Genomic DNA, 61,471 nt, shown 5'->3' with positions numbered 1-61,471 from the left:
GGTAAATTAGTTAACCATTTTAGTACAGATCCATTTCACCATTATTTTTCACCTTTTTTTCACTTTATAATTTCAATTTTTTTTGTCGACCATCATAGGTACATATACCTTTTGTAAAATTTATACTCAAAATAGTTTTGAAGAAACATTCCAATTACATTTAATGATATAAAATAAGTTCTATAAAATTAAATTATACTTATTTTGTTTTAAAAAAGAGTACTAATAATATATATTTGTATATGCATCTCACAAGATATTTAATATGATTTTTAAGTCTCAACACAAGCTATTAGATGTAGCTTATGCGTTGTCGAATATAATTTAAAACTTGATTTAAAAATTAATTTTAATTTATGAATCAAGTGAATTGAATTTGAGTTCGTTAAATAAATTAGTTAAACTTAAGCTATGTATAACTCAGTTTGATTGATTCATGAATCAAATATATAGTATTTTACATTATTAAATTGATATAATTAATTTTATATTAATATTATTATACAAAATAAATAAATCAATCAATAAAAGTATGTAAAATAATTATAATTTTAAATCTAGTTAATCGAGTTAAACCTAACTATACGCGAGTTTGAATCGAATGAAATTCAAACAAAAAATAAAAAAATTCATATCAAATTTCAATCAAACTGCAATCTGAATCATTTTTTTATCAATTTGATTCATTTTCAATCCTATCTATTCATATCAACCTACTTCAAGCAAAAACAGACGCTGAGTATATTTCTATAAGTTCAAAATATTATACTTTAGATGAGAGGGAAGAATGACTTTGAACTTTGTAAAAAACACAATAAAAAGAATAATTAATTTTACTACATATGTTTTCTCTTTAATCTCTTTCTTTCACATCATGTCCTTCTTATCTATTTTTTGGAAAAAAGGATAAATAACACCCACAATGCTAGCTATTAGATACCTAGCTAGAGTGAGATAGAAGAAGAAAAATAATATAATTAATTATTATGTTTTATAATGTGATTGAAAAAAAAAGATATATTAGTGAGTGAGGGGATATTTAAATATTATTTTCAAGTATCTCAGAACCCATTTAATATAATTTTTTAAGTCTCAATACAAAGCTACCAGATGTAGCTTCTGCGTGTATTTCCAGCACACTAAAAAAATAAAAAGATGTTATACTTTTGAAGAGAGATAGGAATGATTTTGTATTTTGTAAAACACAATAGAAAGAATAATTATACTTAAAAAAACTTATTTTCTCTTTAATCTCTTAATTTCTTTTACATCATTTTCTTCTTATCTATTTTTCTTTCGCCTCATAACACTATTTATCACATCTGTAACTTCATTTCTCTCTCGCTCTTTTTCGGTCTCTTTTCATTCACCTACACACCTCCAAATTAACTCTCATGAATGCGTTTATCAAAGTTCCAATATAAAAAATTGAAACTAAAATCAATTTGAACAATCATATTGAATAATTTAAAATGAACTCTATAAAAATTAATGTTACCAAAATAAAATAAAAATTAAACCAAACACGAGAAGCAAATAAATAAATAAATAATAAGATGCCCTCTATTTAATCAAACAACAACTCAACTGATCATGAAAGTACATCACTCCAGTTGGAACAACTAACATAACAAAGAAAATGATACGAAAGGGAAAACATTCCAGCTGCTAGCATTACATGACAATGCTGATGATGGTTCAAGACAAGAATATCCGAACCCTAGCTAATCAATCAGTGCTAAGCATGCATGTTGTCACGTACATGAAACTAGCTAATTAACCCGGAACAACACTGAAATTAAAACAACAACTCGCGCGAACTCTTAATTAAAAACAGAAGGGCATCAAGATCCAGCCGGGAGGATCAAAAGAAACCACCAGCACCAGCACCAGCACCAGAACCAGAAGGCCCTGGTCCTCCAAATCCTCCCATTCCCATGTCATTAAACCCATGGGGGTTCATCATGCTCCCATCAGGAAGCATGTAGTTCTGAAACATGGGTGGCGGAGGCAGCATCATCATATTTGGAGTGGGAGGGAACATCTGGGGGGGCACTGGCAGTGGTTGTGGCTGAAGCACAACGTTGGGAATGGTTGAGGAAGAAGCCCCAGGAAAAAACTGATGGCCCGGGTTTCCATTAGCCACAGAGTACTGCAACAAAGCCCTATCAGCAAGACCGGCCACTTGTTGCTTCAGCACCTCAAAGGCTTTCTTCAACTTGTACAGGTTGTCGATAGAGATCATCCCTTCCACGGGTCGGGCCCACCACAGATGGGCTTCGGTCTCCCTCTCCTTCCCACTGAGCTCCTGGGCTCGCTTCCTCTCCGCCTCCAGCTGATCATTGATATGAGTCAGCTGGGCGTTGAGCTCAAGCACTTCCGCCATGCGTTGGACATCCATCAACGGCGGTGGCCCCTGCGTCAGATAGCGCTCTATCACGCCATCCACGCTGGGGTGGCCGAAGGAGAACACCTTCTTCCCCGGCGAGAACACCACCAGAGCCACGCTAGCCCCGCAGAGAGTGCTAAGCTCACTGGCTTTCTTGAAAAGCCCGCTGCGGCGCTTCGAGAACGTGACTTGGAGGTTGGCCTCATTGCACATTTTCTTAATCTCAATCCTTTGGCGCCCACGGCTTTTCTTAGCTTCGGATGATGACATTGTCGATCGGAAATTAAGGGAATGACGAAAATGAGAATGCTATGGGACTTTGTTGTGTGTATGTTTCAGAGTGTGAAGGGCTCAATTTATAGGGCTTTTTATGTGGGGGAGATTGAGGAAATCGTCTTTGCATGGTGTTTATGGTAAAAATTTAATGTAAAAACAAAGGCAGCTCCAATAACACGGAATGCTTTAACTTAATCTTGTTCAGCATTATTCTTCGGACAAGATGGACCTCAATACTTCCCATTGTGTAATTAATAATCCTGTTCTGTCAAAGGATAAATTTTGCAGAATCATTTTTTAACGCCAAAAATCTATTTGACATCTAGCACAAAGAGATAAAAAATTAATGTTATTAAAACATAAACATAGAGCAAAAAAATTAAAGAATGTGTTAATGGAGTTAAAATTTATATTGTCTAACTTATCTCAAATAAAAATGTTGTACGTTAAACAACTAAAAGATAGATGATTGATACAATTTAGAAAATTGTACCGTTCATCTTTAATTAATTACATAAAGAGTATATAATATTATTCATCGATTATTGTTTAACCCTATTTTTACTTTAAGTAAGTCAGACAATTTTGTGTTAATATGTTGTCAAAAAATAATTTCTCTAAAATTTTTTATATATAAGAAAAACATAAAAATATAAAATATATTTTTCTTGCAGAAGTGTTTAAATTAATTTATAAATGAAATAATTTTTAAAATACCTCTCACTTTACTCCTCTTAGTTAATTTTATAAGCATTTATTGATAAATCGGTCTAAATAAAAAATTTATCATTTTTTTGAAATAAATAAATAAAAGAAGAATTGAGTTAAAGGGGCATTCATAATATAGTAAATCAATACGGATACGATTAATTAATATTGAATCGTTAAAAAGAATATAGCTTTTAAAGAAATTGTTGTCGATATAAAAAGAAAATATTAGTTATTCCAAAAAAAAATTCTTAAAAAGCCCACGTGAACAATTTTATTTTTTTTTTATTTTAAATTTTAAATTTATGTCTGGTTTGTCTTATGTTTTTTTTTAAATAAAATGAAAAAACCTTAAGAAGGTGAGTTTTTTTGTCTTTTCTTTAGAATTTTTATGAGGCATAACATTCCCAGATGTAAAATAAAATTAAATAGTTTCAGCCAGTATTACTAGACTTGAATATAATTATTTATAATAAAATATACTTGTGATTTATACCAAAAAAATTAAATAGTGATGCACCCAAAAATTATGATAAAAATGCTTAATTATTTATTAAAGCAATCTCAAAATTTAAGAATGGATAATTAATATTCTGAAGTAAATAGTTAAAGTAATCATTAATCAATAGTGTAAATTATTAATGAATGTGTGGTAATTAATTAATTTATTAAATATGACATAAAAATAAATAAGGCCCGTTATTGGTTTTTTTAAGAGATCATTGTTGATTTTGTTATTTCATGTAAAATTCCAAATAAATATTCATTAATTTTATGAATTAGCTAGTATTATCTTTTAAACACATTATTCAAATCATTCTTAACCTATTCCTATTTTTTAAAGTTTGTGTCTAATTTAATCTTATAAAATTACTAGATGTAAAATCAAATTAATCAATTTTATGTGACTCAAACAGAATTATCTTCAAGAAAAGATACATGTAATCTATATAAATAAATAAATAGTGATGTACCCAAAAATAAAAATAAAATTTTATTTATTAAAGTTGTCTCAAAATTTAAGAATGAATAATTAATATTATGAAATAAATACGTTAAAGTAATCATTAATCAATAGTGCAACTTATTAATGAATGTGTGGTAATTAAACAATTTATTAAATATGAAATAAAAATAAATAAGGTCCATTATTGTTTTTTAAGAGATTATTGTTTATCTATTACTTCATGTAAAATACCAGATAAATATTCATTAATTTTATGAATTAGTATTATGTTTCAAACACACATTATTCAAGTCATTTTTATCTATTTCTAATTTTTAAAGTAAAAATTCAAATAAATAATTAATGCAGTATATTTTAGATTTGGGATAAACTTAATCCTACAAAATTGACTTGTAAGATGAGATAGGTCCAACTTATATATTATAATTTGGTCGTATCACTAGTCAATATAGGATATCTAATTAACACCTCCCTCACATCAAGGACTAGACATCAAGTGTGTAGTTTGCAGAATTAGAAATATGTGGATGATCCTATAGTAGGTGATTCGATAGACCCAATAATAATCATTAGGATGATCTCTTATACCATCTTAGAATTTAAGTTTAGGTATAACTCAATTCTACAAAACCGACTTGAAAGGTGAGAAATTATCTTTCCACCTATACACTTTAAGTTAGTCATATATCATTAGTCAATGTGGGATCTCTAACACATCTCTTCACATTAAGGATTGCACATCTCGAGCAAGAAGTACTGGATTGTACATCGATCTATTGGCAGTCCAATAACAACCTAGGAACGAGTGGTTTAATTGATTGATAGGCTCAACAAAAATCATAAGATGGACTCTCTTGCAATCTTAAATTATAGATTTAAACCTAACTCAATTTTATAAAATCAACTTGTAAATTGAGACTTGTACCTTATATAATATAATTTGAGTCATATCAGTACTTGATGTTAAATCTCCAACATAATTATTTAATATTTTCTTCATCCGGTTGTTCTGGATTTTCATGATGGACTTTTTTTTATGATTGAATTATTCATTTAGTTCTTATAGTTTCCAAACTTATCCATTTTAATTCTTATAGTAAATAAATGAATTTTTTAGTCCCTAAAGTTTATATTTTAATTCCTAGAAGGTCTCTACCATTAAAATTCTTTAATTAACGAAGTTAAATTTTTTTACCAATAGAGACTTTTTGTGAATTAAAATGTAAATTTTGGAAACTAAAAAAATCATTTATTAAATCTCAAGGACTAAAAAATTCACTTATTAACTACATAGACTAAAAGAAATAAGTTTGAAAACTATAAAGACTAAATGCGTAATTAATTTTTTTTATTCTAGACAATTTCTTGTTGGACACATTCTTAACTATGCTTTGTTTGAAGAAAGTATGTATAAATTAATGTTTTCATCAAACAAAAACTGTACTAATCTAGTACATATGAATAAGGTATTTTAATTAAGATAAATTTCTTCACAATTTATAGAAGAAGAAAATAAAAGGATAAAACAAATTAAATTTTTTTCATAAGTAAAAATTAATTTATGCACCTCAACTTTTAAAGAAATTAGGTGAGATAGTTTTTACAAAATTAAGTGCATAAGTGATTTTAGCTTATAGGAGAAACTTCATTCATTTTACATTTTTATTTCCTATTTCTATAAGTTTTTATAGAGAAGTAGATCCAAACAGGAGTTGTTAAATTAACGTTTCTTTCAGCCTATTTTTGTTTTATGATATAGCGTAACTGAATATGAGGCGATCGACAACTCTTATCTAAAAGTTGGTGCATTCATTTACATTATGAAAACTTGAAAATCTAACTAAAATTTGTAAGTAAATTATTTAGAATACAATTGTAAAATAAAAAGAATACCTTACAACAAAAAGAGTTTAATAGGTACATGTAGTGTCAATATAAAGTTTTTCATATTGACAATAAATTAAAAATCATGTTTAATATAAATTATACAGTAGTTATTATAAATTTTTTAATTTCTATTATAAAAGTTAACATATTATATTTGATAATTTATGACTAAATACATATATAATTTTTTTTAATTATGAATGCATATATTATTTATTTTTAATTAAGACCTGATAACAGGTACATCAACTTTTGTCGTCTACGTTTTTCTTCCTTAGTATGTTTGGAGCCCTGAACATCACAGAGTAAAGCTTATTTGCCACAGTGAAAAAGGGTGGCATTAACCTGCACAGGTAAGCTAAAAAAAGAAGTTAAAATACCTCTGAGCTTATGTTTTAAGAACATCAAAACACCCATCCTCCACTAGGCAGGAATAAGCCATATGGACCTTTTTTTTCCTATTTCCTTTGATAATTGTTTGGGCATGAAATTTTTTTGTATCCATGTTCCCAAGTTTAACTCATTCTCTCTTGACTTTTGGTACAAAAAATCTTTACAAAAGAATCTAAACATAATATTCCTAGTGAAGTTAATGCTCAACTTGTAGCCTTAAGGAGTCCACTCTCCCTCCAAAGTTTTTGCAACCCTTTTAGGCAAGACTCAATACTTCTTTTTTGCCTAAAATGTTGCCAAAAATCTCCTTAGTAAATTTAATATATTCCTCCTTCACATTTTCAAGGCCAACTAAGGGTTGTTACATTTCATCCTTCCATACTTTTTTTATAATACCTTCTGATAAACATCATTTGTGATATGGATAACTTCAAAACGAAATGATCTTCGAACCCTATTTTGCGAAAGACTCCCACATCGAAGAAACTTAGGGTTATGATCTAAGTGAGCACGACAAAGTACTTTTTCAAATGGCTTCAAGGAAAGCCATATGCCACAGCAAATTAACCATTCTTTAATGTAATTTTTTTGTTGTTGCAATAAACCGTTTTCCTCTACAATTTCTATGTCATATAAGTCTCCCACCTCCGTAGATAATTAAGTTACAAAAATGTGGTGTTATTGTTCCCAATCTGGTTAACTCGTGAATTATGCTCACTTACAATGAAAGATTATAATTATTTTTTTTATCGATAAATGTTAATGTATTAGAATGTTACTTTTATTAATATAGGAAATTGAATCTACCGTCTTTCTTTTCTTTCCTTCTCTCTTAATTATCTAACTCACTTTATATTTCCTATAATTATCTTTTTGTATGTGTCCTTTCTCATTGGCAGGCGGTTCTTGCTTGGCTTGGTTTCGATATGGCTCTTCTTCAGCTTATCAAATAGTTGTACAATCAAATGGGATTTTGAATGAGGGGGAAAAAGATTCGTAGGTTTAAGTTTCTGATTTTTCATGTCACATGTTGGGGCTTATGGAATCTACGTAACAACATTATTTTTAGAAATGGATCTCCAAAGTTCATGGGTGGGAGGAAAATGGAGGGGATGGGAGGGAATTTTTATTATTATTTAAAAAATGGTTTTTTGGTTCAAGTTTTAGAAGAGGAATGTAGATGAATGGAGGCTAGGGGAGGGAATTTTTTAAACTTTGATTGTTTTCTTCAATTTTTAGGAAGGGTGGAAATGAAGGAGAACAAAATTCCTCTTGGTCTAATTTTTTGCTCCCCTCCAATATTGAAAGAATTTGAAGGGAGGAGAAGTGAAGATGATTTAAAATATTTTTTGAATTTAAAATTATAAAGATATAAAAGTAATTGGTTATTTTTAAAACTCTTTTCCTCCCCTTATGAACCAAACAAAAAAATGACTACATCTTCTTTGAATTAATCATAATGTTTAATCAAAATCTCTCATTTTTGTTCTTCTAGTTTCGTCTCCTTCATTAAAATCTCTCCTCTCTCTCACTACTATAAATTTGATCTTTAGCAACATTTTTTTATTTAATACTTAATAAAAATGTTACTAATATAAAAACTTTTGACGACATTCAAAAAATATCATAAAATTATAAATAAATGTTATTAATATGTTTTTACAATATTTATCAAATGTTGGGTATAACACATGTTGTTAAAACCTATTTTTAGGCTTTAGCAACATAAATTATATATGACATTTGATAAAATGTCATTAAAACATATTAGTAATATTTATTCATAATTTGACAATATTTTTTTAATGTGACTAAAGGCTTTTAGCAATATTTCTATTAAGTGTGAGATAAAATAAATGTAACTAAAAATCATATATGTAGTAGTGTCCCTTCCTTCCCCTCCTGGTTTGAACCAAATAGTGAGTAAATATGATTCAATGGGGACCAATATCAAAAGCTGAAACGTTGAAGCTGGTCATCGCATTATCCACCCACACCCAAATTAATGCCCCAAGCATGCCCCTGTACCTCCATAATATATAGCAATTAGATTAAAACCTGCTTGTGCCAAAAGGTTTTCATTCTCCCCAATGAAATATGAGTTTCCACGATGAGTACAAATTAAAGCTTGATAAGGTGGCTTGTCCTATGAATAAGATCCAACAAATGGCTTTTTGCTTCTTTATTATTCGCTCCTTAACAGAGGTACATGGGGACTACCATTGAAAAATGAGAGGGCACAAAAGGTTGCCTTATGTATTGTGCAAGTAGGAACTTGGTGTTAAGTGTTGGGTTCTTTGTAGTCTTCTGGTTATGAAGCATTTTTATGACTATATGAGTATTAATTATATATGCAAAAATAAGTAGGGGTTTTTGCTTATATTTGATACTCTCATGTACATCATTTGGGTACTGCTAGCTGCTTATAATAGTACTGTTTTGTTTATCCACACACACACAAAAAAAAAAAACAAGTAGAGACTTTCCTTAGCCCCTATACCATAACTTTTACTTATTTATTCGCTGACAAAGGTTCATCAATGAATATATAATGATTATTTTCTAATGTGTTTGACAATTGGTGTACTCGATCAGGATTAGTGGTGAAGGTCCATGCATTTTTGCTCAGAGGCTACGTAACACTTTTGGAATGTAGGTTTGCATGGTTGCCTCGTGAGTCACGTCCCAGCATCATGTATTGCACCTTGAACCAAGTGGTTCCTATTTTGGGAATAGTTTATTGGTTGGATCGTGGAAAGATTGTGGGTGGTAGGTGGGGTTTGATCATTGCGTTTCCTTTTTTGTTGGCTCTAAATCTTTATTTTCTTTGGTCGAATAATTGTCTGTATTCTTTCAAATTTTATCAGCATTCATCAAAGTCATGATTTTTGTATTTCCAAAACCATCAAAATGGTTCCCATATAGCTAGTTTGAACGTTAGTAATTAATTTCCTTTTTAACGGAACTCTCTCTCTCTCTCTCTCTCTCTCTCTCTCTCTCTCTCTATATATATATATATATATATATATATATATCCTAGGGTCTTTCTTTCAGTGATTTCAAGCTAGCTCACTGCCAACGTGTGTCTCATTCATATTAATTCTATGCACATTGCACACCGATTGCTGTGAAATAAGATCTATTGAAATCCGGTGGTTTCTCTTGCGGTGGTCGTGAATCACTTTTTTGTGTGAAGAGAAAACGAATCCCTACGTTAATTTTACAATTGTAAAGATAGGATATTTAAAAAAAAAACTTAAATATGTTATTCATATTTAAAAAATATGTTTTTTTAAGTTATTGACTAAATTTTACTTTTATTCATTTACGCACTTAAAAAAAATTATATTTTAATATAATATTAATTGTTAGTCTCATTCTCCCTCTCTCCTCTTCTTCTCCCTCTTCTCCTTCCTTTCCTCCTCTTTCCCTTCTTCCTCTTCTTCCATCACAAAACCCGTTATCTTCTCACTATCTCATTCTCATTTTTCTGCCTATTCTCACGATCGATCCTCCACGTGCCGCTTCAACCTCCCCGGCTTCGAGGAGGTTTTTAGGGCCTCCAAAGGCCCCTTTATCCTTTCCTCACTCTACGCACCGCCGTCACGCAGCGGCATGTGTAATAGAGAACTCGCCGAGGCTTGCATAAGAACTTTTCTTAGTTGCTCTCGCGCGAAGACTTCATAAAGTGTTGCCATTGGCGCGGTGATGTTGTTTTGTTGGAGAAAGTTAAGGTTTCGTGGTTCTGGGAGTGTGAAACGAAAGGTTTTGTTTCGTGATGTTTTCTCTTGTTCCTGAACTTGCGGATAGGTTATTGATGGGATTGGATGATAGTGCAAGGTTTGCTAGTACTAGCTAAAGGCCTTCGTTGGGAGAGGTTTTGAATTTTTCCATGTTTGGTGGGGTCGTGATTGTGCACAAAGGGGGTGGCGGTGGAAGAATGAAGAAGATGAACCAGTTTGGGCGGTGACGAAAGGATGAAAAAAATGAATGGGATGAGGCGGCGGGGCCAGGGGTGAATTGGGGGCTAGATTGTGAAGGAGGAGGAGGGGAGGGAGGAGGCGGCAGGGACACTGTTGGTGGCGGTGGCCACAGTGGAGAGCGGTGGCGGCATTGGGCGGCGTGGGGAGGTAAGCGGGGGGAGAAGCGTAGTTAATATAATAATGATAATTGAATTTTTAAATTAAATTAAATAATAAATAATGACATCGTTTTAATTTGACAATATATTTATCACTTAAAAAACTAACTTCAGCTATTACATTAAAACCTACAATATTTTTAAATACATAATTGATCAAAACTAAATTTTGGAGAATAAATTAAAAATAACCTATTTTTCAAATATGATAAATATATTTAAATCTTTAATAAAATTGTTCAAAAGTCAATAAAATAAATTGAAAAATTACATAATAGTTATTGAGAATATAGTATAGAGAAAAAAGGTCAAAGTTGAAAAAATCATAAACATTTTGTTAATATTAATTATAAAAATAACAAGCAATTTGATTTTTTTTAATCCTTGAAACGACAATTATTGAAAAATAGAGGAAGCATTAACAGCTAACGTAGACTCCCTATGTCTCCTTCCGTGTTGCAATAGCACCCCATACCCATAAAAAAACATAGAGGATATTGATATCAATAAAAACATAACAAGACTAACTCAAACAAATATTTTATCATATCAAATATCATTATACTATCATCTTTGTATTCTTTTAGTCTGAAAATACAATTACTAAACGCAAAATAATCTACTACTAGAAAACTATTTAATTTTAACCAAAATTTTAAGTTCGAGTTAATGAAAATATTCTTATAGAAAAGACCTTTATCGTTCCTAGTGCATGTGTTATTGCTTGACTTAACATAATTGATCAAATTTTCAATATAATATTTAAATACTGATAAATTTATTTAAACCCAAACAGATCTAGAATTTTCAGTGGACCATTGATGTTTAAGTCAACATGAATGCAAGTCGAGAGAGTTACCTTAGAACTTCACCAATGTCAATAATTAATCTTCTAGTAGATATATTGATAATTTATCCACACATTGAGTTATTGGTTGCTTTAATTTTTTTATTAGCATATAGCCACAAGTTATTACTGCTACATATTGATGATTTTCTACTGCAATTCCATAAGATTCGTTGGCCTACTTTCTACAAATTGTCAACAATTCGATTGCCACAACATGTAAACCAAATGATGTTCAGTGATTTATTTTATCTTTACTTTTCCTTTTAAAGTTTAAATATATCCTTGGTTCATTATAAATATCATAATATTTTAGCTTGAATTCTGTAAAAAAATTATTGCTTTTGGTGCTCAAATTTAATTTAATAAAATGTAGTTTTAATTTTTATTGCACATAATTTTAGTCCCTGGTAAGAGACTGAAATTACATCATTTTATTAAATATATAGTCTAAAAGTAAACAAATTTTTAATAGAGCTAAAAAAATAATAAAAAATACAAATTTTGAAAAACAGAAGATGTACTTAACCTTTTTTTTTTTTTAACTCAAACCCAAAATGGATTTGGGTTGCGAGTTATTTCACTTTTAGTTTTGTGTTTTCTTCATTGTGTTATGCCTATTAATAAGCTTTGTATTTATCTACTTGTGAGTTTGGAGGAAAAACTATAATAATCCCTCGCAAAATTTTCTGGTCAATCCCTCGCAAAACCCTCCCCGCTAATCCCTCGCAATTCCTGACCTAATTATCCCTCTCAAATCCATCACTAATGCCTCGCAATTCATGGCCTAATTATCCCTCTCCATTTTTAAATTAATTTTTTTAAATAAAAAAATCAACTTTTAATTTTAAAATTATACTTATATGTGTGTGTGTGTGTATTAAAACTTTATATGTTACTCTTTTAAGTTTTAAGTCACCACCGACCTTATGGGGCTATGCCGAATTACTTTACGATTTTGGTACATGAGTTAGCTAGGAGGGTCTAATTAAATTTACCTATTTATATCTTATCGATTTCCATTTGAGATTTTATTTTCCTGTTAGTAGACAATGTATAATTTATTGCCCTGTGAATTCTTGGCTAAGTTTTCTGAGTTTTCAAGGGAATAAAGTCTCACATTGATTATCTGCCAAAAGAAAAGTCTCACATTGATTGGATAAGAAACTATAAATTTTATATACTCTCATTCTCGTTTAACTTTTAGTAAAAATGATTAAAGAAGGGAGGTTTTGTGCGTACAAAAATCTGGACTAGTTATTGGAGAAATTAATTTTAATTTTACACTCTGAAGAATATTATTTATGAGTAATTAATTGTCAGCCTTTGTCTTCTGCAGCCAGTTTCAGAATTTCAATTTGTATTTCAGAACTGGACTTGATGCGTAGGGTAACAAATTTTCAGAGAACTGTTAAAACTTGAAATGAAAGAGAAGGGTTCTTAATTATTTGAACCAGACGACAGAACAGAATCAACAAATATTGACTGATTTATTTTTAGTTGTTTGCAACAATCATAATTTCTCAAACAAAGCCTTTGCTACAGAGTAGACATTGTAAAGAAATTACTGAGTGGCCTGATCATATAACATTATTACGGATTTTCGCTGTTTTTCATTTGAATATACATTTAGCTACAAGCCAATTTAGATCATAACCGAATTAATTACTGTACCTACCGCCACAAACTTATGTCAATTTGTAAAGAAAACATTATTTTTCTGCAATTCCTGGGTTTAGTGCTTAGATATTGCATATGAAACGGGCTTAAGTAGAATTGCGGTTGGTAACAACTAAGGTTTTTTTTAACGGGCTTAAGTAGAATTGCGGTTGGTAACAACTAAGGTTTTTTTTTTATAGTAAATTACCATGATCGCTCATGTAGTTTGTTTTTATTATATTTGACACTTCTATTTTGTTTAATCTTATAAAAAATATTTTAGTTGTTGATTTTTTGTTTCATTGGTCATCGTTTGATATTTTTTTTATGGAAGTCATCCTTTGATATTTTAGTTTGAAACGATCACACGAGGAATACATGATATTTAATGATTTTTTTTGTCTCTTAAAATGTTTTTATTTGTTCATTTTAACTTCGTATTTATTTCACGTTAAAATGATTATTGAAAACTACATATGTATAAAAATGATTCACATTAAATTTCAACAAACTGAGTCAATATTTGAAGTTCAATTAAGTAAACCCAAAATTTATATTTAATTGAATATTAAAATGACTAATTATAAAATTTTTCATGTCATTATTTAAACATCATTTTCTTTTGTCTTTGGATTTTCTTTCATAAATGAATGTTTTTTTCTTTTATTAAATTTATTAATGGAAGTTTCACAAAATTAACAAATGAGATTAAAAGTAATGCTGAAAAAGAAAAAAGTGATGAGTATAATAAAAACAAACTCCAAGAATGGTTATTGTAATTAACTCTTTTTTTTATGCACTCCCTGAATTGCTTCCTGCAGTACTTCCCATAGTACTTCCAAACTGCAAAAAGCAATCGCCCAACTAAGGCTAGTTACAGAAATAGTTTGGATAGTGTCATTATGCTTAGGCCCATCAAAGTCGCATTACATTCCAAAAGGAAATTAACTAAAAATAATAATAAAAGGGGAGAGGAAAAACATAGGTAGATAATTTTCTATAAAAACTATACTTTTCATACTTAGAATTATTCAGACCATAGTTTTAGAAATTCTTGTCATATTTTATCATCGACCACAAAATTATAGAGCATCCTCTTAAACTAGGATGTGTTATCCCCTTATCTTTTTTGGTGTGCAGGTAGGCCTTTCTCCAAGAACTCTTTCATTTCACAAAGAAGAAAAGGTCGAACTAGTATACAATTTTTCACGGCTTTAATTTGTAACCATATCTAGTGTCCAAGTTTTGTTTTCTTAGGCCCACTTTTTTTTTCTGGTGTCTCAACCGTTATTCTGGATTTAGCAGTAGTGACAAACAGAAGGATTCCAAAAAGATGAAGGCTATGAAATTTTGATTAGACCAAAACAAAAAAAGGAGTGTGGTTTTCTCAATTGGCATTGTACATGAGGCAACAAGCCAACTGATCTGCTCCCTGTTTAATTCAAGTGGCCACTCGTTTGCAGTGTGTGTCCAAATTCAGCCTATATCTTCTTCACTTTATTGCTCCCAATATTTTTAGTCAGTTCAATCTTTGAAAGGACAATAATTAAGTGTACTTTTGATGTTAATATTTAAGGCAAAATTTTATTAAGCAAATTATTGACTAGAAACTTTCAATTTAATTAGAGAATAACACCAAAAATATTTAAGAAACCATAGTTACATTTTGTCCTTTCGGAAATTAAACTAATTATTACAAAATTTAATAGTTTTTAATTACAACAAAATCTATGATTAAATGACCATGTAAGTAAATCTAATGTACAATAATCAGACATTGACAACGATCTTATATGCTTCTTAAGACTTTTAAAAACCATTAAATAAAAAGTATTTTTTTTATTACATATTGGTAGTGGACTATCTTCTTTACATTTTTTCTCCATAAAAATAAAGGTAAAAATATACTAATTAATTGAATCTTTAAAATAATCTATACACTCGAAATAGACAATAGAATTAGATGTATTTAAAAATTAGTCGTTTTAAAATAAATTATTCCTAAATACAAAACACATGACATGATATTTCATTAATTTTTGTTTTTAAATTTATTAATAAATATTCTGAAAACACTAGTTAATAAGATGCTAATAATATTATTATTATTTGAATTTTATTATTTACATATGTAGATTAGAAAATCTTAAGTGCAAATATAGTATAATATTACAGAAAATTGGAAGACCGGTATTATTATTCCCTTCCAAAAATACATTTGTGAATGAAATGCATGTGACCTCAAATACTATGAACGCAACTTTAACTAATATAGCTTAAAATTGTATAACACTATAAAGTGTGTGTTTTCTTTAAATGTTTACATATCTATATTTGATTTTGACATTCTAAAGTTACATTAAATCCATCCCACATAACTCTTACTTACGTATCCTTTTATTTTCCAACACTTTAAAGTTTAATTAAATAGATCGGTTCAGTTGTGTATTGTTTCTAATCTTTAACCTAAATTTCTATTTCAAGCTTGAGTTTCAGAGATCACACAAGTTTATCACTTTCATGAGTTCATACTCCTTTTATTTGAGTTTCAATAAAGGCCATATCAAATTTATGCGAAAGTCATAGTTAAGAGTGTGAAAGAATATATGTTAATGAAATTTTTACTTGAATGTCTCATCTGTCAAAAAAAAGTATACTGAAACTTTAGAGTCGTAATTCTCATATAATCTAGGCAAAGCAGGCAAAGGGCAGAAAATATGGACCAATATTGAGAGTTATATAACTTCCGAATCTATTGAGTTTCAAAGCATATTAATTTATGTGCAAGTCATGTGTTAAGAGGGTGAAAAATAAGTTAATTAATTTTTAACTTGGATGACTTATATATTGACTTTATAGTCGTAATTCTCTTATAAACTAGCCAACCGCGCACCAAAGACCTAACTTATCCAACATATTTGTATATACCCCATATCAAAAGGTAAGTGGAAGTTGGTGGGACAAGTCATCCATCTCTCCTTTTAGAATCTGAAGAACTAACTTTTTGTAAAGCTTCAGGTAAAAGAAACCACGACGAATATTTATCCTTACTCAAAATCATATGCATTTAATTATGTCTATCACGATGAATGACTTCAAAAATCTTTCAAAAGTGACCTATTCTCTATGAAACCCGTGTGTCATGTGGTCCACATGCATTAAAGCCCCATGATCCAACACCGAACGCGACAATATTAATATATTCACTCTAATATACCTAGAATTTAGTTACTCTTGCCACACATTAGTTTTCTTTGTTCGTGTCCTTTTTGAAAGAGTAAAATGACAGTAACAATGATAACAAGCTAGAACAGACACAAAAAGAAGTAGCTAGCAATTTGATCGAATCACAAAAATGTAATGTAATTTTTGTGGGGAAATTATATAATCCTATTATACTCTCGCGTTCAGGCAAGAACTAATCCCTTTAGTAGTTCAATTCAGAATAAGCTATTGGAAAATACTCTCGGATTTCTCTCTCTCTCTCTCTGAAAAATAAAATAGCTTTCGAATGATATGCCTGATGCATCATGCATTGTTACTTGTTAGTGTTCTGGGAGCGGAGGACATGATCCAAAATACATGCAGGAATTGTAACAATTAAATTACTTATATTACAATTAATTGACTTGTACAAAAAATGGGTTTTCATTAGGAGTATAGAGTAACTAATAACGAAATGCGACTTTAACTTATTTAATACGCTGCAAATACTACTTCTCTGGGCTAAACTTTTATTACTGACAGTTTACTTTATACTCCAATTAAATTAAACTATAGTTATTTTTTCATAGACCAATTTGGTCAAGTATAAACTTAGTTCATCGCTTACGAAAAATATTCCTATAAAATGTAATTTGCGTTAAAAAGGCATTGTCCTTTCAATCGGGACGAAAATACATGAATAAACCATAAAGCAACTTGTAATTTATAAAAAAAAAAATAAAAAAAATTAGAGCACAACGCGCTCTTAATTGAAAGAAGTTCTTTAACAATTATTTCTAATAAAAAGAGTTGAACATTCTTGTAATAAACTGTAATCTCATGATAGAGTTTAACCTCGTTTTATTTAGAATAAGTTAGCCAACTCTAATTAAAGATTGGAACCGCATAATATGTAGTAGTAGTAGAATGAAATCGCCTAATTGTCCGATTCTGCGTTCTTCCCTTGTACTCCACTATTGAAACAGAGTCCCAAGGAGATTTTTGGTCAACTACGTGGAGGACTACACCATTCCATCAAATTCGAGTCATTTTACTTCTTCTATGCGCAAAACCCCGTGTCAAGGAGAAAAAATAAAAAGATAATATTGACTTACTGTCTTTAAAATAGTAATTAAGAAATTAAAAATATTATTAATATATCTCACCATAATTTTTAATATATTTTTATTAGGACTTTTTTTTATCATTAATGTCTTAACCAATATTTTTTAAAATGAATTAATTTAAGAAGATAAAAAATGTGGGCATGTTCTTTGTATGTGTAGTATGATTTTAGGTAAATACTTACATATTTAATTTCATATTTAGAAACTAATGTTGGGTCTAAAATTGAATTTAAGTTAAAAGACGTTGGGTAACTTTTATATTGAAATAAAAAATTATCTTAAATTTACTTTTAATTTAATTTTAGAATAATAACATCCAAGTATAATTAGCAAGCGTTGGTAGACGTTCAAATTCACGTCAATTAAGGTCGTCTTTTGTGACTATAAATTGTCAAATTGATCGAAGGAAAAGTAGATCAGCTTTCTCTGTTAGCAATTTAGAATTTTTTAAATTAAAATCGCGTGCTAAAATTTAACAGGGTCGTCAAAGCACACATCATTAGAACATGTGAACAACAAAAACTATCATTTTCAACTATTCTCCGGGGCTTTCCCTTTCATCTTTGCTGTTACATCTTCCCTGAAAGCCTCGTCCCATCGAAGAAAACATAACCCATTATTTTTAAAGGATAGATATTTAAATTAAATTACTTAAAAAAACAATTTTTATTGCTTTTTGTGAGTTAAGAAAACAACCATACGTTCAAAATTAAACTAAAATAAGCATGCAAGGAGTCGGTATCTGACAAACAAAAATAACACACTTTTTCATATATATAAACTGAAGGAGACTTTATCCACAATACTTCCCAAAAGAGAAATTAAAAACATAAAATGAAAAAAGAAGAAGAGAGAGAGCATTATTTATGAAGAGGGTAGTTGAGGACAATTAAGAGAAAGAAAGAAAGATATTAAGAACTATAACATCTATAGCAATGCAAGCAAATTACTTTGCTTACACATACATACATCTCATCATCTCACTGTTAAAGGCTTCATGCATAGGAAGAGATTATTGAAATTTCTTGAGTTTGTCTCTGACTTTAGAACTTTTATGTCGCTGGTAATATTATGTTGAACAAGAAAAATGTTTGATGCACATTCCAAATGCTATCCAATATTTGGAAAGAAACAAAATATAAATATGATTGATAAAATTTATGATAAGATAGAAAGAAAAAAATAAAAAGAAATAAGAGATATTCATCAGACTTTTAAAACAAAAGGTTGGTAACATATGATTAGTGGTTGAATAATTACTAAACTAGACATCAACAATGCAACTTTGTGAAAGCTGAAACTTGATGGCGGGACCGGCGAATCCAACGGCGTCGTCCCGATCGCTGGCGACCCTGAGGTATGCCGGACAGTTGACATTAATATGGTAATTTCCGGAAACCCAAGTTCCAACCTTCCACTTCACTCTTCCGCTGACTTTGACGTTAACCAGAATTCCTCCGGAGGTTCTGTCCTGCTGGAGGATCTGGAGAGTGAAAGAGGAGACGGGGACGGCGGAGGCGTAGAGGTAGGGGGACCAGACGGCGGTTTCTCGGTGGCCCTGGTAGGTGGCGGGGAGGGAGGTGGCGATGGAGAGCTGCTGGCCGCGGTAGGCGGAGTAGGTGTCAAGTTTGGTGTAGATGACTCCGATGCGGTGGTTGGGGTTGAAGGAAGCGAGGGTGACTTGCAAGGTGAGGGTGAGGGTGTTGGGGGTTGGATTGATGGGGGAAGGGGTGGGGCCGGAGGAGGAGAGGTTGAAGGCGTAGACGGTGGCGTCTTGGAGGATGAAGAGGGGTTTGGTGGGGCGGAGGATGATCCAGATGAGGAAGATGAGGAGGAGGATGGAGCCGAGGATCGCCGCGAATAGGCAGCGGAGGAACTGACGGTTCTTCTCGTCGTGGTTGCCGCAGTCCTTGGTGCTCATGATGGCTAAGAATATAGTGTGTAGTGGGATATATATTCACCCTCAGGAGAATGTTTCTTATGTATTGGCACAACAATAATCTAAGGAGTGGCTACACAAACAAATGAAGGCAAATTCTTGCTATTAGGCAATACTTTATGTAGACAACTACATATATAATAGGCAATATACTATATACTATATATATATATATATAAAAAATTGATTTTATTTCTTTCAAAATTATTAAATGACATTATTCTATTCAATCAAATTAATATTAATTCTTATTAGGTAAACAAACTATATTTTATTTTTTTATTCTATTAAGATATTATATTTACAAAAAAAAATCGTAGGTCCTGATTTAATTTGTCAATTAAATCATAAAACCTTAAATAAATAGATTTTGATATATTTTATATAAGATGATAATCAATCATTCAAATTTACAATGTTATTTATAATTATGATAATTTTTTTATTGAAAACGTGACTCTCTTAATCCATTTTATAATTATGCAATATTATATTATGTTTTTTAGGTGATTCTACACCCCGTTCTCTTAATCCCTATTTGTTATAGTTCTCTAATTTTTTTAGTGCAGTTATTATATCCAACATATAATATATACAATGTTATATTATTGCACTGAATAACTTCAACAAATATTTTATTCTTTTATTGTTTTGGATTTATAATTATTTTTTAATATTTGTACAATAAATCATTATAAATAATAAATAATTACCTAATGATTCAGACCTTGGAATTCCAATTCTTCAATAATAGAAACTCTTTATTCTATGATTTTTTAATCAATCAAATAGATCATAATCTTATATCTATGCTGATTTTCTATAATAATCTAAGATTTTTTTTTAATAAGGAGTGATATTTAATATTAGAGTATTAAAAGTTTCTTATTAGTAGTATAAATGATACAAGATAAGTCTCTCCCTTGTTTGCTTCCCCAACTTGTTCCTCCCGTTCACGTCATGAAGGTCCTTTTGTTCTGCCATTCTCGTCCCCTCTGGCATGAGTCGCTACCAACCAAGCCGCACAACATCCAGAACCTAAGTCGAAATCCCCACCGGTCTGGTGCTACCTATTCACGATCGACGAGAACGCCGGTGCTAACCACAAATCTACGTTTTGAAATTGAAATTGCTCCGTTTCATTTTCTTCCTCCACCATCAGCACCGAAGGCCGCAGTGGTTCCTCCGCTTCTACCAGCGTCCCGGCGATGGCGTGTCGCAGTTGAAGCTGCTCGAAGAAGAGCACGATAGAGCGCCCGTCGTGGAACTGTCTTGCTCAATTAGGAACTGAGATGGCGAGATCGTAGAATTTCGACAGCTTGAGATTCGCATCAGAACCAATCTCCAAAAGATAACCGTTGATGAGTTTTTCAGCAAGCATCAGTGTCAGCGATCTCCGAGCGCGATCGTCGATTGCAGCAAAGTTTTGTTCTTTTTCCAATAAACGGAATCGATGTCATACAGAGTTAAGTTGATGTGGGAGAGGTAGCACTCTTTGCATTCGTAGTGGATAGAAAGAAGCAAACAAACATGAAGAAGTTGTAGAGGAATTATTTGGGGTAGAATCTATCATATTATTATTAACCTTAGATTAATCTACACCAATGTAACTTAATTTCTTTTATATATATATAATATTTATTTTATTTTTAATAGAACCTTAAATAAATTATAATACATATTATTCTATTATAAAATATATAAATGTAAAATTATTATATACTATATTTATTTTATTTGTGAGTTATTTAGATAATTAAGTGTAACTAAATTAATTGAATTTTAAGTTAATCTAATAACAAGAATAATAAAAATTAGAACATTCATATTTTATTGTTATTCTATTTTTTCGATTGATAATCAAAAGTACATTTTGTTATACGGAATTTTTATACTCACGAATTGATTAGCCTATAAATATATAATTGATTGATTACCTAAATATTCCATAATTGAATTCTTCAAATATTAACAAATATACATAAAGTGTTGATTTTAACGTGCTAGATTTTTAGACGGATTAATGATGAAATTTATGTGATTTTCCAATTTTGTTTTAAGTATTAATAACATGGATATAAAAAAAGAAACTAAATTAATTTTTTTTAAATAAAATCAAAAGAAAATATGTAAGACGTTATCAAAGTAAAATAAATTATACTTTAAACAATACATCAATAATAATAATTTTTTGAAACATGTGTATATAAAAATATATTTAAATATTTTTTTGACATACTAACATATATTAATTAAAATTTAAAATTCAAATTAATAATATATTCAAAATTTAAAATTCAAAATAATATAAAAAATTAATCCTGTAAATTATAAAATATAAATGTAATACCAGACATGAGAAATTAAGCTAATATAATTTACCTCTTCATAATTAAAATCCTCATATGTATAATTGGTAAGTTAGGAGTTCAGATGTCTGGCTAATTAATTAGTACTAGTTAGTAATATTAACGACATGTTCGAATTGAAGTTTATAAAATTATTTCAATAGTTGCTTTTTGAAATTGAATTTTCAAGCTAAATTTTTGTCTCAAATATATTTTTAATGAATGATTAAACATGATTTCAAATTTATTTTTTTCTGAAACATATTTTTAGATTCTTCTACCGGAAATCCAAACACTCCCTAAGGGTGTGTTCCTTTGTATAGAATTATAGTGAAAAAGAAAAAAAAATAAACAATAATATGGGATCTACATTTATGCACTCTACTTTAATTTAAAATTTTTATTATAATTTACTTTTTTTTTCACTCTACATAATGAACCTTAAGAGTGTGTTTGAAAAAAAAAATTAAAATAATATTAAATGAATCCAATCATCTAAAACAAACACACCATAAGTAAAATAGGTAGGATATTCATAAACAGATCTAATATGATATGGATTGAAAAAACTGATAAAAAACCAAAAACTTAATAAACTAAAAATGGAATGGATCAAAAAATTGAAAAAATAAATTTTTAATTGGATTGGATCAGATTTTTTATTTAATTTTAGAAATCGATCCAAATCAAGCCTATACATATCTATATATTTTTATTCATATATTTATAATATCGTTCCTTTCTATTTTTATTTCTCATATATTTATAAAATTCTCATAAAACTTATATTTATTTATAAAAAAAATATTTAATTAAAGATATTTTTACTAATTATTTGAGTTAAAATGCATAAATATTATATATATATATATATATATATATATATATATAATTATATAACAGTGTAAAAATCAATTACACTATTTATATATACACAATTTTCTCTAAAGTTAAATGCAAATTCATCCCCTTAGGTTTTTATAAACAGAGAAAGTAAAATGAAGCGTAATTTTATGATAATGCATAAAGTGAAAACTCCCCCAATAGGTTTATGTAATTAAAAATGTTAAATCGCCCCCTATTTGTATACTCAAGATAAGTGAAAAGTCTAATAATGTGTCCAAGGTCTTTTCCTATGTACACCTTAACGATCCATTAACACGGTGTCTTTTCCGAAGAAGCCATAAAGTTTGATAAGGTTATCTCTTATTTAATCACTTCCCCATTTCTTTTCGTTTTCCTACTCTTAATAATCTTTGAAATATATGAAAGGATTACGAAACCACTTGGTAAGAAGAACTTTCATCAAATTACTTCGCCCATATAAGTGTAATCAGCAAGTAAAGCCATTGGTTAAGTTCCTCCACTAACAAAGATATGATATGAGTATGTATATGGTGTTATATCATCTTAATATATAATATCATATTCACATTGACTATTATAGAACATGCTCCTCTATCTCTTTTTTTTCCCCACCCCCTTTATAGAACATCTTAATATATAATATCATATCCATTATTTCCTTCACATTGTTAAAGGAAAAAAAAAAAACAAAGAGTTAAGGGGAGAGTCAAATCAATGGATGTTCATTGAAATTTCCAGTCACATTCAAGTCCAGACCAATGTCACCGCTATTTGGAAGGGCACCCATTGGAGGGATATGCAACCTTTTCAACGGATGCTAGCAATTGTAATTTGTAGCCTTAAAGGGGGGCCTTTTTCCAACACATGATGAATGAAAGCGTGAACCCCCAAACTGTTTTGCTTTTTGAGATAGGATGTATTAGTGGATACTCTAACTCTAATATAGTAATCTCAGATTATTAATTAATTTGGTCCCTAACAAAATTTGATCAGATAGAGGTGGACAGAAAAACGAACTCGTGGGACCATGACAACCATAAGATGGTCCTTCGATTAGATTTCTTATTGTTATTTGAAGGTGGTTGGAGGTGGGTGATAGATAAGTTTGGGAAAACAACCACTTAGTCCCATATTTGCCTTATCTTTCAAGGTAGACATGTAGGCCTTTTGGAATTTTTGTACGCAAATAATCTCCTCCTAATGCATGGCCACTTTCTCCATGACTCGTTAATTTCCTCAATCGCTGTAATTTGATTTTCATGACGATATTATGGTCGATTGGTCGTTAACTTGACTATGCATGATTTTAAGATGGAAATCACGAATCACAATCAAAGCTCCCCTTTTCCTCGCAGGTGCATTGCATTGATTACTGATAGTTTGAGGAAGACTTTGAGAAGTTTAACATGCAACACGTTTAATTTGTTTACTATCTTGGTCTTCCACCGTATGTGACACGAACATAAACACCAGCCTTTCCAACATTGGTAGTGCATCAAGTAATTAGTTAAATTAATTTTTGAAATTATATACATATCAAACAATTTAATCTTTAAAATTGAGAAAATTCATATTAGGCTATGAAATTATCAGAAGTAATTAATTTTAATACAAAACATTTTTATAACATTAAGGATTAATAATTTAATATATTATTTTATTAGGTTAAAACAACATCATGAAAAGTACATGATGAAACATTTTAGTTCTTACCTGAGATATTTATAACTATTATAAAAGAAATAATTTTAATTAATGTTGGATTTTTTTGGATATTTTTATTCTCAGTTACATTCTTTAAAAAGTAAATCACTACATAAAAAAAAAAAAAAACAATACTACAATTAACTTTCAAGTCTAGTCCATACACGAAGTGTCTATTTCGTGTCTATTTTTCACAAGTATAGTCTTTTTAACAAGTGGGTTTTTATTCCTGAGATAGGCACCCAAGAAGTTAGAGGATTTCCTCCAGATTTTGTTGTCATGTTATCTTCAATTGAACCTTAAGAAAGTGAAAAAGTGTCAGTAGAATTTACTTTGGACCTTCGGTTTGCATATCCATTACATATATCAAGAGAAGGTTCTATTAGCATCCCCTTTTTTTCTCTTTACTCTTTATATCCTTTTATTTTCTCTTTTATGTTTGTACTCCTTCCGCATTTTTGTAATTTTTTTTGGCAAAAATACATTTTTTTCAAAATTTAATTTACAAGTTATACATTCGGAAAATTAGTTCAGTACATTTGCAACCTTTGGAAGAAAAAAAAAGATGAAATTCATTGGCGAAAACAGCACCGGTGAAGGACATGACAAAGGGAGATAATGCAGAAAAAACAAAGGAAGGAGAGGGACAGACAATGGGGTGCACCAGTGATGGAAGAGGTGTTCATGGAGAAGAAAGGAGAGGGAAGGGAGAAGGGTATTTTTGAAATTTATTATAAAAAAAAAAAGATGTAACAAAAATAGATGGGAAACTGCTTGGGGCTTGGCGCACCAGTTTTCTAAAATATCAAAAATGCCCTTATGGATATTTTCGGTTATAAATATCAAATTAACTTTTTCCTAAAATTACACTCCTTTAGTGTAACTTATTTTTGTTGGCGTCCTTTTGTGAGTGATTATTGTTGTCGATAATGTACCTGCATTTGTTTACGGATATACAATGAAATTTGGTGATTTTTCAATGTCGGAGAAGAAGAGGTGCATATTAAAAAATTTCAAAACATACGGATTGACAATCCATATGGTTCATACGGATTAATGTTTTGAATTTTTTTAAAAATTATAATTTTTTAGAATTTTTTATACATTTAATTCATTTACAAAATTTGATAATCAAACAAATTTGATATTAAATCAAATATTGTGTTTAAATATTTATTACAGTAATTAATAGTTAAAAAAATTTGATATTTAATTGAATGATATATTTAGATATTTATTATAACAATTAATAATTAAATAAATTCGGTATTTTTTTACATATGTAAATTTTTATTAAACCTATGACTTTTTATTTATAATTTATATATGTAAACAAATTAACTATTAGATAAAAATTAATTATCACAAAATTTATTATATAAATTTACATATGCATTAAATATATATTAGAAATTTTAGTGTTATATATAGTGACATTAATTAATTTATAACATAATTGGTCTATTAGATCAGTTGATTAGAGTGTTGTATTAATAACGCAAAAGTCATAGGTTCGATTCATGCTTGGACCATTAGCAATCTGTATTAGGCCTATAGATTATCAATCCGTATTGGGTTTATGATAGGGCAAAATCAGAATTTTACATGTTATGCTGGATGTACCAGCAAAAATGGTGGGTGTCTCTAGTAGATCCCAAATAGATGTAGCAAAGCAAAGGCCTGTATCAAGGCCTGGACCGAGGTACTTATGAGCCCACCCATTCGGGGGTAGTAATGGGGAATGCTTATGTCCGTTGTGAAGAAGATCAATGCATTATGCATGTAAAGGCAATTGCTTCCTGCGCTCTCCAAATTGATTCGGGAATGATTATTCCCAAAGCAATATAGGGAGTGAAGGAAGTAATTCTGGAAGTGCAGAAAAAAAAAATACTTGCACGTAAATCCACATTTAAACAAGCAGTGTATGTAGATCTGCTCACAGAAGGCCCATGTGCCTACTATTTTTTTTCATTACTTGTAGAAATTCTTGATTTTTGTGCTACCCCAAGAACAAGCCAAAATGATATGTTTTTACTTTTAAAATTACCTATTTTTTTCTTCAAAATATATATCATCTTTTAATACAAATAAATAAGTTAATCAACAAACGTGCAAATCAAATCCAAATTGCAAGCTTGGCAAACGGATCCTACTTAGGCCCACAATAACAAAACCAGTAGTTACTTTCTTAGTCCAAAACCCGAACCAACCTCAGTGTTATTTAGTGGAAAAGGATTCTCTCCATTTCTTTAATTTTTATGGTTTTGAAATAAATGGTACTCTCTATTTAATGTGTAGCGTGTCCATTTCATTTATTTTTTCAAAACTTTAATAATGAAAGAAAAGGAGAGAAAAAGGAAATGGAAGTGGATCTTGACTGACTCCTATTTAACACGATTTGAGTCAGGTTACACTCAGGCCTAGGCCTAGACATTAAACTCTCCATGATAATCCTCATAACAATCATTCAAACATTACACCTCCTTAAAAGTCACACCAAAACCTAACGGATTAGGCATATACTATACTCACTTGGATTGCCCCAAGTAAGAATCTCATGTCCTAAGTCCTTGAGATATACTATTATGGAAACAATACTAGAAAAAATGAACCAAAATCATTCGGAACGAACAAAATGTGGGAAGCTATTCGGGAATAAAGTAAAGGCAATCACATGATAACTTTTTTTTTTGAAGTGTGGCAATCACAAGATATCACTTTATGGATGAAAGTCGAAAGATTCCAATTGCCTACAATAAAATGGAGGAAAAGCAGATGACAGAGAAGGTACGAAACTTGAATCCATAACAAGTACCTTAGAAACAACCAAAACTAGCGTGCGTATACATGGCTAGGACATAATGAATTAAAGCCCAACCCAATTTGTACTATTCCAGCTTACTTTACCTATTAATGTGGCCATACATGCATGTGTAGTAAGCATTCTTTTATATTAATAAATGCGTCAAACGCCCCAATCAGACATCCAATAATTGCATGCACATGAGACAATTTTCAAACAACCGGCTAACCTTAAAAAATATTTTTTTTTAAACAATGAAAGGAAAAACCACCAATTGGCTGGTTTAGCAATTTACTTCATCATTTGCATTTTGCAGTTTTTTTTAATACGTATTTGATTTCAAATTAAAAAATTATTTATGAATCCATCATTGATTTTTAATATATTTTCATATATTTGATTTTATATCAGAAAAAAAATTAAAATTTATTATAAATCCAGAATTAATTTTGGATTAAAACTATTTTAAATAATTTCTGCATTATATTCAAAATTTTATACTGAATTTTACTCCTAACTTGATTTTATACTAAAAACATTCAAATATAAATCACATCACTTCAAAATCAATTTTAACCCCAATCAATTTTGCAAAATTAATTACATTCAAAATCAATTTTACCAATATCTTCAAACACACACTTAATCTCCACTTCCTAGTAAGTAACCCACTAACCCACAAGCCGATAAAAAATAAAACGAAAAACAAGTAACACACTAACCCACAAGCCGATAAAAAAATAAAATAAAAAACAAGTAACCCACAAACATTTGTGTTTCTTTTTTTAGTGTTTCATACATTGTACACAACGGTGGACAGAATATTCATGAGTGTAGAGTCCAGATGTTTTTATTAAAAAAAAATGGCATCTACCAAACCAAGTCAACTAACTGCAATCCGGCAGTAAAACTAAATGAACAAAGATTGAAGAATGACAATGCAACTGTTGATCATAAGTAACATCTATAGTGAATAATATAATAATCAAAATTCAAATAGCATATCTTTCTCCTCTTTCAAAATAAGACATAAATACAATATCAAATTAGCTACTGCCAAGGCCTCATTACCACAAGAAGGCAGGGTAGGACTACTGATGCAGCACGACAAGGAGCAAATTGCAAATTATAAATATAATTGATGCAGCACGCAATTATCGTCCATGGCAGTGTAGTTATATTTCTGTAAAAATTATATTTTATATTTAATCAATACGTATCTTAGTTTGTTTCACAGTACAAATTAAATTTGACAGTCAGGGGATTGATTTCCCTTTTTTAGACTCTGTATCAGACCACAGATTAATCTCAGATTCACCTTCATATATTTTCAAATTAGCTATCAAGTGCTATATGCGTGAAGAAAAAATAAACATGAAAAGTTCCAGCAAGATTTTTCTCATTCACCTCAACGCTTGCCTCAGTGGTATACACGAAATGTTAGAAGAATCTTTGAACAAAGTTAAAAGTATGACTTCATTTTCACAAAAAATACACAATAAATTTATATTCCAAACCAATGACCATGCACCAAGCACTGCCGGCTGTTGCCATATGGTCAAATCCAATGACAGCATTTCAGATTTTACAACAATCAAGACTCCTACAAGGTTTAGATTAACAGCAAGCCACTAGTACTCAACCAATATAAGCAAACATACACAAGTGACAGTCATCCCATTTGATAAGTGTCAAATCCATCCTATAGTGCTATTCAAACCCAAAACAGATCCCAAACATACTCCATTGACACCCCCATGGGCACCAACCTGTACCACTATCATCCAGCAGAGTGAAAGGACAACCCAAGTCATACCAGCCCTGCCAATAGCTAGCATGTAACTTGGAACAATTTTCGTCATCACCAATGCTTCAATACGATTTTATATGAATATGATCTGTTTTTACTGTATTAATTTATTAACAAGAATACAGGTGGCAGGGAAACAGCAAATTTGCCCCATTTAGAGTCATAATAAATTTCTTAAATAAGTACTCAATAGAGAAAAGGCCGTCGGTTTAGACATTGGATACTCAGAAATACTTCCAAAGACAGGACCTCCCCTAGTGCAACATATTTCTTTAAGATTTAAAAGGTATAAATGCCAAAGTTTTGGATCAATTCTACGTATAAATGTGCAACAGAAAAAGAAAAACAGGAGCCAAAAACCTTGTTTCTTTCAGAATACATTACTATGATAAACTGCATTTGTCATAATTTCATCAACCACCATCTCAGAAAGAATATCAAGGAACGGCCAAAAACCAGAACTAATGAACAACAAATTTATTTTGCTGGTTATTTATGAGTGTGACCAGACAGACAAGCTGTTAAGCATTCTGTGAATCTGTAGCAATAGACACCTCAACCCAAACAGGCAAAGACCCAATACAGCCATCAATTCAAAGAATACTAGATGACAGTCATGTTTTCGATTGAACAGCTTAACAAAGTTTGACTGCTCGAAGATTAATGAAACTGATTAGCTTTTTGTTATCGGTGACCAAAGATTATCTGTTGAAAAAGCTTCATTAATAGTTGGAAATTTTCAACTATTAAAATGAAACAATTTAAGATGTATGCGACAGCAAGACAATTGATGGTTACACAAAATAATTTACATGAAATCAGTATCTTCATAAGTATGGAGTTGACTAAGGGTTTGTAAATGAATGGTTGAGTAAGAAAGCCAACGAATGGTTTGTCACAATTTGAATAAATCTCGCCAACTATAAAAACCATAAACAAAAGCATCGGGTAGTATAGGTAGTTCTATCTTTCTCCTATGTTTAAAAAAAAAACCCCATTCATTTCTTTTCTGATTATTTTGAGAAAATACAAACAGCGACAATAGGATAAAGCCTTTTCCCAGTAGATGAGATCAACTCCATGTATCACATCATAACACCAGCTCGGTTAAAGACCAGAGTTTTCAGAACTATTATTTTTCAGACTAATTTTTAAATTAATATCTATGCACAGTGCATACTACCCAAACAATCAGTAGAATAAAGACCAGTCAACCAGTAAGTCAATGATATCCAAATAAATATTAATATCTGCCTCCTTTTTTGTCTCCATCTCCAATTAACATACAATTGCAAATTTTCCACTAACAAAGTTTCAAATCTCCACTGAGTGCTCTAGAAAGGCAAGCAAACAATATAAGGTTGCTGATAACTATATACAATCATATAAACTACCAACAAAATTCCATTGAAACCTAAACCAAATCGCATAAATATAAACCGTCGAAAGCATCAATTAACTATATATAATAAAATCAGAAAATTAAATTTCCCCCCATTACCAAACCTAGGGTTTTGAAAAACATCACCCTCAGAAAATTCACGTCCACACCTGACATTCCCGATCTCCGCCGACCAAATCACCGGAGCTGGACTTGGACGAGACGCCGACGGGTACTTTGCGGCACAGAACCTTGAGAACCCTCGTCCTGAACCTCCACGAGCCGGAGCGGAAAGAGGTGGCGGCGACGACCTGAACGTCGAAGAGGACCGAGCTGGCGTTCCTCTCGGCGTTGAGATTGTCGATCAGTTTGGGCTCGAGGTAGGTGCCGGCGGCGGTGAGGGTGGCATTGAGTGTGGTCTGGGACCTGGTGTCCTGCCTGAAGGGAGCGAGCTGAGACTCGGAGATGTAGTTTTGGCGGTAGAAGATGGAAGAGCGGAGGGCGTTGTAGGAGACGGTCATCTTCTTGTTGCCGTTGCGGACGAGGAAGGAGAGGTGCCACGTGGCGGAGAGGGATTGGGAGGTGCTGGAGAGGTTGGAAACGGAGAGGGAGTGGAGGGTGAAGTGGGGGAGGGAGGGGCGGAGGACGAGCCAGGTGATGATGAGGACGACGCCGAAGACGACGGCGAGGCAGATCATGGTGGCGAAGAAAGCGCGGAAGAAGGAGCGGGAGGCGTAGGAGCGAGGAGGAGGGTAAGTGGTGTTGTAGTATTGTTGTTGGGCAGCGTAGGGGTAGCCGGTGGCGATGGCGGCGGAGGCGGCGGGGGGAGGAGGCTGGCCGCCGTTTTGGTGGTAGAAGGGAGGAGGGGCGGGGCGAGAAGGGTCTTGCATAATAGTAAAGCGGTGTGTGTCTGTGGAATCAGCCAGAGAAAGGAAAGAGTGTGAAACGGGCATAGCTTTGGTGGGATTTATCATTTATGCCTCTCGCTTTTTTAGGCTCTTTAATTTTGGCTTTTTATAAAATGGGTTTTGGAATTTTTTTATTATTATTTTTTTACGCGTTGGAGAAAAGGAGAGGTTACGATTCATTGCTACCTTTTAATTCGTTCATTCTAAAGATCGTTTTTTATTTCCAAATAAAACCATGTTATAAGGATTAAAATTTAAACTATTATTTTTATCCTATCTTGTTATTTCCAACTCCGGCTCTCTCCTTTCAATAAAGATTACACTATACCGCCAACTAACATGATAGGATAAAAAATGATTCACCAAAAAAAAAACATAGGATAAGAAATGAGATAATATTATCATATTCTATTGATACATAAACATATATACATAATACTATAAAAAAATTAAATACTACAAACAGATAAAATCAATAAAACATATATTTTGACATGAATAAAATTTTTAGTATCTACAAGTTTAATTGATCTTTTGTTTGGTTAATGTTGTCTTTTTCTTATTTAGGTTTGTTTGTTATGCTCAGTTCGATCTGAGAAGTTGGACACAGAAAATGAGCTGATTGGGAACCCGGTTCATGAGGTCCATGATGACAAGCCAATAATGCTTAGTGTTAAACTCAGAAAAAGAGTGTCCAATTCAGAACCCGAACAATGTAAATTCTGGAAGCAGTATTTCTTACGAGTTAAGCTTGCCTAGAGTAATTATTGTCTCTTAATAGCAACAGACAATCTTGTAAAGGAAGGTGATGCACTATTGAAAGAAAATTGGATATAAAAGAATGGGTTGAATACGATGGACGGCTATTATATATAGCATGGTATATATTTATATATATATATAAAAAAAGCATGGTTTATATATATATATATATATATATATATATATATATGCAATAACCATGAGGTAGTGGTAGTAGTTTTGAAGAAGAAAATAGTACTAATTCAGAATACGTTTGGCCCTAGGTTCCACGAAGCTTCCTGGAAAAACAAGCATGACGGTAACTTACACACGTATAGACATAAATTAACTGATCATATCCACATAAGTGAAGAGATGGTCGGCTCTGCAAATAAAGAGGAAGCTTGTTAAAAATTATATTTTTTATATAGTAGTTAAAGAACTAATTATATTCTTTACATAATAGATTTTTTATAATATTATTTTTCATTATATTATTTATTCATTTTCTTCTCTTTTTATCGTACAAAATAATTTTACAACTTTATAGCTTTTCTTTAATAATTGTGTTTGTGCGAATATATCTGTGCCACCTTTTAAAGGAATTTGATTTGAGTGTTTACTATTTTTTTTTTTAATTAAAAATATTATCTTATTTTCAGTAATTTTTTTAATGTATGTATAAGAAAAGGCTAATTTTTCTATTTTTATTATTCCTTATACAATTTTTGAAATGAAAACATAAAATAGTGTGACACTTTTGTAATTAAAAAAATAAAAAACATTTTTCCACTCAAACTATGCCGAAACTAAATTTTGTGTTTCCTTAACCTACTTATTTGAAATAAATTCATTACTGATAAAATAATTAGCCTTCTACCAGTTCATTGAAGTTTGTGTTATTGATCAGTATTAAACTTTTTCTTAATCATTCTAAATTCTCTAACTAGTTCATTTTAACAATTTACTCAAATATTAAATAAAGTAATTATTAAATATTTTTTGTACTTAAGTCACTTTTATTTTTTCTAAAAAAATTATAATTTTTTCATCTCAAATTTCAATCATTTATACATTCAAATTATTTGTTTTTAAAACTACTCATCTCCCTCCACATCTAAATTACCATTTTATTTTCTTATTGATTTATTTTTATCTAATTACAATTTATTTTATTTTATTTTTACTTTTAAAAATCTCAATTAATTTTTCATAAAATGAGTCTTTGAACAATAATTAAGGAAAATATAATAATTTTTATTTCAATACTTCCAATTACACAAGGAGTACATCAATTTTTATGTATTTAATATAATAAATAATTTATTTTAAATATTTTTATTTTGTTTCTTTAACTACTACACCCATATATAAAGTGTGGTAGAATATAGCATTAGCTCAATTGTTTTCTTTTTTTATGCATAAATGTTTCCTATTTGCTTCATTACGGCATAATTGGAGCAGACCATCTAGGTAGAACACTGGAGAAGCATATCAATTCCACAATTCTTAATAAGGCCTGGCAAGAGCATGTCCACACAATTGATCGTAAGTTGATGGTATTCATTCGTATGGTTACTATTTACATCAGCATAAAAAGAATTACAAAAAATGAAAGAAGAAACGATAAAGCCTGTTTGTTCTCTCAATTCAAGTGGCACTTGAGAAGCAATGAAGTGGAAAAAGTAATAGAAAATATCAAATAGAAGCAAAGTAGCAAACTTACCATGGATTAAAAAAAACACCCATTAACTGCGTCCCCCACTTTCCTCAATCATCAATCCTTTTAGACTCTTGGCTAACCAAATGGCCGTCTCCCTTGGGGAAACTTTATCTTTTCCAAAGGGCTTCAGAACAACTGCAAGTTCCTCCAATCTATTTTGCTGCAGCAAATCTGCAGATAATTCTAGCAGTCCTTCAAGTGCTTCAGCTCTCTGCCTGGAAGATTTAACATCCAAAATTTCCTTTGGGGGTGTTCCCTCTGCAGCTGTAGGAGTCTTATGTTTGGTATACTCGGAGGAATCAGATTTTGAAACAAGAGAATCAGTGTTTTCCACATCTTGTTGCCTAACAACAGGATGATCAGAAAAACTTGATTTGATGTTCATCAAGTCGGTGCAACTTGAAGATTTTAAGTTAGGAGGATTACTTAAGTTTCTGATTTCCATATTATCAGAAATATTTGACTTCAAGCCAATAGCTTCAGAGCAATTTGAAGATTTCAGAGTCAAAGGAGTGCTCACATTTCTCATTTCTAAATCATCCCTTACAATGTTGATAAACTTACCAACATCTACACTTTGAACTCCCATCTCCAGAGATTCCTTCACTGGCTGCTCACTCCCCACGCGATAACTGCTATGGCGTATGACATGAATGACATCATCAAAAGCTGGAGGAAGATGCCCAACAGCTGGCCTTTCTGGTGCTGGATTCTGTAAAACTGTTGCTTTCTCTTCTTGCAAAACTTTCTGGCTTGAAATATTAGTAGAAATAATCAAAGGAGCAGTTTCATCCACTGATGACAGTCTTCCCCTCACCATGAATTGGTCATCACCAGTTGAGATGCACATGAGTTTTGGCGGGCTAACTTTATCAAACCTATTATTTGGCTTGCTTGCTGGACCAAATTCTTCACAAACAGACTTTTCTCCAAAAATGGGGAGCGGCTGTTGGAGAGACTTGGTCGAAGTCATTTCCTTTGAAATATCTTCTTCTGTGATTTCAGCAGAGGGATCTACTGATCTATCATCACACCTGGAGCCAGCAGATGAAGTCCTTTGATTTATGGAAAAACTATCATCAGAAGAAAGCATTACCTCAGCATTTTGGCTTGAGTGATCAAGAGTTAAACCGGGACTTACTTTCTCATTACTAGAAGTTATATTCTGAAAACGTGGTGTAACCACAGGGGTTTCCCCAGACAATTGTTCAGACATGTCAAAATGCAAATAGGATGCAGGTGAACTGCTATCTGGACGTGATTCCTTGTTTTCAGTGTGGTTTAAATTCTCATGATCAGGAAGTGTTGGTTCACTTAAGTCAATAAAAGTGGTTGCAAAATCAGAAAGTTCAAATCCTTGAATAGAGAGCGAAGATGAGACAGAATTGCTGCCGTCTGTTTGCATTCCTTTGGAACTGCTTTCAAAAGTCTTCAAAGGCTCTCTAGTAATCTCTCTAGAAACATGTGGTAGATGACTGTTGGTCAACTGATGATGGCTCATCTTAGGCTCTCGAACCATTTTCTTTGGACTTGTCTTTCCAGTATTATTTGCTGCATTTAGAACATCAAACCCAGCCTGCCTCACATGTCCTGTAAAAGAAGGTGGTTTAAGTAAGCTTGGAGGAGTCTTTTGCCTTGTCTTGGAAGGAACTTCACGTCCTTCTACTTGTTTGACTGGACCAGAAGGTGGAATCACATTATGTCTAGGTTTAGTTTTTGGTGTGGATTCTATCATTGGTAACTGCCAGCATGTAGCAATATATCAGAAAAAAATTTCAATGTTATGAGGAAATCTTCAAAAGTAACTAATAGTACACTATAGCATTTATAATGGTAATGTACCTGATGCTTTGAAGTGTTTGACCCTTGCATTCTTTTTGCGGAATCAGGAGTTGTTTTAGAAGGTGCAGTAGTTGGCACCTCCAAATTAGGCTTCAAATCGTAAGCACCAAAATTGGGTTTGGGCAAATTGGATACTGTCTCTGTATTTATTTTATGTGTCAACACACCACCAACCTTTATGCGATTGCTTCTTATTGGAGAACTTGTCTCTTTAAGTTTTCCATCTTTTAAAGCTGTCACTACAGTCTTAATTGCTTTTGGTTGCTTAGATACAACATTAGAATGCTGTTCATTATTAGATTGCTTCGTCAGCTCTTTCTCATTTGTCTTGGCATTGACTTTGCTGGAACCATTTCCTTCTTCCCCAGGCAGGAGTTGCTCAGAGCTGTCATCCTCAATTGATGTCAGGTCTATTTCAGTGATTTTGCAATCACATTTGTGCAATGCTTTTGCATTGTTTTTCTCATTTGACATCAAACTATCTTTCTCGGTACTCGAACTACTTCTGTTTTGACTTCCTGGCTTATTTTTTAGAGCATGATGGACAGCAGAAATTGGCTTTTCAGGAGAACCAGCTGTTGGAGTACAGAAAGATGAACGATATTGATCAACATAAGGCAGCAAATAAGGGTGCTTTAAGATTTCAGATGCCTGTAAAAAATGTATAATGAAAGTGTTCAGGATTAGCAACAATAGAAAATCAGTGTAACATTTGAAATAAGATCACTCTCAAATAGAGGCTTACTGTTGGACGATGCTCGGGATTTTTTCTCAGCATGCCCTTTATCAATGTTTTCCTGTAGGTATGAACCAAAGTTCAAGATTGAGAAGCGAGATTGAAATCTTTGATGAAGGTAATGATTTTTTTTTTTTGGAAAAACATGTTTGGCACTCATTCAAAATATGATTCTTGAAAAATGAAATTAGCTAAGTGGTAATTAAATAATAACTAAAATAACAATTCTCCAAGTAAACGTAATAAATAGAATTACAAATCTCTAGGTAATACTTACATATGCGAGCTATTAATGCCAAGTCTATGGAATTTAAGCTTAGCTCATTTAAGCAATTGACCCTAACTTCAAGTTTGAATTTGTTCCTTTGTTTAGCTAAACACATGAGCATGATTGAGCAATCAACAACCCAAACTCAAACAATTTAGCTCATTTACACCCCTACTATAGTAACTACATTTTTCTGCCAAATGAATGTGATTTCACCAAGAAATCCTGAGTAATCACTCACTTTCTACTAACATAATGATACTAGCCTTAACAAAAGCAAATGAAACTTACAAAGATGGGGAATAACAGGGAGGCAAAGGGCCAATAGAGGAACGGTTTATCTTGCTTATCAACCCTGCCATATCCTGAAACAAGATATACGACACTTATCAAGGAAAAAAGATGATGAAAAATTGCCTTCACATTCACATACATAAATATATCAGGCAAGATAGGGGCCACAACAAGCTTAAACTTAGAAGTTAGAACTTCATCACTGATATCAGAATAGCAACAACCATAACATAGGTCGTGATGAGGATTCTGGTAGGGGTAGTTCTTCGATTATGCCTTGGTTTTTATAGTTTTGTCCCTTCTAGAACATTTACATGAACTTTATTTTGTTGCACAAAATCATATATTTGTTAACTTGGGTCCAGAAAAAGGATATTTTGTTCAGATCAAACTTGAGGATAACATATTACAGGAATTCACAAAAAAAGATTATAGCATATCTATAAATTCTTCAAAAATAACAAGAAAAAATATAGGAACTTGCAATCAAAATTTTGTTATTTAATTTCAATCCTTCTGGACCAGTATGCAAATCAGTACCTTATCCTTTCTGTTGCACAAAAATGCAACTTTAGTATCTTCAATGCACAAATGAGATATTACATTCATATGACTTAATGACAGTTCATTAAATGAGACAACTGATTATAGCATATCTATAATTACTGTAAGTAAAAAAAAACAGAGGAAAACTTACAAAAGCTTTAAAAGCTGGGCGATGAGCAGCCATCTCATATATACAACAACCTGAACAACAAAAATACATTTTAGCCATAGCAGAACAACTATCAGATATTCATCGCATAAGACATATACCTAGTGACCAAATATCAGATTTGAATCCATAAGGAATATCAGCAAGCAGTTCAGGACACATATAGTTGGGAGTTCCTACCACCTGCACACAAATATTTAAATCAATTAACTTCCACAACCAGTAACTGCACATTTATGAAATAAATGCAATGGTAATGATATGGTACCAATGTCATATTATAAACCTATAGTAATTGAAAACTATTAAAACATGGATTCCATCATTCCAAAACATGAGAGCTTATAAATATGAAGATCAGTACAACAGTCTTCCAGCTGAATCAGATTCAAGTAGAAACTATAATCTTATAACCAACAGTAATAACCTTTGGTCTTATTTATCAAATCTGAAGCAAGGAAATTAATTTAATCCACTCAAACAACATTCAATTACTCTCCACATTTTTTATTTTCAGAAATGTAGTATTAAAAGAAGAAAATAAGAAAAGCTTGCTGACTATCAGCAATGGAGAGAAAGCGAAGGGTATGCAGCTGAAGATTGCTATATGGCTCTGCCTCCAGGGGAATGTCACCTTAGCCTATTATAGAATATTCTTCATCACTACTGACACCTTATAGGTCATCACATATGCATAGGTTTAAGTATCATTTTTTTATATAAAAAGGCATGCAAATGAATGACAATAACAAGAGGAATCCCAAATAGGTTGGCACCCCAATAACAAGAGGCATAGTTTAAGTACCATTGTGGTCCACAAAACAGAAGAAAAATATTTATAGTAATTAGTATTACAAGGAAAATTTTAAAATAATGGAAGAATTGGAAGCATTAAAAATATCTCAATATAATTTAAAATCCAACCCTATATATACAGTTTTTTTTTCTTTCACCAACAACAAATAAGCTTGCACGTCTATTTATCAAGGTTTTACATCAATGCTTGCCTTGGCTAAAGTAGATATGTTATATATGAAACAAAAAAAAGTAAAAAACTAATTCTTTTATGTGAAAAAAATAATTGATTAAGCAAAATTCTATCTAGCAGCCATGGCATAAATTTGGTTTAAAATAAGTATTTTGGTTAGTTTAGATTTAACATCATAGTAATAGCAAAAGAATCGGGAGTAAGGTGTGAAGGAATAAATCAACTGGACAATGAGAGAAATTTTAATTAAACATAATTGTGAAGATCATTATTAGCTCATGTCTAATGGCATACCTAATAGACTCAACAATAAACAAAACATAGTAACAAAGTGAAGCTTTCTGTTCTCATGGACAGATACTCTAGCCTCTAGGGTCCTGAGTTTGGTAGGGAGACACTACAAAAATTGCATGACTATATGTAAATATGAAGAGGTATTTTCAGAGTGTAAGTATAACTAAATATGTCCAACTGAGGAGCAAGCAAGGGGAATGATGTGACGATGAAAAACCCTAAGCTCTAACTTGGTTTTAGTGCTTCTCAGCATATGATGCTAACATGTAGGATTCATCAATGCTGTAGAAACTAGACAGAATAATGCTGAGCATGAATCCTAACATCATTAAAACAAAAAAAAAAAGGATTTAAAGAAGAAAAAGAAAGCAGCAAGTTCCCATCTCTCACATACCGAAGAAGCCAAATCATCCGCTTTTAGTGTCTTAGCAAGCCCAAAATCACCTATATAAATGTCAGGAAATTACAGACAAAATTCAGGATGAAATCATCATAATCTATACCTAAAGTAGTCAAATATGATATATGAACTCACCAAGGCGAACATCATGATCCTTGGTAAGAAAGATATTGGAACACTGCCAGCAGAGTGGACAAAATAATTTAACATATTTTCACATGGAAGATTAAGGAGAAAAACAAAAAAGCCATATTACCATACAGTTTGTTTCGTCCAAGTAATACCTTTAGATCACGATGTAAAACAAAATTTGAATGCAGGTATTCCACTGCCAAGAGTATTTGAGTAAACCACTTGCAGAGTTTCTTCCCAACGTCAAACGCACCCAACATGAGCAACCAAAATATTCAAACAAAAAATATAAGAATTAAGAAAATCAAATATATCTGGGCAAAAATACCTCCTCAGGAAAGTAAATCCCGTTTGATTTCTTCATCAATGCAGCCCTATTAAGTAATTAAAGAGAAAACAAACATGAAAAATTAGTAAGTAATTGGACTTACACAACGCATGAACTTCACATGCAGTCGGAGTTCACACTTGACAAGTATTATCAAATACACTCACATGTCTCCACCTTCACAGTATCCAGTAACAATGCAAACATAACAACCCTACAATACAACCAAAAACATACTTAAGTAATAAATAAATAAAACCATTACAATACAACTAATTCAAGTTTACAGGAGAACGTACAACACTGCATACTGCAAAATAACAATCGAAACGCAATGCTTTGGCTCACCTTCTCAACCCAAGCCTCTTTAAATTCCACAATGTAAGGATGCTGAATTCGAGCAATAAGAGTCATCTACAATTCCCGAAACAGTCCACAACGGTCAAATCACAGAGCACGAAGCAAATGAACAAGCAAGAAATTGAAGAAACCTAAAACCTACCTCTTGATGAGCAGATCTTCTGCATCGCTCAGTCTGCCGCGCGAGCCTGATTTTCTTCAACACGTACCTGCAATCCACGAACCAAACGAACCGTTAGTTCTCAAAATTCAAACGAAACACAATCCAATTACCGACTCAGCCAAACGCAAACAATCGAGACGCAAACGCACTTCATCTTCTCGGCTTTGTGGTTTACGAGAATCGCAGCGCCAAACGCGCCGCGGCCGATCTGCTCCATGATCTCGTAGTGATCCATCCGCGACTCCATCGAGCTCTCGATCCAATTGCAACAAACCGATTTCGCACCGAATGAATTTCACTCTCCGAACTCCGGCGACAGCACCGAAACCATTTCCAAACGCAGTTCGCGCGTTCTACATTGCTTCCGCAGCAGAATCACGTGCGAGGTTAACGTTTTCTGAGTTTTCTCATCACTGACGTGTCTCCGCAATCAATGTAGTAGTGCTTCGGCTACACTCAATTCTCTCTCACACACACTCTCGAAGCGCCGTGATGATAGCAATAATGTGAAATCACGCAGCGTAGTTATCTTGCGCAGAAATTGCAATGATGAGGTTACTTTTTTGTATGGCGAAGATGATGAAGAAGAAGCAGCTACGCTTTCTCTTTCTCTCTCTAAGCTGAGGAGTCTAGAGAGAGAGCATACGCCGACAGTCACAGCTGGTCTACCACACCGGCTTCTCACCCGTCGATTTTTGGTCTTTATTTATATGCATATAATAATGTATTATTTGCGTACTTATTAGGAGATGAACTGATGATTGATGAAGTAATTGTTCTTAATTTTCTAAAAATTAAGCTAAAAGGCTTGCTTACTTAAGAATTAGTAGATTAATTTCACTTTCAGGTTCCGTTAACTTCAAAATTCAGCATCCATTAATGACGATTATGATGGGGTACGTGTGTCGCCATCGTGGGAGAAATACCAGTTATCCATTGTTAATTACCAAAACAGAAGACGTCAATTGTGTGTAGAATGGAGCAGTGGCAGTCAGAAACTGGAATTGCAACTTTGCAACCGTACTGAAAGGAAATTTTTTAGTGCACTTAACGAATCAAATATTTGTCGCCAGAAAAAACAAAAATCCTTACTAGAAATGACATATCAAGTAAATTAAAGCCTAAATTATGACTTCTTTTTTTTTTTTACTTAATTTCTTACATTCATGATTTTAATCCTTTTCAATTTTAATTATAATATTTAATTTTTCTAATTTTATAAATGGATGATTTTATCATCTTTATAAATTATTTACAAATAATTTTCATTAATTGATTTATTAAATTAATTAAAGCTATTAACTATTAAAAATTAAATAACAAATTATTAATCACAATTATTAAAGTTTTATAATGATTAATAATTTTATTTAATTTATAAATAATTTAATATCTCTAATAATAACAATTATTAGTTAATAATTTATGAAAGGAATCAAAATCCTAAATTTATAAAACTAACGAACAAAATGTTATAATTAATAATTAAATAACCAAAATCATAAATTTAGAAAATTAGGAGCAACATTTCAATTTAGCCTACATTAAAAGATGGGATGACCAAAATTGTTTTAATTCGTTTCAGTTATATGATTTTAATTGTGTTTTGCTTTTTCTAAATATTTAATTTTTTAATTTGATGTGTTTTTTCAAAATATATAATTTAAATATATTGGCATTGTAAGGTATTTTTATAATTGTTATCCGATTGTAAATTTTGATAAGTAAAATGGTTAACTTTCATGATAATTATTTTAAACAAATTCATTCTTATAGTGATTTTTAATTGATTGATCATGTGAATTTATTTTATAAAAGTTATCGAAAAAAGATATTTTTATAAATAAAAAAGCATTTATTAACTAAAAACATTAGAGTTCTTTTGGTTAAAAAAATAGTTTAATAAGTACTGTATATGTTATCAACTTTAAAAATTTCATACATTGCCACTTTAAAGGCTATTAATTGATTTGTTACCATTCACATATTTGACGTTACAAAATTGTAATTAAAAGCTTTATTGTCCTTTAATATAGGGATTAAAAGTTTGAGTTCTGAAATATGCAAAAACATTTTCTCAATTTCTAGCAATTCTTTCCATCCTTTCTCTTCTGCTTTATTTTTTTCAGTATTATTTGTGATGCTTCAACATGTTTTAGTCTCAAGTGTTTGGAGGAGCAAATCAGATATATGATTCAACAAGAGGTATGTTAGAATTTGCTTTTAGTTGTAAAGTTGTAACTTTTGCAATTGTTAAATCCAAACAAGGTCTAAATTCATAAACTGTTTAAAGTATAAGTATATATAGTGTAGATTTGTTTTTCCATTGAACAAACTTCAGACTTACATTTAAGGAAAAATAGTAATTTGTTGTTTTTCAAAAAAATGATGCATGGGAATAGTAATTTGTCGACGAAACTCCTCCTACTCTAATTAAGGTCAAAATTGTCTTCTATGCTCTGTTGAGTAAATTCGTGTTTCACAAGGCACCGCCATGTCCTAAACAGCTCAACTGCTCAAGTGATTAATCGAAGTTGTTAGGTTCTGATAGATGGTTAGAGGCTTGTTTTAGATCAACTAAACTATAATTAATCAATGTATCAAAAAAACTATAATTAATCAAGTTCGTACCGAACTAAAATACAAATGTTATTTCACCAAAAAAAAAAAATACAAATGTTATTAATTGGGCCTATCCGTACCATGTGTATCACACACCAGACATTTAATGGAGTACTCTGTCTCTAACGCGCGAGATATATATATATATATATATATATATATATATAAGTATGCTTTTTTTAATAAAATAAAATGGAAGGAGAAAAAATAAAATACAAAATATACACCAAACAGCCACACCTAACTATTAATTCCAAAATTTGACATCTAATCCATAGGGTCACGCTAATTAAAAATGAAGCTAAATAAGTTGGATTGAAACTCTTAAACTTTTCATTTCATATGTTCTATGTTCTAATGATGAGAAACAATTGTCTTGCAATGATTGTGAGCTTGTCTATGATAGCTCTTGAACGCTAAGAAGGAAAGTTGCATGACCACTCTCGTCTTGAGGAGGGGCATGCTTATTATGAATCAACTGATAAAAGTTAAAAGTTGAATTTAAAAGTTGTAAATGATGATGTTAATTTTTAGTTAACCTTATTATTTAAATAGAGATGTTATCTAATTAGTGTAATTTAATTTTGATCACCCGACATCTTATTTTTTATCTCATTGTTACATCTTAAATTGTTAGGTATATATCACATATATTTTTCATTAAAGATGTTTTAACTTGAGTCAAATTGTTATAGACTTACAACTTAGATTAGATTAAGATGATCTTATATTTTATAATTATATCTCTTGTTAATCGATTGTATAAAGACTCTATAAATAATGTACTCTATAGTATTGTTCACAGGCAAACAACTTACAATTTCTTCAAAAGTTTCCTATATACTTGCATAGACGATAAGAAAAACTGTCACAAATGACGTAGTTTATATTAATTTAGAACATATTTATAATATTTACTTACTTATTAAAGACATCCTCAAGAGTGATGAGAATTGTTTATGTTAAAGACTCCTAAAATAAGAGAAACTAAGTTTTTCTTTTGTTGATCATACACTTTAAAATTCAAAGTTTTCAATGAGACAACTCCATTATGAAACTAGTGATTAGGGTTACATTGTCTATCTTACACATATCAATATTAGGTGTTCAAAGTCCATTAGAAATTAATCAGTGGATTTAGGTATCATCAAATGAATACTTAATATATATATACACATATATTATTATTTTTTAAATGAAAGCTAGGTCACAATGATTGCGGTCCAAAAGAGTTTATAGAAAAATTCTAACATAAACTTCAATGCTCAAGTTAGAATATAGTGAAATAACAACTAAAAAGTATGTATTTTGCATGCCTAATTAAGACTTTAACAGAGTAATTAATTATAAGTGACAAATTAGGGTTTTTTTTACTGACCTTACATGAGGATCTTCCAGAGGTGTAGTGGGTGTTTATGTCACACATGAGATATTTATTTATAAATGTTGCTTGATTAGACATTGAAGTGTGATTTGACTAATAAAGACAAATGATTAATTATAAATGGTTACTATGATGGAATCGACCCTATGATCAACTATGAGGATTAACGTATTTGTCGATTAACAATTAAAGTGATCAATCTTATTATTCCTTCAAAACACACAAGAAGACCCAGAATATATGGAATACATAATATTTTAATATAAAGTTAAAAATAGAGTTAGAGTTTAAATACTTAAATATTAGGTAGTCTTCGTAAAAAAAATAAAAAATTAGGTAGTCCAATATGATGATCTTCAATAAAAAAAAATACATCTGATTTTTAAAAAAATATATATTTTTTCCCCAAATTTTAACTCTAGCATGTCTTTTTTACCATCTAAAAAAAATTATTTTAGAACAACTTGATATTTTAACCGTTAAACATACCTAGAATAGACTAAACAAAACTTGGATCTCTAAATTAATTAAGCTGCCTCACAAACTACAAAATCAAACTTGGAACATGATTATTGCACCAATCCTGGAAGATAGCATTTGATAAGAAATTTGCTGAAGAAAACCAATCACATGTAAGACTTTATGCAAAAGATTATCAATAAATCCCTATTTTTAGAAGAAAAAAAATGTTATATGGTCTGACACTATCACTTGTCATATGAAAATTAGTTTAGACAATAGATAAGTAGCGAGTCCAAATCATATAATAACTCTTTGAGTAAAACAACTAGACACACAAATTGTATAATAAATTGTTGCCCAAGCTTTACCTACTCCTTATTACCGAAAACTCTTGTGAAACAAAAATAAATCTTCACAATTCTGAGTAATTGCAGTAGAGATCCCCCATCACTCATAGCAGCAGTCATACCATAGATTAACAGAGACATCTCACACCAAAAATATATTCTCACTTATAATTTCTCTTTTTTCTAAGCTATCTATTTTCTATAGTCTTCGTACAATAATTCTATCACACATCTTGTTCTTGCATAAATAGATTTCCTTAATTAATCTGAGGAGTTAATATTTAGTGATAAACGAGTTTGTGAGGGGAAGTAGTAAGTTACACAGTCATATTCATATGTAATGTATATGTGTCGATAAATTGGCTTTGACAGGAAAAAAAAATGCTGGAATCCTGTTTAGTTGAATTTTTGTTTTAGAATATTTTTCACCATTTCTTATATAAATATTAAAAAAAAGAAATAAAATATGTTATTTTTTTATAATTTTTAATAATAACAGAAAATCCAAATATATAATATTTTTCCAACTAACCAGACCTTATTTCTTTTTTATTTATTTGGTAATATGAAATAAATAAAAGCAATATATCAAATGGTCATTTTTTACATTAGCTGTAAAATTTAATGAGATATAAATTTCTAAGCTCATGTTTAAATAAATAAAAAACTCCACTTAGTTGTAATTTGTAAAGATTACCAAATTACATATGTTCAATCCTTCAGGTATCTTTAAAGCCTTCAAGATTTGCTAAATTGTTAGTCTAGACTCTAGAGCAACAGTGGTGGTTGTACAAACTACAAAGTCACTTTAATGTCCAAGTAAACGTTTAGTAGAATAGCTGTAAATGAAAGTACCTATACCTAAAGACTCTGTAAGTGCTCTGTCCGTAGAACTAGACTGTGGGTTAATTGAATCACATAGAAATATAGAATATCTGTAAATGAAAAGTATGTAGACATAAATACTCTGTTAAGTGCTCTCTGTTCATAGAACTGGACTGTGGGGGAATTGAATCACAATAATGACATTTAAGTGCAATCAAATCTTTGTAAAATGTGAGTTCTCTTGAGTACTGAATATTCTTACTCTCCTGATATGGGAGATGTGAATATATAGGTGTATAGGATTGTTTAGTTCAAGCATATGGAACAATATGCAACGCAGGCTTATCAATAAAATACTGCAGACGTGTACCTTTCCTTAATTTGTTTGGTTGTACTTAAGCATAATATTTAAATTCCGATCCTGATATGGTACCAACCTACCAACGTCCAGTTTTTTCTTTTATTTGGCACTTTCAATCCATATGAGATTATTGGTTACAATTTCAATTCTAGTTGGTTTTTGACGTCAACTTTCACTTCACGCGTAACGCGTTATATGCATGGGGAAATGTTTATTAATTATACGTAGAGTGCACTCAAGTTGTATATTCAAAGCCAACTAATATATGATACATCGTTATCTACTACAAGTGTGTGGTAAATAGATTCATATAACATTTGAAGATAATAAGTCGAGTAGTGTATAATTTAGATGTGTATAGATAAATAACCTGATTAAGCACGCGCGTTTAGAAGTTTTTATTACACAAGAATCTATGTTATATATAAATTTGATCATAAAATTAAACAAGTTAAAAATAATTTAGTATGCTAAATTTTAACAAGAAACTTTTTTTTTTGGAAGGCAAAACTTTCATTCAAGAACAAGAAACTTATTCAAATGAATTAAAAATAATTTATAAAAGATAAATTCAAATAAACTTCCTTTTATTAATTTGTATAAAATTTGTATGGCACTGCAGAAATTTTTTTGGCATGGAAGAAGGGCATTTTTTTTTTACCGTCTTTTGGTTTGGGGATGCTCGTTCAGCCCTTGCTATGTAACTTCCCAGCCACCTTTGCAAAATTCAATTTTGAAGTTTAAGCAAAGTGTTTCTGGAAGTGTGACCAGTAAAAATTCATGAGACGATTGCACTCATTGAATTACAAATGGCTGTCATTCTTATAAATAATACTAAATCCTTTTTAACGTAATTAAATGCGCCAAACCCTTGAAAGTCAATTTCCCATAATGTTAGTTTGAGGTATTCATTGCATGACATAATTCCTGCTTCAACACAAACACATCGATATCTCAATCAAAATGTAAGATAGTGTCAGGATTTGCATTATAAAATAAACTGTAATTCTGATAATAACTTGAAATAGAGTTGAAACTGAAACAGTTTTTTTTAATCAACTAACTGAAAACACTCCTTTGCCTCCTATCTGTCCCTCTTTACTTTCAAATCCACAAAGAAAAAAGAACATAAAATTTGAAAAGCCACCTGGAAAATATGGAAACACATTCACACAAAAAAACAACTATATATTATTCCATGGGGGCTACCTTCGGTCACGTAATTTTAACTGGATAAACCTTGGTCACATGCAATTCAACTATAAATTATAGATTATATATTAACCTAGATATCAGGCTCCAGAATATTCTTGGTCTTTAATTCTCTGTCTCGCAACGCAAGATTGAAGAATAAATATTTGTTCCGACCTTTGTCATGATTCTATTCTCATTTGCTTCTACGCAATCTCACGATGAAAACAAATTGATTCTGGTGGCTGTTATTGATTCTACACTTCTGTGTGTAGTTCTTCACAATCTCACGAATACAATTGATTCTTGTGTGCTATAGATTTTGGTTATTTAATCAATTGCCTTTTCTTAGCACACAACAAAATAAAGGGAAATTGTTATATAGTTCTAGTATTATAATAATCTCGATCAATCTATGAGTAAATATCATGTAGAAACTACCCATAATGTATGTGTTTCTCTTTTTCTTTTTTTTTCATCTGTAAATGCATAATTAATAGTCAAGAATAATACAATAATTTCTTATAATTAAAAGCGTAATATTTAAAAAATGTTAGGATAATTTTGTAATGAAACCTGCAGGCCTGCCGCCATATGGAAGCATAACTAGCCAGAGACTTTGAAGATGGCCCGATAAAGAAGGTGATGTTGGGAATGCTCTCTACATTGGTTTGCCATCGTCATAACTCATAAAATAAATCATAAAAATTTTCTACTCATTAATTTTGTATCTTTATCGTCCAAAGACAGGGATAATCTCTATCTTACTGCAAACGCATCTTCAGCCCCACGAAAATCTCACTTTAGTGCCAATAAAGATGCCGCAAACCAAATCAATCAGTCATTTCATCTTTTCAATATTTTTTCTTTCTCTTTACCACGACTTCATGCTGTCATTGGATAGAGAGGATAATGAATAATTCAAAACAAAAAATGATAGTGAAATGTTTCCTTGCCACCCTGTTTCTACCTAGTTGCCTTACTCCCAATGGTACAATCAATCATCACTACTTTTACCTTAAACTATACTACTGCCACACCTTGCAGTAACAAGAGAAAAAGTCTAAACACACAAATAGATATTCAAAGCTCACGAATTCAATTCACGACTTTCATTTAAGTTTTCACAAAATTTATTTTTTTCAAAATAATTTATAGACTTAAATATATATTTAATTTTTTAAATTTATTTTTTTAATATTTTAATTTTAAAATTATTTTTTAATTGTATAATTTTCTTTTTACTCCCGTTACCATGTGAGTTAACAGGAAAACAAAATATTCACAATTTGTACTGACTATTGATAGTTAAAAGTTGATTTTCTATTTTAAATTTTAAAATATAATTTCTGACAGTTTAAAATTATCAAAATCAAATCAGAAAAAAATTAAAATGACTTTTAAAATAATTAATGATTTTTTTAATTTTTTAATGATATGATTTTGGTGGTATTTAGTCATAAAAAAATATATTTAAAATAAAATAAAAAATCAAATTCTCACCGTTAAATTTTATCACGAATTATGAATATTTTTTTCTATTTAACTCATACTGTATAGGAAGTAAAAAGAACCTCCTTTAAATTTTAGAGATTAAAAAAAACAACTTCAAATTTAAAAAGACCAAAAGTAAAATGATTCAAATATTATATTTTATATCACTTGGTGGTATAATATGACATATTTCTAAACATCTAATGGCAACAAGGATTTCAAGGTAGTATGTAACGTGATATGATGTGATTATATGCATGTTAAAAAATTATAAATAAGTATTTACATGACAAAAAAATCGTGATTTAGTGACCAACAAATTCAATCGCTAAATCATTAAATTTGATCGCTAAAAATTTAAGTCACCAAAATAGCGACTGGCAAAATAACATCACAAAAATCCTAGTCGTTAAATACTTTGTAACCGAAGTTATCATCGGTCTCTAATTAGCGACCGAAATAGTCACGCACCAAAATGATAAATTCGGTCACTAAGTAGTTGGTTGCTATTTCATTCAGGACCAATTCTGCAATGAAATAGTCAGTTACTAATTCGGTCGCTAATAAATAATTAAATTTTAAATATAAAATACAAACCAATGATATTCGATCGCTATAGAATAATTAATTTTAAATGTCAAATAAATTAAGGCGTGTTCAGTAGCTATTTCGGTCGCTATTGAATAATTAATTTTAAAATAAAATATTAAAAATAAACTTTGGTCTCTAATTCGGTAGCTAAGTTTAAAATAAAATATATCAAAATATATTTCAATCACTAATTCGGTCACTAATAAACAATTAATATCAAAATACAAATGCATTCGGTTGCTATTTTATTTTAAATGTAAAATAATTTTAAAATGCATTTCGGTTGAAAATTTGGTCGATATATAAAAATATGATGTATGTTTTGTTTTTCCATTGTTACATTTTGACCTGCTTTATAATTATCGACTATAAACATAAATTTTAATTAAATTGTATAATCAAACTTATAAATAAAAATGGACATTCATAATGAGTAAATATATCTAATAACAAAGTTATATTTTAAAGATTAATAAAGTGCAAATTCAAAGTTTTCAAAGTTTAATCAAATGCAATGTAAAAATTTAATAAAGTTCAAATTCATAACTAACGTGGCATAATTAAACTAAAATAAACAATAAGCAAGAGTCAATGATCATTTCCCATGTCATGAGGACGATCAACCTGAGCATCATTAACATGGTGCTCAGTTCCATCTGCTATGGTAGGCGATAGACTAGGAGCTGGCATGATAGACTGAATATGTAAGTGTTGTAGTATGCGCTGCATTTGCTCATTTTGTTGACAAATTTGCTCATTTTATTCTTGCATCTATTGTCATATCTCCTGACTTTGGTGGTCATGATTCTCCATTAGCTGCAACATTTTTTCCTCAAGTGTCTTCTCCTTATTTTCCTTTGCCAAAAACTTAGCATTCAATTTATTAATTGTCTCACACATTCCCTCTATTTGGTCTTCCACAGGAGCAATAAAAGTAGATGAAGCTGATTTTGAACAACTAAATCTTTTGCTTAAAGTGCCTAGCACGTACACGTTCTCCTTATAATTTAGACCTCCAACAACATTCAAATATATTTCATTATCATTAACAGAAGTAGCAGTGTTAGGAGAATTCTGTGTAGATGTGTCTTCCTCTGTCGAATATTGTAAGATTTCATTTTGACGATGTTGATATTTCTCCTTCAATATAAAGCGAGGTATGAAGATAAATTGTTAAATGTGTAGACATATAAGGATTAATATTCAAGAAAATCACTACTAATACAAGAAAAAAATTGACTTTAATCTACTATAGTAGGCTTCAAAGTTTATACTAGTCAATCACAAAACATTTAACACTAGTTAAAGAAAAGCAAATGAAGATGTGTAAATTGGTTCAAGAGATATTAACCAAAGGTAAGAGTTCATTTATAATATCAGCCACTATATATCAAATAAAGTGATAGGATTAGAAAGAACAACTTACAAAACAAATTCTCTGGACTTGTCATTGACCCATTCTCCTTACTTCAATTTCTTAATTTTCTCCCTCACTTCCCAAATAGTTAGTGGTCTTTGAAATTACTTTGACTACATAAATTTAAAAAATTAAAATTATAAAACATTTAATTAATTACATTGACTACTTTGACTGCATCTATCTCTTCTAAAATCTTACCTAAATCTTACATTTTTTTTTTGTTTTTTTTTCTCTCTTCAATTCTTCGTCGTTCCAAACCGTGAGCTTGTTTTGAGAAGCGTGTTTTATTTTTCTCACCATTTTTTGGCTAATTAAGGAAAAAGTGATTTTACATTCGGCGAGAGCAAAAAATAGTACAGCTTAATTTGCACAGTTAAATTATTGTACTAGTGTTATTGCTGCTTAATTTGCATAGTTTAATTAGTGTACTGAGCTAGTAAACTAGGCTAGAGTGATTCGATAACAAAAGAGAGACGTACCTTGCAATGTGTTCAAGAATCTATGCAAGTCATTAGTTTTTCCTATATGAATCATTAGATTTTTGTGCATTGTACATGTGGATCCAATAACAGACAATACGAGAACTCGGTAGTAGAAAAATAAAAGGTAATTTTATAAAATAAAAATAAAAGTTAACACATTAATAAGTTTGATTTGATAATCTTCTACCCTTTGAATAACATTATTATATTCTTATTTTGTTAAAGAGAGGACGATACAATTTTTAAAAGATATAACGAATAAAATTTAAAACCAATTATCATACAGTAATATATATATATATATATATATATATATATATATATATATATATATATATATATATAATTCTTTTATTTCCAACAAGATCATATAGTATTATATTAAATAGAATTTGAATCTCATAATTTTATTTTTGACTGAAATAATCTCATTAATTTATTACCCACTTTTTGTAAAATATTTGGATAACATTTTTAGTTTTACTTTAATTAGTTCTCTTAATGGATATAAGCAAGTTGAATTTAAATTTTATACCATGTTCAGTTTATTATGTTTATTTTGTATAGCTTTGGAATATAAATCTTTTTTTACTTAAAAACTAAAATATGCACTTCGTAATTATTTTATATAATTTAAAATATAAATATTTTTAACAAAAATAATTAAAATACTCAATAAATTAATTTAAACACGTAATACTATAGTGTTAGGCAAAATAAATCTCTTTACACACACATTAATGAAGATAAAAATATATGAGACAAACACATACTCGCTCTTTGAACTTATATAAAAGAAAAATAATTAATTTTACACTAATTAAAAAAATAAGTTGATGTAAATTAATTTTATTAATTTTAAGTATTTTTTTTAATCTATTATCTCAAATAATATTACATTTTTAATAGACAACTCAAGAAAATTCTCCTCATTAGATGACCCCCTCTTTCAATTCACTTGAGAGATATCCTCTCTCTTTCAAAGTGACCCCATTTATACACATTGCATCCTAATATTTAATATCAAACTAATAACATTTTAAATTTAAGAGTATTTGGATAGAAAATTTTAACTAAAGAAAATAATTTATCAGAGAATTTGAATTTATATAATCTAAAATTCATTATTTGGATGTTTTTTTTTTAAATTTAAATTTTTGGAATTTTAAAATAGAATTTTAAACAACTAAAAATGTAAAATTTTAATTTCCTTCTAAGAGGTGAGAAATTGAAATTCTCTTTGTACAAAAGTATCTTTTGAAATATTGGCGTATTTCCTTACTAACTTCATTCTCTCTTCTACTTGAAAGTTTTCAAAACTTTTAAAGTATTGAAAATTTTTTAATTTAATTTTTTTTATTCAAACACAAAATTTTGAAAATAAAAAAAAATTTAATTGAAGTATTTAAAATTCTTAAAATTTAAAATTTCTTATAATTTTAAATTTCTTCATCCAAACACACTCTAAATGATGAGGTTGCTACTACTCATGAACGCAAATAAAACTTTCGACAAGGATCTTAGATAAGTTTATCATCAGCTTCACATACCAATGTTGGAAAAAAAAAATCCCTTCATGCATAACAATAATGATCAAAGGATATCGATATTGGACACACACACCCCCATAAGTAGACTATCACAAAACACATTTTAGTAAGGTTTGACACCTTTTATCTGTATCTACAAGAACATCTCAAATAAAATTATAAATTCTTATCCTAAACCTCCCCCATTAAATGACTCCTCTCTCACTTGAGGTATCTTCTCTTCACAAAGACCTATTTTATACAGCTTACATATTAATCTTTAAAACTAAACTCATATAATCATAAATTTAATTAAATGATCATAAGAAATGATATCTTATCTCTATCTGACCAATATCATAAGACCGATTTAAAGAAATTAGGAATTGAATTGTTTTTCCAACATATATAAATAAATAAGTGTGCTAGACATTTTGTTCAAAAAATATACAGCAGGAAAAATCAGATACGGGATAGCCCCAATCCACATCTGGAAAAAGAGTTGAAGAGAATCAATCATAAGGGAAACATGATGTCGCGGCCTATATTCAAAATAATATAATTATTGAATAAATCAACAATTTTATCTCTAACTAGTTGTTACAAAATTAAATTATTTAAGTAATTTTTTAAGTATTGATGAATATTTATTATTTTAATTGGTTTATGTATTTTAACAAAGTTCATGAGCAGGCTTAGTTTGAAGAGTTTTTTAATATTTGAAAGATTGTTTTACATGATTTTTAATATTAAGACTATTTGAGTAGTTTTATTTTACTTTTTTTTGACGAAGTTTCTTTTCATTTTACTTAAAACACTAGTTGAAAGAGAAAGAAATACTTTAAATATAAAATTGATGATTTATTCTAATGGCTTATTTTAAAGATGAAGTTGATCTCATGACGCTTATAACTGGGTAGCAAACCTGTGCAGTATTAGGAGTGCTCTCCTATTACTTTTTAATTCAGCAATATTATTATTTAGTAAAAGAAGATAAATTAATCTCAAACATAAAAGATACAGTTTTTTTTCTTCCGGAAAAGGGATAATGAATGAGTCTCATTCTATTATATTAAAGATTAATTTTATTTGTAAAGTGAACCCATAAATAATTCTCTACATATAAACATAACAATTTCTTACACCATTTCAAACATAAAGAGATATACAGTTAAAAAAGCAATCAAAATTTTCTACGTTCACTTCAAAATTCTAATTTTTTCCTGAATCAAAATACAAAGAAGATTCTCTTTTCAGATTATTTTGGCATCATCATATATACATAAGATGGACATTTGCGTTGGCACCAGCTGCCAGGTGATTTTCAGGTGGCTCGACAACCACACAAGACGGCGCTGTCACAGAGGGAGCAGTGGCATCAAATGTGTTTTGCAATAATAAAAATCTTCCGAATTTTTTTCTTTAATCATTTCATTTAAAAATGGCTGCATGAGCCATCATTCAAATCCTTGAATCACCCCACTATAAATACGTGCATAACCCCATACTCTTCTTCACAACACAGCACTTGTTCACCACCTGGCTATCCTTGCAACTTCCACCCCTACCTAGTTTGATTCTCTAAGACCTTTTTCCAATGGCATCAAAGTTTATCTTTACCACGGTGGTTTTAGTTATGCTTTTGTGCTTGCTTCTTATGAGGGACCCTTCTGGTTTGTCAATGTTCTTTTTTCTTGCTATTAATTACCATAGTGATTTGAGTGACAAATATTGGAATAAGAGTGTGTTATAGCATTCTTATAATTGTTGTTCACTTGCAGGTTGTGGTTCTGCATATGAATGCTTTGGTGCTAATGCAGCTGGTCTTACGGACATTCCAAACAGGAAGGTCTGTCACTCTATATATATGTGATTCAAACTTCAAAGGGGTTTTCTCTTTTTTATTTTCTCATCACGTGATTTTTGTATGATCATAACGTGAGAAAGATCTTTCTTTGGTGCATAGTTTCTGGGGTACATTTCTATAACTTTATCTTCTGGTGTATGCAGGTGCTGCCTGTTTTGAAGGATAAGAAAACTAGTGCTCTGAAGGCTAGTCTGCGAGGATCATCAAGCAACAAGTATGGTGAAAAGCCACTGAATTGGGAGTTAAGGAAGGTTCCTTCAGGTCCAGATCCGCTGCATCATAACGGTGTGAACCCCAAAAATCCTCAAACCCCTTAAGCTCACCTATGGAACCTGCTTTTTGCTCTTGGCCTAGTGTTAGTTATCAGTGTGTGAACATCTACAAGCTTTTGGCATAAGTTTATTGAAAAATATAAACATGCACTCATCTTCCTTCTCATCTCTTGTTTTACCTATTTTCCTCTTCTTCTTTTTCTTTGTATTTCCACCCCTTTTTCAGGTGTATGTTTATTATGAGTGTTGAACTTAATTAGTGCTTTAGTCATGAATTGTAGTAGAATAGATGTCATCATCTAGTTAATTCCTGTACTCATTTTATGTTAATTAAGCAGTATTTAACGCATGCACTTTTTTAAGGCTGGAATCAATGTCGTTATGCAAATGCAAATTTAAATTTAAGTTAACTAAAACCAGTGAAATATGGTAAAGGAGAGAAAAGGAAGAAGCAAGTGCTATTTGACAATTGTGATGGCATTTTTTATGTGCTAAAATATTATCCGCACAGCTCATTCATTGATTGGACAGGAAACAACAGTGACATGATCTGTTCTGCTCCTTTCACCCGAATACTACAAAAATATGCATCTGCAGATATCCTTCTCTGCAATAACTAACCTAGAGCTTCTATTCATATACTTATATCTGTTATCTATGCCCCTGCTGACGCGGGCCAGCCAGATATGACAGCAATGTCACGAAGGTGACGCTAGCGAATCATTTTCACTTTCAAAAAAGTACCCAAATATCCAACGCAATATAACAAATTGAACAAACCCAATGATGGGAGCAAAAAGTACCCCGAAACCCGTAACCAAATCTGGTAAAATATTCTCTGCCCATATTAATAAAAAATACTATTACTCATACAATATTTGTTTACAGGATCATTTTTTTTTATATCTCTCTTTCATAAAGTCGAAAAGAGTCACTGTTGTGCATATGATGATGGCTAAGCCTCACAAACTCGTGCCTTTCTACGCTACACTTCTCGACGCTTGTTCTTCCTCGAAGCACTTGAAAAATCTAAAACGAATCCACGCGCTAACCATTACCTTAGGCATTTCACGCAATGACTTCATTCGAAGCAAGCTTGTGTCTTCCTACGCTTGCTGTGCCCAATTGCACGAAGCCAATATCCTCTTTTCTTTCACCATTCGCCAACCCACTTTCCTCTTTAACTCTCTCATCAGAGCTTATTCCTCTCTCAACTTGTTCTCCCAATCCCTCTGCATCTTTCGCCAAATGTTGCTTGCTCGGAAACCCTTTGATCGTCACACCTTACCCGTGGTGCTCAAATCTTGTGCCGGCTTATCGGCTCTGCGGCTCGGGCAACAAGTCCATGGAGCAGTTTTGGTTAATGGGTTTGGCTTAGATTTGGCAAATTCGAATGCTTTGATAAACATGTATAGTAAGTGCGGACATTTGGTATATGCACGCAAGCTGTTTGATAGAATGTGGCAAAGGAATGAGATTACGTTTTCAACTATGATGGCGGGTTATGGAATGCATGGGAAGTGTGGGGAGGTGTTTGAGCTGTTTGATAAAATGGTGGAGGCGGGGGAGAGGCCAGATGGTGTGACTTTTACTGCAGTTTTGAGTGCATGCAGTCATGGGGGGTTTATAGATAAGGGGAGGGAATATCTTAAGATGATGGAGGTGAGGTTTGGGGTTAAACCTGGATTGCATCATTATACGTGCATGGTGGATATGTTGGGGAGGGTTGGACAGGTGGAGGAAGCAGAGAAGTTAATTTTGAGAATGGAGGTTAAGCCCGATGAAGCTTTGTGGGGTGCCTTGTTAGGAGCATGTAAAACTCATGGGAAGCTTGAGGTGACTGAGAGAGTAGAAGAGAGGGTTTATGGAAGGGAATTGAGTTTTGCATCGTCGGTTTGACTTTATTGTTTGACTTTATTGTACGTGGTATTTGCTGATGAGAGAAAGCGTACAACTTAAGGATAATTAAGCATGCACATGTATCTTGCTTGGCCATAGTTTTAACTTTGTATTCATTATTATATAACCAGTTTTGATCGAATCTTTCAAATTTATTTCCCAGTTAATGATAAGCAATTTAGACTGGTACATATGGTTATAAAAAATAGTACTAGTTTGTAGATTGGTGTGCTTGTAAAAAGAGTGCATTTGTATAATCAATTACTTTTTTGAACTGAATTAATAGGTCTGTTACCTAACTGTGAGTGTGCAACTCAATTACAAAATTTAACCATCCTCATAAGATTCTTTTCCAGAGAAATCTGGAATATAGCCACATAATTGCAGCTCGAAGGACAGAAACTCCAATGCTGCGTAAATATGGTCTTTTTCCTCATGAGATTTATCACCGGAAACAAATTTGTGAATGCTGGAGTCAATCTCAATGGAACTAAAGCCTGGTTTCTTTTGTATACCACGCTCCTTCATTCTCCTCCTAACCTTGTTTGCACCATCCCACTTTCCAACCGCAGCATATATGTTAGAAAGAAGCACATAATTGGAATCTCCCCCAGAGTCCAATTCAATAAGATAATTCATCACGTTTTCAGCCAAACCAATGTTCCCCTGAGTCCTACAAGCTGCGAGCAATGACCCCAAAATCACTTCATTTGGCTTCATGGGCATATTCTTCAACACATTCAATGCCTCCTCTAACCTACCTGCTCTACTATAGAGATCCACTAGGCAACCATAATGCTCGATTCTAGGCAAAATTCTACGAACTCTCTTCATGTGTTCAAAGATTCTAAGTCCCTCACCAATTAGTCCAGCATGACTACACGCCATTAGAGCACCTGTGTAGCTGACCCCATCTGGTTTGAACCCTTCTTCCTGCATCGAATTGAAGTAACTCAGAGCCTCATCCGCAAGCCCATTAACAGCAAAACCCACAATGATCGAGTTCCATGACACTAAGGTTCTCTGGGGCATTCTATCAAACACTTGACGAGCAAGGTCTATGCATCCACAACGAGAATACATGTCTATCAAAGAGTTGGAAACTTTAACATTGTTCCTGAAATCTTGTGTCATCACAAGTCGGTGCACCCACAAGCCAAGACCGAGTGTGCCCAAGTTGGCACACGCAGCAATGACGGCAATAACAGTCACATAATCAGGTGCCACACCAGAAAGCTGCATTTCTCGAAAGCACTCTAGAGCTTCCTCGTGGTAATCTTTCTTCACAAACCCACCAATTAGCGCAGTCCAAGAAATAGCATTCTTCACGGGCAATCCATCGAACACTTGGAGGGCATCTTCGAATTTCCCATTCCTCATGTACCCATCAATCATCGTGTTCCAAGACACCAAATTTCTGACACCCATTTGGTCGAATGCCAACCTAGCGGACTCCACACGACCGCATTTAGCGTACATGTCAATCAGTGCAGTGCCCACCATGACATCGTTGATGTCCAAGCCCAGTTTGCGAACATGTGCATGTATGGCAGTTCCGAAGGAGATACTACTACGTGAGGGATAGTGAGCACAAGCAGAGAGTAACGTGATGAAAGTGATGTGATTGGGTTCAATAGCAGCTTCTCTCATTTGCACGAATTTGGAAGCAGCTTTTACCAAGTGACCACTTTTGCAATAGTCAGCTATGGACGTTGTCCATGATACAATGGGGTCGTTATATTTTGTGGTGTGTCTCAGGGAGAGGCCTTGGTTGGTGTTGGTGTTAGTATTAGAAAAAGTGGAATGAGTTTGATTTGGAAGTGAATTTGATGAAGGTGATTTTGGAGGGTGAGGAAGCTGAGTTGGTGTAGCATTGCACGCAGGAAGGATCATTCTTCTCGCAAATAAAAAATCCCCTCTCTTGGATTACGCTTCTATATTTTTGTTATCATGAATAGCGATTCTAGAAAGGAATGTTTTCATTTGTATTATTTTTTGAATAATTCTTATATCAGCAATACTTCAGCTAGAACATGGATGCTTAAGAAATAATCTGAGATTAATTATACACGGTGTAAATGTGAAATAATAAACATTTTTTATTTTTTAAAATTAGAGTATACTGTTAGGAAACAAAACTATAAATGTTATCGTTAATAATTTAATATTCAAAATAAAATAATAAAGTCCTGTTTCATTGTCTTCATTCAATACTCCAAAATCCGAATAAGGAGTAAGATAATTTTCTTCCATTTCTTCCCGGGCCTTTTAACCCTATTTCCAAATTTTTCATTCCATTCTACTAATTAAAAGAAAGCAGTGCAAACGTAGCGTATGAGACAGTGAGAATAACTTTTTTTACTACTATGAGATAATGAGAATATGCTTAAACATGACAGATTTATTTCTGAAGTATCTGCGTACAATGCAAATTCCATGTAGATCCCCACATGATCAATAATCTTAGTTCCAATCTCTTCCCTTGAAATGCCATCAAAGTTTTGTTGAAGATGGGAAAGTATCGTAAAATAAGATCATGGAAGTTTGGGGTAATATAAATTTTACCCAACAATCAAGTAGCATGATATTCCAGTAGTTCTCAGGAGGATTCAATTAGAACAAAAAACACTTGAGATGCTTCTAAGACTTGAAGTACCTAAAAACGTATTGAGACACCATATTTAATTTATCCATCCAGGTAGAAAATAACAGGCAACTCTTCGGATAGATAAAAAAAATATTTTGCTAAGCTTTAACAAAATAATCAAACCTCCTATGACAGCATGGATAGGATAACATAGATGAATATAACTTGTCACGCAGACTCATTACAGGGCCATATAAAAAGAAAAAGAAATTATGTTATCTACATCTTTGTATGGTATTTTGAAGTATTTTAGTGTCCAAAATCAGTACAAAGACCAAAGACATAAAATTTTTGCCTCTTGGCTGCAGACACAGACATGGTGAATCCAAGTAAATTTAAAAAGGACACAGCAACATGACCCACAACATTGCACTAAGTCATCTTGCATCAGCAGAAGTAAAAGAGTCTGCAAACCCAGAAGACCTGGCTGCAATACTGCTTCTGCTGTTTGCAAGACTATAAGCATAGCTAAACTCTTCACTTTCTGCTTCCTTCCAAATCTTCAACATTTGAGGAAGTGGTCTTGTGTAGTCAATGCCAGAGTAGCAATCTAATTCATCATCAACTGGTTTCCATTTTTCCACCAATGCTGCCAAGACATTGACTGCGTGACCCATATCTGGCCTATGATGTGCTTCCCTTGCAGTGCAGTGTCCAGCAAGTTCAGCTACAATGCCTATCCTCTCAAAAAGTTTCTTCAGATGCTTCCAGAATTGGATCAATAGCAGCCATCAGCTTCTCCTTGCTCGATTTAATTCGCCAAAACCATTTGGTCAAGCACCGGCTTTCCTCTGGCCGACTCTCACAAGTCCGGTCAGAAGTTCCATCAACACCACTCCGTAGCTGAACACAACTTTTGTGGTGATTTTCCCCATCACTGAAACACACGGAAACTTAATTTAGTATGCAAATCTAAGCGCATCAAACTGAGAATATTGAGATGATAAGATATCATATATTTGCAATGGTCTGAACTCAACTATTAGATAAGGGATACAAGGATCGTATTGCTTACGAATTTTGAAACATTATGACGTGTAATTAGATATCATTTTCTTGTTAACTTTTGGTTTTTAAAATGCACACAGAAAGAGAAACCTTTTGCACACTACTAAGGTGTTTTCATTGTAAGAACAATATACCTAAATATAAATCAACAGAAACTACATGCTGGTATATAAAGAGAGTACAATGATTGCATTATGCAGAGAATGCTCAATTTCTACAATTACATCATGGTCAGAAGAGGTGATTTTAAGTAAATCATACCTGCATATTCAGGGGTAAGGTATCCAAATGTCCCAGCAGCTTGGTTGCTACAGACTTCTCACTATCTGGGGCATGCTTCACCAAACCAAAGTCTGAAACTTTAGCCCGAAAATCAACACCCAACAAGATATTAGAAGATTTAAGATCGATGAATAAAGGTCTGACGGGCAAGACTGTGAAGGTACTCTATCCCTCTAGCAACATCTAGTGCTATTGCAAGCCTCTGTGACCAAGACAAAGGCTCCAACTTCAAGCTTTTCCAATGAAAAAGATGTTGGCTTAGAGCTCCAAGAGACATATATTCATAAACCAAAAGTCTTTCATTGCCTTCAATGGAATACCCCAACAGGGCTACCAGATGTCGGTGCCGGACCTTGGAAAGAACAGCTATTTCAGCTTGAAACTCCTCCAATGCCTTACTGTTAATAGCCCCATGCTCCATTCTCTTGACTACTATTTTTGTCCCA

At 31.5% G+C, this 61,471-nt stretch overlaps 7 protein-coding genes and 1 pseudogene across 8 annotated transcripts; 2 read left to right on the top strand and 6 right to left on the bottom strand.

Annotated features, from left to right (window-relative positions):
* Window positions 1-1,864: 1,864 nt before the first annotated feature.
* On the bottom strand, window positions 1,865-2,659 carry LOC100793249 (agamous-like MADS-box protein AGL62). Its single transcript, XM_041007948.1, has one exon. It carries the CDS (start codon window positions 2,657-2,659, stop codon window positions 1,865-1,867), a length of 795 nt encoding a protein of 264 aa, XP_040863882.1.
* A 16,059-nt stretch (window positions 2,660-18,718) lies between these two features.
* Window positions 18,719-19,658, bottom strand: LOC100781210 (NDR1/HIN1-like protein 1). The gene has a single exon (XM_003543372.5). It carries the CDS (start codon window positions 19,517-19,519, stop codon window positions 18,863-18,865), a length of 657 nt encoding a protein of 218 aa, XP_003543420.1. The 5' UTR covers window positions 19,520-19,658; the 3' UTR covers window positions 18,719-18,862.
* Window positions 19,659-30,365: 10,707 nt separating this feature from the next.
* LOC100780672 (NDR1/HIN1-like protein 10) lies at window positions 30,366-31,534 on the bottom strand. The gene has a single exon (XM_003543371.5). It carries the CDS (start codon window positions 31,422-31,424, stop codon window positions 30,609-30,611), a length of 816 nt encoding a protein of 271 aa, XP_003543419.1. The 5' UTR covers window positions 31,425-31,534; the 3' UTR covers window positions 30,366-30,608.
* A 2,107-nt stretch (window positions 31,535-33,641) lies between these two features.
* LOC100780141 (serine/threonine-protein kinase Nek3) lies at window positions 33,642-41,043 on the bottom strand. Of its 2 annotated transcripts, XM_003543370.5 has the most exons (14): window positions 40,492-41,043; window positions 40,322-40,388; window positions 40,168-40,233; window positions 39,987-40,033; window positions 39,820-39,865; window positions 39,644-39,724; window positions 39,495-39,537; window positions 39,354-39,403; window positions 37,779-37,860; window positions 37,660-37,709; window positions 36,960-37,033; window positions 36,410-36,461; window positions 35,665-36,315; window positions 33,642-35,563 (listed from the first exon to the last, which is right to left on the bottom strand). In XM_003543370.5, exons 1-14 carry the CDS (start codon window positions 40,587-40,589, stop codon window positions 33,848-33,850), a joined length of 3,123 nt encoding a protein of 1,040 aa, XP_003543418.1. In that variant the 5' UTR covers window positions 40,590-41,043; the 3' UTR covers window positions 33,642-33,847. The 2 variants fall into 2 exon arrangements, with proteins under 2 accessions (XP_003543418.1, XP_014621497.1); XM_014766011.3 differs by lacking the exons at window positions 37,779-37,860; window positions 39,820-39,865; window positions 39,987-40,033; ... (1 more) ...; window positions 40,322-40,388; window positions 40,492-41,043 and having other exon boundaries at window positions 37,660-37,710; window positions 39,352-39,403; window positions 39,644-39,659.
* A 13,552-nt stretch (window positions 41,044-54,595) lies between these two features.
* Window positions 54,596-55,396, top strand: LOC102669448 (protein CLAVATA 3). The gene is made up of 3 exons (XM_006594862.4): window positions 54,596-54,723; window positions 54,832-54,899; window positions 55,061-55,396. The coding sequence occupies exons 1-3, from the start codon at window positions 54,648-54,650 to the stop codon at window positions 55,232-55,234; spliced, it is 318 nt and encodes a 105-aa protein (XP_006594925.1). The 5' UTR covers window positions 54,596-54,647; the 3' UTR covers window positions 55,235-55,396.
* Window positions 55,397-55,999: 603 nt separating this feature from the next.
* Window positions 56,000-57,223, top strand: LOC100779600 (pentatricopeptide repeat-containing protein At4g16470). Its single transcript, XM_003543369.5, has one exon. The coding sequence runs from the start codon at window positions 56,135-56,137 to the stop codon at window positions 57,086-57,088; it is 954 nt and encodes a 317-aa protein (XP_003543417.3). The 5' UTR covers window positions 56,000-56,134; the 3' UTR covers window positions 57,089-57,223.
* A 60-nt stretch (window positions 57,224-57,283) lies between these two features.
* On the bottom strand, window positions 57,284-59,063 carry LOC100792726 (pentatricopeptide repeat-containing protein At1g05750, chloroplastic). The gene has a single exon (XM_003541913.5). It carries the CDS (start codon window positions 58,979-58,981, stop codon window positions 57,416-57,418), a length of 1,566 nt encoding a protein of 521 aa, XP_003541961.1. The 5' UTR covers window positions 58,982-59,063; the 3' UTR covers window positions 57,284-57,415.
* Window positions 59,064-59,884: 821 nt separating this feature from the next.
* Window positions 59,885-61,471, bottom strand: part of LOC100792194 (receptor-like kinase TMK3) — a 2,763-nt pseudogene continuing 1,176 nt past the window's right edge.

The sequence above is a fragment of the Glycine max genome, chromosome 13 (assembly GCF_000004515.6).
Source record: "Glycine max cultivar Williams 82 chromosome 13, Glycine_max_v4.0, whole genome shotgun sequence".
Taxonomy (NCBI): domain Eukaryota; kingdom Viridiplantae; phylum Streptophyta; class Magnoliopsida; order Fabales; family Fabaceae; genus Glycine; species Glycine max.
Note: the sequence above shows the minus strand (reverse complement) of the source record. Positions and strands in the feature narration are given on the sequence as shown.

Coding starts and splice junctions, on each gene's coding strand:
- LOC100793249 (XM_041007948.1), bottom strand. CDS start 2,659: ATGTCATCATCCGAAGCTAAGAAAAGCCGTGGGCGCCAAAGGATTGAG.
- LOC100781210 (XM_003543372.5), bottom strand. CDS start 19,519: ATGAGCACCAAGGACTGCGGCAACCACGACGAGAAGAACCGTCAGTTC.
- LOC100780672 (XM_003543371.5), bottom strand. CDS start 31,424: ATGATAAATCCCACCAAAGCTATGCCCGTTTCACACTCTTTCCTTTCT.
- LOC100780141 (XM_003543370.5), bottom strand. CDS start 40,589: ATGGAGTCGCGGATGGATCACTACGAGATCATGGAGCAGATCGGCCGC. Junction 40,234..40,321: donor GAAGATCTGCTCATCAAGAG/GTAGGTTTTAGG, acceptor CGGGAATTGTAG/ATGACTCTTATTGCTCGAAT. Junction 36,316..36,409: donor ATCCCGAGCATCGTCCAACA/GTAAGCCTCTAT, acceptor CATTTTTTACAG/GCATCTGAAATCTTAAAGCA.
- LOC102669448 (XM_006594862.4), top strand. CDS start 54,648: ATGGCATCAAAGTTTATCTTTACCACGGTGGTTTTAGTTATGCTTTTG. Junction 54,724..54,831: donor TCTTATGAGGGACCCTTCTG/GTTTGTCAATGT, acceptor GTTCACTTGCAG/GTTGTGGTTCTGCATATGAA. Junction 54,900..55,060: donor CGGACATTCCAAACAGGAAG/GTCTGTCACTCT, acceptor TGGTGTATGCAG/GTGCTGCCTGTTTTGAAGGA.
- LOC100779600 (XM_003543369.5), top strand. CDS start 56,135: ATGATGATGGCTAAGCCTCACAAACTCGTGCCTTTCTACGCTACACTT.
- LOC100792726 (XM_003541913.5), bottom strand. CDS start 58,981: ATGATCCTTCCTGCGTGCAATGCTACACCAACTCAGCTTCCTCACCCT.